The 71,767-nt window shown below is 43.5% G+C and overlaps 3 protein-coding genes, 1 long non-coding RNA gene and 3 other non-coding genes across 11 annotated transcripts in view; 5 read left to right on the forward strand and 2 right to left on the reverse strand.

Moving 5' to 3' along the window:
* The first annotated feature begins 420 nt into the window (after positions 1-420).
* Positions 421-1,806, forward strand: LOC130116369 (paraneoplastic antigen Ma1 homolog). The gene is made up of 2 exons (XM_056284287.1): positions 421-1,446; positions 1,534-1,806. The coding sequence occupies exons 1-2, from the start codon at positions 421-423 to the stop codon at positions 1,804-1,806; spliced, it is 1,299 nt and encodes a 432-aa protein (XP_056140262.1).
* Positions 1,807-7,046: 5,240 nt separating this feature from the next.
* trnad-guc (transfer RNA aspartic acid (anticodon GUC)) lies at positions 7,047-7,118 on the forward strand. Its single transcript has one exon. It is a non-coding gene; the product is annotated as a tRNA-Asp (tRNA).
* Positions 7,119-11,496: 4,378 nt separating this feature from the next.
* Positions 11,497-46,586, reverse strand: st6gal1 (ST6 beta-galactosamide alpha-2,6-sialyltranferase 1). Its single transcript, XM_056285236.1, has 9 exons — positions 46,466-46,586; positions 46,009-46,156; positions 20,700-20,906; positions 19,712-20,083; positions 17,763-18,027; positions 15,610-15,707; positions 14,150-14,251; positions 12,996-13,170; positions 11,497-12,099 (listed from the first exon to the last, which is right to left on the reverse strand). The coding sequence occupies exons 2-9, from the start codon at positions 46,018-46,020 to the stop codon at positions 11,828-11,830; spliced, it is 1,503 nt and encodes a 500-aa protein (XP_056141211.1). The 5' UTR covers positions 46,021-46,156; positions 46,466-46,586; the 3' UTR covers positions 11,497-11,827.
* LOC130117088 (uncharacterized) lies at positions 24,249-25,583 on the forward strand. Its single transcript, XR_008810618.1, has 4 exons — positions 24,249-24,298; positions 24,652-24,690; positions 24,846-24,973; positions 25,324-25,583. It is a non-coding gene; the product is annotated as an uncharacterized LOC130117088 (long non-coding RNA).
* Positions 46,587-47,410: 824 nt separating the features above from the next.
* Positions 47,411-47,482, reverse strand: trnae-cuc (transfer RNA glutamic acid (anticodon CUC)). Its single transcript has one exon. It is a non-coding gene; the product is annotated as a tRNA-Glu (tRNA).
* A 576-nt stretch (positions 47,483-48,058) lies between these two features.
* Positions 48,059-48,130, forward strand: trnaw-cca (transfer RNA tryptophan (anticodon CCA)). Its single transcript has one exon. It is a non-coding gene; the product is annotated as a tRNA-Trp (tRNA).
* Positions 48,131-67,416: 19,286 nt separating this feature from the next.
* Positions 67,417-71,767, forward strand: part of LOC130116493 (zinc finger matrin-type protein 5-like) — a 12,209-nt gene continuing 7,858 nt past the window's right edge. Inside the window, exons 1-2 of one of the 5 annotated variants that reach the window (XM_056284405.1) lie at positions 69,058-69,136; positions 69,265-69,463. The gene's annotated coding sequence lies outside the window, so the exon portion shown is untranslated. The other 4 variants (XM_056284404.1, XM_056284407.1, XM_056284406.1 and 1 more) reach the window with 4 other exon arrangements.

Genomic DNA, 71,767 nt, shown 5'->3' on the forward strand with positions numbered 1-71,767 from the left:
ACCATAGGTTTGTTTAAATTCTGGGAAGATACACCATTCACTAGCCTTAGGTAAGTGTAGTATTTTCTCAGTGGAGGCACCGCGCTACTACACTGATAAATATCCTGGTTAATTATCTCTATTATCATTTATCACTATTATTGTCATTAGTGACACTAGCCTACTAGTGCACAGGAGGTTCGGCCAGCTCAACATTCCACTGCTCAGAACTCAGGATCCTGTTGCACCATTGGATTTGCTTGTAACACTTTAGTAACTGGTTGCATTAGGATGTTATCTTGTTCAAATGTGCTTGGCATTGCCCGCCAGTGAAGAAGGGGTTACATTTTGGAGGCACCGCTGGGATACTCCTGTTTTACTAACTTTAGTAGGTAGTTTACTGTTTATTGTTGTTTGTTGTTGTGATTTAATACAGTTAGCATGGAGCTCAGTCAGGCTGTCGAGTGGAGCCGTGAGGAGAATTTGGATGTGTCTCATGCTATTTTGCTTAGCAAAGTGCCACTGAATGTCGGAAATGATATTGTGAGCCGTGTACTTGATACAGTCACAGTTTTGGGTCACACTTGGATACGTGGTTGCCGTAGTGACAAGACTGGTAGGCACATGTTCATTCTAGTGGAGACTTCTGCTGCTTTAGAACCCGTTTCTTTACCCCCTGAGATGGGAATTATAGGTGAAGCGGGTCCCTGGTCTGTTCATGCTCTGAGTAGTTTGCCGTATGTTAACCCTGTCCCTGAAGGGGATGCATTTGAGGTCAAGCTGTTGGCATTGTTACAGCAGGAGGGTAAGTCAATGGGTGATGTTAAGGCTGTTGTCATGGGCACCCAGCATCCTACACCTGATGTCAGCACGGATTTAGTCAATGCCATAAGCAAGCTGGTGGACCGCTGTAATCAGGCCCCATCTGATGCACCTAGTTATAGGAAGCTGAGGTTGTTTTCAGGTTTGCGACCTGTTCCCCCTGGTGAGGAGGAATATGATTCCTGGATGGAACAGGCTACTCAGATGAGCACTGAATGGCAGTGTGCAGATGCTGCAAAGAGGCAACGCATTGTTGAAAGCTTGCGTGGGCCTGCTGGGGACATCGTGAGGTTTTTGAAGGTCAGTAATCCCTCTTCCACGGCTACTGAGTATTTAACTGCTCTTGACACTGTGTATGGGTCCACTGAGAGTGGGGCAGATCTTATGGCATCGTTTCGCCATACATTCCAGGAAGATGGAGAGAGACTGTCTGCTTACCTCTGTCGCTTGGATAAACTCCTCCACCGTGTTCTTGTGAGAGGAGGGATTGGTCCTGCAGACTTGAATCATGCACGCATGGAGCAGCTCTTTAAGGGTGCCCTTACCACTGACTTGGTGGCTTTATGTGTGCGAATGATGCATACTTTGCAAGATCCACCTACTTTCTCTCAGCTGATGCGGGAAATCCGAGAAGAGGAGCATTGGGTAAGTGTGAGAGAAAACACTAAGCTTTCTGTTGCTGCCGCTGCGGTTCCTCGTGCACGTGTGACTGCTGCTGTTGCTGTTCCCCAGGTGGCTGTGAATCCGGCGGCATCTGAGGTGGATAGTTTAAGGAATGAAGTCAAGGAGCTGACAGCTTTAGTGAGTAGGGTTTTGAGTGCTGCTACCCTGACTCCTGAAATGCCAGCCCCACAGACTGCACTGGTTTCCTCGAGGGTTGATTCCTCGACCTTTCCCACGTCTGCTGCTTCATCTGTTTTGCCTGGCATCTTTTGCTATAAGTGTGGGGAGGATGGTCACACCCCAAGCGAGAGTGTACGCGTTCTGAGAACCTCAGACTGGTGAATCGGAAGCTGATCAAAAGGGTCACTGCCACAGGGAAACGTCAGCAGAACTCAGTGATGGAACGGCGTCGAGCTCCATCACACAAAATCCGTTCCACCCAATGCTTACCTCAAATTAAAGTAAGCCAGTCACCCCTGCCGGCTGGCTTAGTGGGGTCCTCTACTGAGATGCCTGTGCAGATAGAGGGGATTTATGCCAAAGCTCTTCTTGATAGTGGTTCCCAGGTCACTATCTTGTATCGCAGCTTTTATGAGGCATATTTGAAACATTTGCCACTGCAGCCAGTGGAAAATCTTGAAATATGGGGTTTGAGCTCTCACAAATACCCATATGATGGCTACTTGTCTCTCCGGCTTGAGTTTACTGAGGCTGTTACTGGAGTGCCTCAGGTGGTAGACACCCTAGCTCTTTTGTGTCCTGACCCTCAGACCAAACAGGGGATAGCTATTTTGGTTGGCACAAACACTCAGGTAGTGAGAAAGTTGTTTGCTTCTTGTAGGGGACAGGAGGTAAGAATGGGTCCTGTGGCTGACACCACTCCTGCTCCCAGCCCTAGAGCTGCCAGGCGTAGAAGAGCTAAGGATAAGCGTAGGGTCGTTGGACCTGAAGTTCCGACTGCTGTGACTCAGGAACGGTTCCGTTTCTCAAATAGCGATTCCGTGTCTGAGTTTGGCTGTTATGCTGAGGATGCAGTGCAAAACGCTCCTCTGTGTGTAAACATCCAGGATGTGCAGCCTGTGATGGAGTTAGACTCCGCAGCGCCTTGTGTCTCCATTGAGGGTAGAGGTTCTAGTCCAGTGCATTCACCTAGTAAGAGGGTTAGTGTTCCCGCAGAGATGGAACCTACTGTCAGCTCACACGGTATAGTGGAGGTTGAAGAACATGTTAACCAGCACTATAGTTCTGACACTCCCCTTCCAAATGCCTCTGATGTAGTTTCTTCGGAGTCCTTACCTGCAGTACGAAGGTCTCAAAGGACGAGGAAACCTACTGATAGGTTAGTGTATGGAGGGTTAGGAGTCCAGGGTACGAACCATGTAGTCGCATCACACATAGTGCCAGTGCAGCTTTATGCCTGGTGGTGTACCCCACATTCCTGTTGCAGCACATGCGCACCCACACCTGTGCTTATGCCATGCACTCCTGCCATTGCACCCATAGCTAGTTTCTGAGTGCTAGACTATGTTTGTTGTTTTGGTAATTTCTTTATGTTCTTTTCTTTTCTTCCTTATTCACCTTAGTAAGTATGTGACCTGGTATGGGCAGGACATGTTATATATTTGGTGGGGTTGGTGGGTGAGTTTTTGTTTGTTCCTTGGGTTCTTTCTTCTCTTAATGCCTGTGTGACGCAGCATGGGGGCATGCTGTTTATTTGGTGGGGCGAGAGTGTAAGGAGCTTTTAGAATCTGGAGATCTTTGGTGCTTCATTTGCCAGCATGCTTGTGTCTTAAAACGTTTTCCTGTGTGGGTGTGGTTTCCAAACGTGTAGACCAATGGGATGTATTTGTCTTTGAATTTTTGTTATCGGCCAGTGATAGGATGAGGAGTGTTCTGCCCGCATAATCGCGGGGTCGCAACGGTCGATCTCCGCGTGAAAAGGAAGGAGCTTGAGATTCAGCAGGACTCCAAGGAAAGAGGTCCCATTTTTTTTCACTCTCTCTCTGCGGCCCCGTTTGAGTGCCCGTTTCGCGGAGACTTTGTACACAGCCGTGTACTTGCCCGCATTTGAGGACCCGAGGGTTGCGATTGGCCCACGGTCGTGTGCTTGCTGGTGGGGTTTGTTTTGGGTCTGATTGCTTCGTTTCCCACCGGAGGACCATTGTCTTTGCCGGGGTTTTCGGAACGTTGCGACCTGTGGCCATCTTGCGGGTGCAGGCCCTGCCGGGGAGCCGACAGCAAGCACAGCGCCGACCATCCTCTGGACTACACACAGCCTCCCGGTCGTGGGAGCGTTGGGTCGTGAGTAACTTGGACAGATCACTTATACACACACACCCACGCACTTTTGTCTCGTCGCCTGAGCATCGTAGGGTGTCTGCCTTGCCCTGCACTCAGAGAACTGGTTTAATGTGCACCAACGGGTCCCAACAGAAAGCGCTGGGTATTTTGTATTCTTTTGATACTTTCTTTCTGTGTATTGTGAACGGTTGTCACGCCCTGTGAAATTTTAATTAATGTGTAGTTGATCAACAGTACCACACTCGTGTGGTACTCTTTTTTTTCTCTCACACTCTCTCTCTCTCTCTCTCTCTCTCTCTCTCTCTCTCTCTCTCTCTCTCATTATTATCCAATAAATCCTATTATTATTAATTATATTTCGGGTGTATTGGCAGCTCATTTACTTTTGGAGTGCTGGTAATAAGCGTGTACGGTACTTCAGTACACAGCAGGGTTACACGATCTGCCTTAACCACAGGTTTGTTTAAATTCTGGGAAGATACACCATTCACTAGCCTTAGGTAAGTGTAGTATTTTCTCAGTAGAGGCACCGCGCTACTACACTGATAAATATCCTGGTTAATTATTTCTATTATCATTTATCACTATTATTGTCATTAGTGGCACTAGCCTACTAGTGCACAGGAGGTTCGGCCAGCTCAACATTCCACCGCTGAGAACTCAGGATCCTGTTGCGCCATTGGATTTGCTTGTAACACTTTAGTAACTGGTAGCATTAGGATGTTGTCTTGTTCAAATGTGCTTGGCATTGCCCGCCAGTGAAGAAGGGGTTACATATAGACCAGATATTTTCGCCCGAGTATCTCCCCTTACTGTCTTGTCTTGCTCTAGCACCTTCAGTGTCTCCAAAAGGGCTGTATATGAGGAGCAAACCCATGAAATAGCCCTTGTGCGCACAACCCATTGAGTCGGGCATAATGACAGCAAGTTGCAGACCACCTCATCCCTGCCAAACATAGTCTGGAACGGGGTCTTATGCTTTGAGGACTCCCCTATCACCACTGAGACTTCGGTACAAAGTGTAGCATGTCTGCAATAACGCGGACTTCCCTCACCACTTCTTGTAGAACCAGATCTAGTGAATGGTTACTGCAGTGCACATAGAGTGCATTTGGACACTGCTCTTTCAGTTTTGCTTGCACGCCTGAGATATGCGGCCTGACATATTAGCAGCAACGTCAAAGCAAAATCTCTTTAGATGCTCCAGTGGCAAATTCAAGCGCACAAAAACATCTTTAATGCAGGAAAAAGGCGTTTCTCCAGTTGAATCAGGTGCATTATAAAACCCGAGGAAAACATTCAATGCCTCGAGTTTTGAATCCACATTATTGCAGACTACAGGAAAATTGCTCTGTTGTACTTACATCGGTGGTCGCATCTGCAGTTAAACCATAGAAATAATGCTCTTTCGCTTTGGACACGATTTCTCTTTGAAGCGCATGGGCAAATATTTCCAGTATTTCATTTTGAATTGTGTCTGACATTCAGTTGTCTCTTCGCTGTAGCCACTCGCGGGATTTTAGGCAAGTCATATGTTCCCCCATCATTAGTTTCCAAAGCACTCCATCTCGATTATTATGGCCTCTTAACAGAAGCCCTTCACTGCTGAGGAATCTTATCGATCTAAATATCAGTTCTAAGACAGTTCTGGCAGTTTGTTGCTCTTTCTCAACACTGACTGACAGTAGAGCATTAATTGGAGTGTTGTTGAGCGAAGCAAGCATTCTCACTGATTCTGAATGTATGTCTGACATCTCGTGCTGGCTAAACTTTGTGGTTGCTTTACGCCAGTTACAAAAGCCTCCTACTGTGAATGAACTTGTCTTTCTATCGTGATGTCTTAATCCCTTCTCTACGGCTTTGCAGCAGGTGACGCAAAGAACGATGTCTCTCTTCGTGACATAGGGCAACCATTTCCATCTGTTAAACCAGCTTTTTTGAAATGACCGCTCGAAGGTCTCTGTTCAAATTCTCCTCCCAGGAAAACACATGTCTGGTCGACAAGGCTCGTCAAATCCTCTCACACTCACGTTAGCTGGGCGGCCTGGCCCGGAACATGTAGCTGCTGAGCCTGCTGAGTCCTGCCGGTCTGTGTTTGCTAACGTTAGCTCTTGGGTGTTAGCAGCCAGCCACTGACCCACTGGCTACACTGTCCGCACTGCTAATATCCTCCTGGTGATCGTCAGTGGGGACAGTAGAAGTAGGCCTAGGTGCTGCTGCTTCAGCAGCATCTTCTAACTCGGTCGTCCTTGCTGTTTTCGCGTTTTTAGAATTGAAAGTCTAAGATTCGTTTTTGCGCCATGTTGTTAAGTTACCTCATCTGATGGCCGTTTGCCAATCAGTGCCTTGTGACTGAGCGTTTGTATCAATATCAAAGTGAGACCGCCATGAACCCGTAGGTCTGTGATCACTAAAAACTAACAAACACATTTTGATTTTTAACATGTTTTCTTCCCCAAAGCAAAATTATTTATTATATCATTTTAATATATATATACTGTAACGTACACAAATAAGTAGACACGTTAGCCCTTGGCTAACGGGTCAGACCCTTTAGTCGACCAGTTAACGTTGTCGCCCGCGGTGCAAAAGATACGGGTTCGTGTCTCGGGTGCGGCGATTCCCAAGCTGTGGCGATTCCCTAGCTGCCCCTCATTGGTGTCAGAAGTGGGATGGTGAGACCGTGAGGTCATCGGAAGCGCGTGCGCCCAGAAGCGTGAGGGAGCTGATATGCTGAAGCGAGGGGTAGTGTAACAGTCACGAATGAATAGACTCGCTAGCCCTTGGCTAATGGGTCAGACCCTTTAGTTGACTGGCTAACATAGTAACATCGCCCGTGGTGCAGGTGACATGGGCGGATGTGGCAGTTCCCGGGCTGCCCCCTGAATTCGCTGCAATACTTAAACAAAATTAGATTGCAGGCAGCAGTAGGGGTACTCCTCCTGCCTGCAGCTCCTTCTCCCTGCAGCTAGGGGGTGCTGCAGTATCCTCAGCAGCCCCCTTCCCGTGCCCCTGGTCCTCCGCAACTTCCCCGAACACCTACTAGATGTGCGCTGAACCCAGCAGCGAGCGCAGCGCAAATTGCATTGTCTTGGTCCTAAAATCTTGTTGATAGGTCGGTGTTAATGTTTCTCATATCTGTACTAGCAAAAGTTTGGGTTTGTAGCTGATCTTGTTAGCCTATTTAATGATGTCAAACAAAAGGTAATCTGTAATTGGTTTTGTGCAACACTGTGTGTTGTCATTCAAAATCTGGTACGGAGTACATAATGTTACATCACCCCTCGTTAGTATAGTGGTGAGTATCCCCGCCTGTCACGCGGGAGACCGGGGTTCAATTCCCCGACGGGGAGATACACCTTTTTTGACTTTGTCCATGGTATGAACAGTGACACTTCTGAACATCCCATTGACATTATTTGTCTGACAGAGATATGGCAAATGCCCTCTATTAAATGAATCCGTTCCTCCTGATTAGAATTACATATTTTTCTTTTTTTTTTCTTTAAAAAAATTTATATCTGTTAACCACGCATCCCTGTATAGTCCTGGTTTAATTTACAAACGGCTTCCAAGCCAACCAATCCCCTCATTCAAACATTTGCTATTTGTGATGTCTCAACAACCAATTTTACTTGTCTATCCCCACTGTGCCTCACAAATAAACCGAAAATAATGATATAATCTAAAGAGTCACTAGCGTCGGCCATATTGCCTCACAGCAATAAGGTCCTTGGTTCTCCCAGGTCCTTTCTGTGTGGAGTTTTTATGTTCTCCCCGTGTATGCGTGGGTTTCCACTGGATGCTCCGGTTTCTTCCCCCCATCAAAGACGTGTTAGGCTTAACACGCATGTTAGGCTTAACACACGTGTTAGGCTTGACTCCTGTCTGTGCCCCTGACTGAGGCATGGCGAGAAGAACTGGAGTTGGTCCCCAGGCGCTGCACGACAGCTGCCCACTTCTCTTTGCTACACGGCTTGGATGGTTTAAATGAAGAGGATGAATTTCACCATGGGGATTAGTATCTTCTTCTTCTCTTCCCATTTTAATGATAGATGCTTTTAACATTCATTTTGTGTATAGAGCCAGATTTGCCTCTGAATTTCCCTTTCAGCTTGAATGTTTTGATTTGACCAAATTCAGTCATTCATTATTCTCACACACGCGTGCACACACACATTTCAATTTAGTCAATTCTCTCACCATACTATTCCGTCCACTAGGAGTCTAGCCAAATGGCCTTTGCTTTAACCACAACCAAGGGAACATCTATATTTGTGGTGTTGACATTGAAATTTCTGTTGAACTGTGTGAATTTTCTGTCTCTTTCAGGCCTTCTTCAGCTCCATTGTTTTTGTTAAACTAGTCAAGTTTCCGGTACATCACGAGTCCCTTAGGCCTCTGATTCGTGCAGTGCATTAATATTCCAGTAGAGAGCCCAAATTCTCCATCTATTGTACATGGGCAACCTGGAAATGTAGTAATGCTCTACTTCACAATTCTACTAAAACACTATGTTAAATCTGATTGTTTTGTAAGCCAATGAAGTCAAAGTGTTGGCAGCACTGAACGATTTCTTAAAAAAAAAGCCTTTTCAGTCTGGTTTCAGGCCCATCCATAATTTGATACATTGCAGCACAAAGGTCTCGTTACAGTCTGAGATCTATATGATTGTGAATGAAAGCAGGTGTAGCCTATATGACTGTGAATGAAAGCAGGTGTAGCCTATATGATTGTAAATGAAAGCGGGTGTAGCAATGAAGCCATGAGACACAGATAGGAGCAGACCACTTCTACAGTCATAAGTCGCAAGAACTTTTCACAAAAACAAATCATCAGTTTGCAGGTGCTTTTTTTTTTATAGCTGTGTTGTGTTTTCAAGAGAAATTGCGTCATCACATTTCAGATGTACTCAAATTCGACCGATGGCTATTATTAACTGGAGTTGAGCCTGTTGACCATTTATGAATTCAAACAAATGTTCCATTTAATTTATTGGGTCAAATATGCAATTTTGCCTTAGCGGTTAGCACTGTCGCCTCACAACAAGAGGGTCCTGAGTTCTATTCCAGCGTGTGTGACTGTGTGTGTTGGCCCTGCAGTGTACTGGCAACCTATCTAAGATGTCTCCCTGCATTCTGCCCAATGCATGCTGGGATAGACTCCAGCCCCCCCACACCTCTAATTTGGATTTAGCATCTGTAGATAATGGATGGGTGGCTCGGTGGATGGATGGATGGATGGATCGTGTGGTGTGTTTATTTAAAAAAAAAAAGATCACAATGTTCTGGAATTGGAATATTATCAAAAACTTTATTAGGTGACTAGACAGTATTCTTTATCTTCTTATCTTTCTCCTACCTAACTAAAAAAAAAGTAGCAAACACAGACAAGAAGTCGATAGGGATGAATTTGCCGCTGTATGCCTTGTATTGTTGGCCAGATTTTAGTGAATACCATCCAGTATGTCAGACAGAGCAGCTTGTGTTATCTTGCTGTTTGAATGTGTAATGCAGTGTTTGTTAATCCTAAAAAGCTTTTTAAAAAAAAAGGTCTCACAAGGTCTTAAATCAAGTTCAGCTTCTCAAAGACAACTTCAAGTACAACTTGAATACAAATAGACTTTAAAATCCAAAGAACAGATCCAAATTGGTTTTATCAGTCTTTTTTTTAATATTTCACAAGTCTTTTTTGAAAAAGTTTACTGTTTTGTTTTTTCCACTTTTATGATGAAACTTAATTTTGAGTTTGACGTGAACAAGGTTCTAAAATGTCTTGAATTCGGGATTTGTAAAATTTCTCCTGTCAATCCATAAATAAGACTCTTGAGCATATAGCCAGTGATGCTGTCTGGTTGTAATGTGTAGGTTCATTTTGGCCCAGATATAACAATGCAGGTCTGCTTTGACTTGTATTCAGAGATCTGGTGGATTTTCCAGTTAGCAAATTTGTAAAAGGTTCCAGATTTACGTAAAAGTTTTGGCTATTTCTGTACCTGCCTTATTTACTTTATCTGTAAACCAAAGCCACGTTACATGATTTACAGCAGTCTCACACATTGGGTCAATAAAAAGGAACAACAATGACAAATTACAATATTTCAGTGACATTTTCTCCAGGTCATTTCGTAAGCTGTGTCATTTTGTCATTTGTCTCTCCTGCCTTGCCCAGTGGAAGGCTGAAATGAGAGATGTAGGAAGAACATATGAGATGAAATCTGAATTGCTTACTGCCCATAATTCTCAGAAATTACATAGAATCAACTCAAGGTGGGGGAGTTGTGTATTATTTGTTAATCTGATTTTAGGGGTAAAGAAACAACAATGGACAGGTTGAAAGATAAAATATATATATATATATATATATATATATATATATATATATATATATATATATAACAACAGTAGATCCACAACAGGCAGAGATGGAGACCAGAGTTCCGCTGCTCAGTTGAGAATTGTTGCAGCGTTTGCCTTTTTTCTATTCAAACACAATGACATCCGTTATTAAACCGTTGTCTCTTGGCAAAGCAAAGTTTGTCATCTCAATAGAAATAACCCCCAAGGATGGTCACTAGAAATATAAGGACCTTTTTGGATCTTCAGAACAAAACTCAGTCAATCAGATCATTCCACAGTTTGACTAAGCTGAAGCTTACTATGTACATTGTTCAGCAGTCTCCTATACAACATTCATCTGCTTTCTTTGTCTTCACAGAAAGCAAATGGTATTCACATTCATCTTCCCTTTGTCCTGAAAGATGTGATTTTTGAGTTTTTCAGAATATCAGGGTTTTTTTTTTAAGATGTTTTAAACCCTGTGTCATTCCAACAAAAACTTAACTTTTTTTGTAGGGTCTGTGAGATCCTGATTACGATTCTTAGCCCTCCACCATAGTGCAGTAGGTCCAGTGTTTTCCTTACCATTGTCTCGGCGTTGCGGTCTCACCCCGTTAAAGTAATCTACCACCCTGCCAAGGGAAATGAAAATATTTTTTTAAAAAGTCAATAAACACCTCATTCACACCTGCGTGATGGGACCCATGGCTTTGGTGAGCGAATCACCCCACTTGAAAAACAATGGAGAAACGCTGATGTCTATGTCCTTTGTATCCTTTCCAGTCATCCGGCTCACATACATGACCATACCATCTTCTAATAAGCTATAAATAACACAAAGTGTTTTTTCGCCCATGTACTGTGTGTTCACAGACATGTTCCCACTATGCTGATGACTGCTACTGCTAGCCATGGTAATTATTGGCTACTTACATTATGACATGGTTGACTGGTGGCGAGGTTACAGGCAGGTTCAAATAGTAGGCTCACATACTTTACTTTATCTAACAGGGTTAGGTTGGCTGTATCTGTCAGCATGTTCATGTATGTGTACTTTGCAAATGTACAAAAAACAAGTGTGTGCTTATGAGCGTTTGTGCGCACAACGTTAATGTTGATATATTGTATGTATGTATTTTGCATGGGTGAACATGTAAGTTTAGGTTTGTATATCTGCACTTGTACTTATGTGAGGTGTGTGTGTGTGAGAGAGAGAGAGAGAGAGAGAGAGAGAGAGAGAGAGAGAGAGAGAGAGAGAGAGAGAGAGAGAGAGAGAGAGAGAGAGAGAGAGAGAGAGAGAGAGAGAGAGAGAGAGAGAGAGAGAGAGAGAGAGACTGTAAAGTGAAACGTTTGGGCTCATTATCAGCTGAAGCTGGATTTTCATTAGGTGAGGTACGACAAAGAATACGTGCAGATTCTGTTTCTTGTTATATCTGACTCATAACAAAGTGCAGAAAACATAGAATGCTTATTATAAGTGGCACAGCTACTATGCTGGCCTGGCAGTGTCCACAAAGTGCATCCATTCTTTGTTTTATTTATTCTGTCATGTTTATCTTAGGAACAGATTCCAAATGATCAGTTTTTACACACTCCTCATGCTCATGCATCCTAGGATGTTTTATTCTATGTTTAATGGTGGCGTGGGTGTTTCTGTGTGTGCTTGTATGTCTAGTTGCGTTTTGCTACCCAGCTGTGCACCCTGCCTAGCATCTTCCAGTTAATTAGAAGTCGCGGTTACGTCCTGGAGCCTGGGTGCAGTTCAGGCTGCTGAACCCAGGCAATGTGACACGTCCGTGGGTGTAGATGTCACGATCGGGTCCCTGGTTCATCCGTTTGACTAAGTTCTTCTCGTAGAGCAGGGGGTGGTAGGCTCCCAGTGTGCACGCAGCATCATAGAAACGCTGGTAGTAGTGGCACAGCTCCGTCTTTCTGCGGGACGGCAGGAACTCATACACACGCACCACCTCGCACAGTGACATCATCAGGACTGTTCCTGAGTGCAGAGAAAAGGTAGAGGAGGGAAGGGGAAAAGTCATTTTTCATTCCTCGAGTCCCACCCTCCACCTGTAGCCCTTTCCTAAAGGTGCAATCAGTTTGTTTCTCTAGAGACCAACATCAGCGACCAGTAGGAGTTCAAACAACGTTGGCATAGCAACTGCTACCTTGAGCAACGGTGGCCCACAAGTGACAAGACTAATGCTAATAAGATCTCACAATTTTACAAGTTACCTAACCCAGGGATGCTGCAGAAATGTCAAAAGGTAATTATATTGTCCAACTAAAAACCTGTACAATATCTGTCAGTTAGCATATTTTAAAACATTCTAGCATGGCCGGCTCGGCATCAGTGTGAAGTCGTGAAGTTTTCATCCCCTCTCAAAATCAATAATTATTTATTCTGCATTTATCATATTTATTTATTTTTTGCTGGACAAAAAAGCTTTTTGAATTCTTATTATGACTTTTGTCACAAAGCTGGCTCATCCATATTCAAAAGCTGAAACACAGTGAGATCAATGTGTGAAGACCCAGTCTTGTGGAAGGACACTGAACTCTAAAGGGTGGGGCGCCCTCTAATGGTTTGTTTACCAAAATTAAGTTTCTGGGCCAGAACACAGGTTCTGAAAACCAGAAGTCTCAGCACCTGGCAAAGCTATAATTTTGAAGTTGGTAATGATCAACATCCTCCCACGCACCCCCCATATGTGATGGTAATTTTGTGCTAAAAATGTACTGATAGCAACTTTAACTTTTGTTTACATCCTTGTAGCCTGTGATTTATGTATTTGTCCTGTGGTTTGCCCCTGCAGTGCCCTTGGCTCTTATTATTAAGTACAAAAAAAGGATAACTCAAACAAAAAGCACATGCAGCTCCAAGGTTAGATGTACCTAGCAGGCCAGAGGAGGGCGGGTTCTTCTGGATGGGCTCTGCCATGTTGTCTTGGATTCGCTGCCAGAGTTGCCATTCAAAGCGTGGATGCAGGATGTAGAAAGGCTGGAGAGGATGCAGCCTCCTGTATCTCTGGTACTGGATAAAGATGGGGTAGTCTGTCTTGTTGTACCACTGGGGGAGGAAGAGATTTCATGATGAAAATCTGTTAAGGATTACAGCACAAACTAAGTCAAACAGCCACTGGCTTTACCTCATCACTGGGTGACTCCAGGTTACTATGTACAGTCTACCATATGATGTATGTCTGACATTATTCTTTCACAGTGTCTTGTTTTGTTTTTTTAAGTCTGTGTACTATGTTGACCAGAAAGCCACCAACCAGTGCCAATAAGACACATTCCTGTACAATGATACATGGTAATGTTATGGGGTTGGTTCCTTAAATCAAAATACCTGTAAAATACCTCTGTATACAATACCTCTAAGGTGATGAGCTGATTAATTTGTCGAAGCCACACAGGAACAGTGAAAACAGGTACTTAATAAAACAAACTCTGTACAAGGTTGTGTGTCTCCGCCCTCTGAGACAGTGTGTTGGAGGTTAGGTTTCATAAAGCCGTAAGTGACATAGTTTTCAATGACAAATCAACTCCAATTCTGTTACAGTGTAAAATTCAGGGAACAAATGCAGGCAAAGCAGTAAATGAGTATGAATTACATAAGTTTGCTTATTTTAATGGTTACTTTCAGGTAAGACTCCCAGGAACAGTTATGTGGGACAAAAAGTTTTACGTCTGCAGCAAAGCAAGCCAGATTTAGAACAGGGCAGGTAGCGGAGGAAGAGAAGTTGTGGAAATAGATTAGTAGTGGGCTGACCAACCATCAGATCTTATAGAGTAAAGCAGCTCTCATAGGCTCAGCATGAGTTACTAGCAAGATGCTCTCCCCCTTTTTTCCTTCTTCTCCTGCTCCCTTTTTATCATTTCATCTAGTCGTTCAATGTTTATTGATTTTAATCTGAAAAATTACCAATATAAGACTTAATTACAAAAAAGTTGAGTTGTGTGATTTACCAACAGCAACAGCCAGCAGCCAAAAAAGACACATTTTCCCTGCTGTCTGTACTTTCAAGCACATCTTCAAGCCTCACCTGAGAGAGATCAGCAGAAAAGGGGGCGGGGTCCCAGGCTACCAGAACACCTGTGCTGTACAGAGAACTGGACAGGAAATGGTGGTCCTCGGATGCCATCACCTAAAAGACAGGTGAAAATAATCATTATTTGTAAAAGCAATAATAATGCTAATACAATACTGCTACAACCACAACACATAATAATTACAATAGCAATTATAAATAGTAACATTAAATCCCACTCCAGTTCAATTACTTACATAATACAGATGGGGCTACACATGAAAATGTAGCATGATAAACAAGATTTTATTTCGAATATAAAATTCAGACTAAGTTTTATTTGCTGTTTGATTCAAACATAAAAAAGAGATCTGCCAGCAAGGCTTAAAGAGTCCACTCTTTATCAGCTTCAACTGAGTTTTAGCATCATAACTGCTTTTGAAGAGGATTTAATCCCACAAAGCAAAATCCTCAGGGAATCACATAATGTTAATGTCATTGCCAAAGGACAAGCAACGGAGTAGAACATGCAAATTGTAAACACAGTAAATGTTTATATTATATAGCAATAGTACATTTATTAAAAAACCTGACAACCTAGATGAAAAGAGAGAATTGCAGTGCGTTGTTTTCACGGGCCGGTGGGCCCTGTTGTGCAGCTTACAGAACGATTTAGTTGACTGTGGCTATGTGTTGATTCTTGTATCGTGGATTCAAATCATTAGAGTTGACTGAAGGAACGGGGTGCCACCCATTGTTTTAGCTCCTCTCTGGCGATGATTACTGCGTAAGGATGCGCAAAATAGAGTAGTCCCATGTTTTCCAATCAGAGATACCCATGCATGTTGTACATTTTCCTCTGAAGAATTTTGTGCAAAACCATTTTTGAGGCAGATTGAAATCAAGGAAGTGTTAAATGTGTTGACTAAAACTATAACAAAACATAATCATGTATGACCCAGTTTCTGTAATGAAACCAGCTAAGTCAATGAAAATCAACATTTGATTCAAACCAGGATTCAGAAAAAAAATGGTAAGGCAGGCATGATCATATTTAGTTTTAGTAAGCTAATAATGAGGAATACAAACAAAATATTGTACAAAATATTGTAAATAACATGTTATTAAGAGACTAAACAAATCACGGACAATTTGAGGGAAGTGAGCTGTCTTAGATGGACTCAAGAAAGATGGGACAAAGCAAGTTAAACCAATAGTATTTATAAGAAATCATGAAGTGAAATTAGTAAGAATTTTTTCCTCATCTAGAAAATATCAAGCTGCATCTAAATAGAGATTTTGACAGTGCATTATTTATATACATATAAAAAAGTCTGAATATATAGGCTTTGAAAGTATCCTTAAAGTATTGTCTCCGAATCCGTATTCATGGCTGTTTATATTTTAAATTTTTAATTAAAAACCTGGATATTTTCAGTAACTAGGCGTTTCCTTTAAAAGGGTGTTGTGCTCACCTGGGAATTAATGAGTCGGATGGTGGTCTTAGAGCCAACATCCTTTTCATAGCCAACTGTGGGTGCAGCATTGAACCTCAACACAGCGTCATGAGAGTCTGCATTTCAGATAAAGTTATTGTCATGTTTTGAGAGGAAGTGAGACTACAGACAACAAATCATCATGCATAAATTAAAAAAGTAATCAAATACAGAATTAACATTGTGCATATAGCACATATGGATTTATCCTGACTGCAGTCCAGTCCTGCCTGAAAAGGGGCCTCGAAATTATCACAGGAAAATGCAAAAATAATATTATTGCTAGGTATTTTAAAACAAAATAGGCCTGTCTCCCCCTCTAACCTATGTTAACATAATGAATTGGACAAGTGATCATTTTCTTCATTAAGGGAGCATATTTTCTATGCTATGTTCACCAGGAATCCAGTATCAAGGTTATTATCTGGGTTCACAAGGTTATTGGGTGGGGTGGTGGGTAGGCTACATCACAGCATTTTTTGGATGGACATCTGTCATCATGACTGAAATAAGATAGAAGAGTGATGCTCATAAAATGAATGTCAAAGCAAAAGTGTCAGAGAGGTGCTCAATAAAAGCCCTAAACCCATGGGATTTTTCAAGACATTAATTGCTAAAATCAACAACAGCCTGTAGTGGCAATAGATGAGGCTTGTCCGTGGAGAACAGTGAACAACCAATGGCAGGACAAGCTAGCCAAGCCACAGGCTTCTTCACTGCCAACTGAGGTTCACAAAGTTATGGATGTAGTGGTGCTGCCACCATACCATCCAAATTTTACTTCAAAAGCAGACTTGCAAATGGCAAGTACGTGCAGAAAGAATGGCTTTGAAATTCTTCCTCCCACAGTTCTGTATTTTGTTTCACTTGCCAGCTTTTTTCTGAAACCAACATTAAGTCCTTCTCAGACGGCACTGGGTCTAGGTGAGGTATTGGGCCTCGAGGCAGGGTGGCAACAATCTTTATTCAGTGATTGAATATGTATGCTATTGAATTGAAGGCGGATGCTTGTTATGAGGTTGTTCTCTTTTTTGTTGAAGCTGTTGTTGAGACGAAGTTTTCAGCTTGCTCTTGAGTTTTGATGTGCTATATGGGTCCCAGTTGGCTGGCAGGCAGCAACTCTTCATCAATTTGCAATTGTGGTTTTGGTCAATGCAAGTCTTTTAGAGAGTTGAGGCTTCACCTACGAGTTTTTTTCGCTAAGTGGTAACCGTAGCTTTTATTTACACCAACAAAGAAGAGGCTTGTGTGTGTGTGTGTGTGTGTGTGTAGGCTTAACAACTAAAAGAAGTCTGTTACGAATCATACACTATGCTATTTTCTTTTGTGGTATGCCTGCTCAAGTCACGTTTTGGGCTTTGATGTTAGATGCTGTGGGTAAGAGTCTGACTTCCTGTTAGCTGTACTATGTTTTCTGTTGCTTTGCATTTTGTGGTCCTTAGCAGATGCAGTTAGTAATGATGTTATGTGTTCTGCTGATTTTATAAAGTGTCCAGCATTGAGCATGGCAGTAAGGACACTTTTGAAAATCGTGTGGGAAGGGGCTTCAACAAGTAGTGTAGCCCAGGGACCCATGAGATCAAGAGTGAGGTTAAGGCACAACTCAAGAAGACAATAGTTTTCTCCATTTTAGGACATTGTCTTGAAAAAGTTTTAGAGGCAGTGAAAGCCCCTTGAATTTATATAACAAGTTACATCAGTCAAGCAGCTTGATTGGTTGGTGGCATATTCCAGCTGTACAAGTAATTCCTGATTGGAGAATGAGTGTGGTGAGCATTCAGTTATCACTGTCCTATTCTGTAAATTAGCTACTGTTTCAAACAAACTCCCACATCCTCTGTTTGTTCTAGAGAAATCTAGGTCTTTTTCATAAAAATTACAAATAACACAGAAATGTGAAGCTTTGTGGGACATGTTTTAGTAGATGACAACAGTTTCATCCTCAGTAGTCATTAAGAGTGTCCAATTAATACAAATATACTGTGCATATCACCCATTCAGATCACTGACGTGTAGTGCGCTAAATCACACTACTGATGTTATCTTGCAATACTAGTCCTGTGCAGCACTCAAGATGTATTGCATGGCTGCTAGGTGTCTTCCCTTGAAGACCTGCCAGATGAATAGCTCACCTATCTCCTTGCCAAGTCCAGAATAGTGCAGTGAGCCAGCTGAAGACACCACAGCACAGCTCTTATATGGCCCAATGTCAGTGGTTAGAGGATTCGGCGGCAGATGAGAGGCCCAAGTGAGTGAGGAGAAAGGCTGGAGGTCAGGGGTCAAGGTTATGACCTGTACTTTCTCCTTCATTTGGCAAAGAAGCTGTGGACCACTTAGCTTAGGCCTGCTGGCCACTCCCCCAGGGCCAGAGAACTGTACCCCATACTTATTCATAGCCTGAGGGAAAACAGGGATGAGAAATAGAAGGAGAAAGAGATGAGAGAGAGAGAAAAAAAAGAGAGTCCGATTATAAAGTTTAATGTTTGCAGAAACAACTTTACCCTCTTGTTCAAACTTACTGCTGGCTGTATTCTTCATCCACATTTGGTTACTATGGTGAAGACTGTAGCTGTTGTCTTAAATACACCAGCAATAGCAAGTATCAAAAAGAACATTTGTTAGCATGGAAATCTTAGGACTAAAGCTTTAATAACCTTTTATTCTGACCTAAATTTAAGACACTTTATACAAACCATACTGGGAGGAAAAAATCCTCCTATGAGGACAAGAGAGGGAGGATATGCCCCAATCAGAACCAATCTATTACAGGTTAAAAATGAGAAAGACACAGAAAAAGGAGAGGATGACAAGAAATACAGAACCAGGTCTGAGAAAATTAAAAATCGAAAGAGGGACAAAGAGAGAGAGAGGTGGGGAAAGAAAGGAGAAGGCACGGCACGGTGGCACAGTGGTTAGTGTGGTCGCCTCACAGCAAGAACGTCCTGGGTTCGAGCCCCGGGGTAGTCCAACCTTGGTGGGTCATCCCAGGTCGTCCTCTGTGTGGAGTTTGCATGTTCTCCCCGTGTCTGCGTGGGTTTCCTCCGGGGGCTTCAGCTTCCTCCCACAGTCCAAAGACATGTAAGTCAGGTGAATTGGCGGTACTAAATTGTCCCTAGGAATGAATGGTGTTACACCCCTGCCCATTCTGTCATCTGAGGTGGTGCCTGAGAAGGCGGAGCCAGTGAAGTGGTCCTGATTGCATCACTGATTGCGGATGGGCTGCACCTAAGGCCTTCCCCTACTGACTCCTATAAAAGAAGCTCACAAGTCCATGGACATGGAGAGGCTCCCTCACTTTTATGAATGCTGTTTGTTTGATTTTTGTAAACTTCTTAGTTAACTTTTGACTGGCACTCATGCTTATGTTCTAGATCCCTTTTTTTTTAAATTTTGGGGTTAGTACCCTCCTTTCATTTTTATTTGGCTTTGCCAGGCAGGGCGGTGAGTATTATTTCCCTTGCCTGTTTGTGTTTAGTGTATTCATCTTTAGTCATCATAGTTTGCCCTTATCACCGCCTTGCCTTGGTTAACCATGAATTTGCTGTTTGGTTCTTTATGTTGTTTTGGCCAAGATTGTAAAAAACCCATAATTATATGGTAATAGTGACTCGGAGTTTTCCTGAGTAGTGACTTTCTCATCGGTACGGCTCTTGCGGCACTTTTTTTAATTGTTTGGTATTAATTGAGCCGTAACAAATGGGTGTGTGTGCGTGCGTGTGCGGGCCCTGTGATGGCCTGGCGGCCTGTCCAGGGTATCTCCCCGCCTGCCGCCCAATGACTGCTGGAATAGGCTCCAGCATCCCCGCAACCCTGAGAGCAGGATAAGCGGTTAAGAGAATGGATGGATGGATGGACGTCAGGTCAGACAGAGGATACAACATGGGGGCCTACGTTTTGCCAGCCTGACAAAAAAACAGGTTTTGTTCTTTGCACTTTGAGTTTTATGGAGAATGGACCTCCTAACTGTGATGGAATGAGTACTTTTTTCTATACTTTAAGCAAAGTGAAAGGAACCTCCAACACCAGTAAGCATCAGTGTCACGGTTTCTCCTGCACAGGATCAATGTAAAAACTCTCTCACCTGGTAGTTCTGTACCACCTTCCTCAGTCGGCTTCCCAGCATGCTGCTGGACATCTCATCATTCCACACCTCTCCCAGACTCCCGTGAGGCCCGAAGAACTCCGCATCTCCTGCTCCGCCGCTTAGCCTCCCTCGACGGCGGCCCCCAAACACGGTCTCCAGGGCCCGTGTGAAAGGGCGGGGCAGCAGCCAGGCAAAGAAGCCAGAGGACTCGGGCTCTCTCCTGTTGTGCTTGGCGTTTGACTCCTTTTTGGCCTCCTGGGTGTGATTTGGAGAGGAGAGGACAGGGATTGGACGGTGAGGGTCACCAGGGACGACACCCGGAAGCTTCTGTGGGTTTATGTACATTGGTTTGGCCCCGCCCCGGAGCACCTGAGATACACAGAGTGGTTAAAAAAAACATTAAGAGGATTGCATATTATGGACTGTAAATGAAAACAATTGAATTAGAAGAACATATCATTTATATGTATACTCTACAAAATGTGTCTGTTTTTGTGCCTGTTTGTGTGAGTGTACTGTTAACAGTGCATTAACAAACTACAGACTATACACCCACACACACACACATCTTACAATATGTTGCTGCCATACAATATTCTGTATATATTAACCTTTTTACACACACCGACCCCCCTACAGGGCTGTCTAGATGAAAGGTCAAAAATCTACTGTCTTGCATACTCCAAAAGGCCAACACAACATGGCTATTTGGCGACTCCAATACTACAAAAAGTTACCTTTCTGGAGAGAACATGATTATGCATATATTTAAAAGTGTTCAAGAGCAACAGTCACTTAGTTTGGGTTTGCTATTGTTGGCCTTGAGCTCAGAAATCAAGGGGCATTTTAACAGGTGTAATATTACCATATTTTCAGAAGAACAGACAGTAATCAGATAACACAAACAAGTACATATTGTATTTGATTACACGCTAACACTGCCTAGCTGCTAGTGAACCAAAATAAATATTAATAGTGGGAAAACCTTGATGACAGAGTGTGCACGAGGCTGGGCCCGGGTACGTGCCCTTACACCGAAGATGGCATCAGTCACGGGCACGCTGTTTTCGGCACAGAGGGCATAGAGCAACGCCATGCAGATGCAAAAAAAGCCCATGCAGAGTGCTCCGCGACGGGCCCGACGTCTCAGACGCCAGAGAAGACTGACTCTGTCCATCGCTGCTCCAGGAATCTGAAGAGGAGTGGAGGAGACGGAGAGAAGATGATGAGAGGAGATTAGATTGGTAGAATATTGGAAATAGAGAAAAAGAGGAAGAAGTTTGGGGTGAAGGGAGCACAGGAGATGAGTCCGAACGGGGGAGGGGATAAGGGGAGGAGAGGTCAGAACAAGGTAAGGGATGGGAGACGTGAGATGAGGGGAAAAGTAGGGTCGAGATAAGATGAGAACGATAGAATTGATTGAAAGATAAGAGGAGAGGAGGGGAAAAAGTAGGACATATTGTAATTTTTATAATGACAATGAATATTCAAATATGAATATAATCATATTCACTTAATACGAATATGAATATAAATATGAATACATATTTAAAGAAGAGGGAGGAACAGGGTGACGAACAAGAGTGGAGGAAATGCACACAGGTGGACTATATCTCATGTAGAAGGCACGATGTGAAAGGGATTGGAGACTGCAAGGTGGTGACAGGGGAGAACGTAGCTAGGCAGCATCAAGTGGTGGTCTGTAGGATGACTTTGGAGACCAAGAAGAGGAAGCGAGTGAAGGCAAAGCCGAAGATCAAATGGTGGAAGTTGAAGAAGAAAGACTGTTGTGTGGAGTTCAGACAGGAGTTAAGACAGGCACTGGGTGGTAGTGAAGAGTTGCCAGATGGCTGGACAACCACTGCATAAATAGTGAGGGAGACAGCTAGGAAGGTACTTGGTGTGTCATCAGGACAGAGGAAGGAAGACAAGGAGACTTGGTGGTGGAATGAGGAAGTACAGCAAAGTATACAGAAAAAGGGGTTGGCAAAGAAGAAGTGGGATAGTCAGAGAGATGAAGAAAGTAGGAGTACAAGGAGATGCAGTGTAAAGCGAAGAGAGGTGGCAAAGGCAAAGGAAAAGGCGTATGGTGAGTTGTATGACAGGTTAGACACTAAGGAAGGAGAAAAGGACTTGTACCGATTGGCTAAACAGAGGGACCGAGCTGGGAGGGATGCGCAGCAGGTTAGGGCGATCAAGGATAGAGACGGAAATGTGCTGACAAGCGAGGAGAGTGTGCTTAGAAGGTGGAAGGAGTACTTTGAGGGGCTGATGAATGAAGAAAATGAGAGAGAGAGAAGGCTGGATGATGTAGGGATAGTGAATCAGGAAGTGCAGTGGATTAGCAAGGAGGAAGTGAGGGCAGCTATGATGAGTGGAAAGGCAGTTGGTCCTGATGACATACCTGTGGAGGTATGGAGATGTTTAGGAGAGATGGCAGTGGAGTTTTTAACACAATCTTGGAAAGTGAGAGGATGCCTGAGGAGTGGAGAGGAAGCATACTGGTACCGATTTTCAAGAACAAGGGCGATGTACAGAACTGTAGCAACTACAGAGGTATAAGGTTGATCAGCCACAGCATGAAGATATGGGAAAGAGTAATAGAAACTAGGTTAAGAGAAGAGGTGATGCAATGTTTGCTTTCAGAATGTTGATTGAGAAGTATAGAGAAGGCCAGAAGGAGTTACATTGTGTCAAGTTGGAGGTGGGATTACATCAAGGATCAGCTCTGAGCCCTTTCTTGTTTGCAATGGTGATGGACAGGTTGACACACAAGATCAGGCAGGAGTCTCCATGGACTATGATGTTTGCAGATGACATTGTGATCTGTAGCGAGAGTAAGGTGCAGATTGAGGAGAGCCTGGAGAGATGGAGGTATGCACTGGAGAGAAGAGGAATGAAAGTCAGTAGGAGCCAGACGGAATACCTATGCGTGAATGAGAGGGGGGACAGTGGAATGGTGAGGATGCAAGGAGTAGAGGTGATGAAGGTATATTAGTTTAAATACTTGGAGTCAGCTGTCCAAAGTAACAAGGAGTGCAGAAGAGAGTGCAGGCAGGGTGGAGAAGAGTGTCAGGAGTGATTTGCGACAGAACGGTACCAGCAAGACGTAAAGGGAAGGTTTACAAGATGGTTGTGAGACCAGCTATGTTATATGGTTTGGAGACTGGCACTGACGGAAAGACAGGAGGTGGAGCTGGAGGTGGCAGAGTTGAAGATGCTAAGATTTTCATTGGGAGTGACGAAGAAGGACAGGACTAGGAACGGTTATATTAGAGGGACTGCTCAGGTTGGACAGTTTGGAGACAAAGCAAGAGAGGCAACATTGAGATGGCTTCGACATGTGTGAGGAGAGATGCTGGGTATATTGGGAGAAGGATGCTGGATATGGAGCTGCCAGAGAAGAGGAACAGAGGAAGGCCAAAGAGGAGGTTTATGGATGTGGTGAGGGAGGACATGCAGGTGGCTGGTGTGACAGAGGAAGATGCAAAAGACAGGGAGAAATGGAAACGGATGATCCGCTGTAGCGACCCCTAACAGGAGCAGCCGAAAGTAGTAGTAGTAGTAGTTGTAGATGCTGAATCCCATAAGATTGCAATATTAGCGTGATACTAAGCCATTTTGTCAATCTTAAAGGAGTAGGTATAACATTTGTTAAGTTGCCTGCTAATATATTGAGATTATTCGTGTTTTGCAGTGATATGGTCAAGGCTAAATGTGTGTAGTTATTCTCTTTAAGTATGTTTTGTGTTGACTGCTTATATTGTGTCCAAATGAACAGTACGTGAAGTTAAACATGATCATAGCATTCTGGTAGAAATTTTCAAAGGTAAAGGGTTAAAAGGGGTGTAAATTTATGATTTTAATGTAAAAACTAAAAGAAAAACATTTAAGGTTAAAATTGAATCTATTTTTGATGATAATGATAAGGCTACATTTTTTAAGGTTTTGACAATGTAAAAGATGGTAAGGATTTTCTTTATTTCTTTATAGCTCTTATGGTGTGTTCACCATGCAAAAGGGACAAAGAAAGAAAGCGTCATTGTTTAATGCAAATAAACTTCTGTGAACCATCAGTGAAAGAGTCAGACCATCATTCAGACAGGTGTGCTACAGAGGGCTTTTTAGTTTTTAACTTTTATCTTGATGCTTGATGATTACCTTGATTAAACTTCCCTTTTTTCAGATCAGGCATGAAAATCACTCACCTTTTGAATCCAAAATAGGTGACCTACGTGAATCGTGTGGATCCGATGAAAAAATATTTGGGGCGGGGGATGTATGGACCGCACATGGAGTTATACACGAGAGCGCGGAGCCATGGTGAGCTGGCCTATCGAATTCGAATTCGCCTTTTTCATTGACCAAAATATTCCCCTTACGAGCGCGAGGGGCCTCGCGTCACCAGTCTTCTCTGGGAAGGTACCGCTACCCGATTGGTTCGTGAAGTGCTCGTGCAGCGAGTACTTGTGCTGACCAAAGCAATTGATGGAGGAGCGCGCGGGGCTGAGCATTCCATGGGGCTGAGGGAAGACGACTCTTTGAACTAACGTTAGTTGACTGATGCCTGCCTGACTGAATTTGGTGAGCGTTTCAATCATTTCAATATTTCCTGATGTATAACGTTACTCAGGAGCTCTGCTGACATAGCCTAGTCCTACATGATTTCAGGTAGCTAATCTATCACTAGCTAGAGATTTAATAAAGAATCCACGTGTCATTGACGCATACGTTAGCTATATTCCACACAGACAGGTGGAGAGATTTGCGTCTTGTGGAAAATTGTTAGCTAGCTAGTTAGTAGGGTAACGTTAGCTGACATTGCTTACACTGTATACGCAGCAGACTAAGTTGTATAGCTAACGTTATCCCACAAAAAGAAACACGATGAACGTTAACTGTTGGCTAATTCTCAAAATCTCTAAAACCCATTTCAGGATGTGTGGACTGAGGAACTGGTGCGGTGGGAGGCTGAGGTAATGTTAACGCTAGCTAGCTAATGTTAGCTAGCTTTTTGTGTTCTAAGTTCGCTAACTCACATTGTAGAATCTGAGTCAACAAATTAGCTAACGTTACGTTAGCGAACGTTGACAATATCATAATTTCACTGTCCTATGTGTATGTGCCACAGGACAGGCTTATATCAAAGAACTGGACTGTAACCGTCGATTTATGAGTGGCGCAAGCCTGGGGGCTCTCTAGTGCCTGGCTGTTCCAGGATCACGCTAAAGCGCAGGCGAGCATAGCGAAATACATCGTGTAAGTTTACATTCACAGAATTATGTTGAGTAATGTTAGTCAGTGGAAGGGACGTAATGTTACTTATTAACCTACTATATTGTAACTGTAAATACCGGATACCTTTTAATCTGAAATCCAACTATGTATGTAGGCCTAACGTTGTGTGTAAAACAATTTTCAATTTTACTCTGTGGGTTAGGGTAACGTTAGGCCTATAGTCTAAGTTACTTATCTGAACTCGTTTACACATCTGATTTCAAGTGGACAGATATCTGTATAACATGTAATGTCAGATCCAAGTGTGAACAACCACCACTTATCAATTAAGCTAGAAGTTAACCCTACTAACGTTAACATTGTTTTTCCAGAATGAGTGTGTTAGGAGAGAAAGATGCTCTTGTAAAACAAGTGGACGCAGGCATCAAATGCAGCTGGAATTGGTCGTGGCTTAAACTAGAAGGGAAAATAAGAGTGAAAGAACAAGAGCTCTCATTCCATCTGTCAGATGTCTTCCGGAAGATCAATAAACAAGGATTCGCACGGTGCATTCTCTGCCAAAAAGATATAAACAACACCCATACACATGTTAGTATTCCTATCTTGTTTTGCCACTATTACCCTATATTAAAGCTGCGCTCTTGCGCATTTCATGAGAGAAGTTGTCAGTCTCGGTTCTTATATTGCATAATGTGAACATATACATACTGTCTTGTAATTATGCTTGATTTTTCTCTCAAAGTGCACCAGATTGATGCATTTAAATGTAAAATGTTTAAAATTTTCTTCCGTGGGAGCATGCCCCCGGACCCCCGTAGAGGGCCGTATCCTACTCACCTTTTTCACCCCTGACCCGTTTTCATGCCTGCAGATGAACATCCTGTTCAGGTTTATAATGTACAGTGCCTTGCAAAAGTATTCAACCCCCTTGACAGTCATTGCTAATTTCTGGATTATAAAAGATACTCACACTTCTGTTCCTGAATCCTATTATCAATATTATTTTTGTGAACCCATAAGCTCTAACAGTATGTTCCCAAAGCCAAAATAAGTTCTGTTTCGCTGACTTTTTATTAATAAATTAAAAACTAAAATATAGTGCTTGCATAAGTATTCAACCCCCACATATCAATACTTTGTAGAGTACCCATTCGCTGAATTAACAGCCTTGATTCTCTTGGGTATGTACAAGCTTTGCACATTATAGAATACCCTTTTGCTGAAGTAACAGCCATAATTCTCTTGGGTATGTACAAGCTTTGCACATTCTTCTGGAGTAATTTTTGCCCATTCTTCTTGGCAGAATTTGTACAGGTCTTGCAGGTTGTTGGCACCTCTGGACTGCGATTTTCAGTCTGTGCCACAGATTTTCATTGGGGTTGAGGTCCGGACTTTGACTTGGCCACTCCAAAACATTCACCTTTTTGTTGCTGAGCCATGCCATTGTTGCTTTAGCCTTGTGCTTAGGATCAGTGTCCTGCTGGAAGGTGAACCTCCTCCCAAGCTTCAGTTTTATGGCACACTGCAACAGGTTTTCTTCCAGTATTTCCCTGTATTTGGCTCCATCCATTCTTCCCTGAATTTTAACAAGGTTCCCAGTGCCCGCAGATGAAAAGCAACCCCACAGCATTATGCTGCCACCGCCATGCTTCACTGTAGGGAGGGAGTTTTTAGGCAGCCCAGTCTCACGGTAGTTCGTGAAATAATAGACATTTAATCTATTGCTTTGTGTACACGGACAAAAATTTTCCAATTTTTTTTCGTGACACTCAGCATGACTTTCAAACTCGCTGAGGATCATGGGTAGACTAACGTAGTCTTCCACTATTGAAACCGACCAAAACAAGCTTGACTTCTCAGAATCGAAGGAGAAATAATGAAAACGGATGAGCATAACATTAGCCTCTCATATTGTTTAGGTACCAAGGACACGTTCGTGTTTTTGTGTTGAGAAATGTTAAAGACGTCTTTAAAATCCACAGGTCGATATGCGACGGATCCTCTCTGGCCCTAACCCTAACCTATATGGCTTCTGCGCTCCTGAGTCCTGATTGACAGAAGAAGGGGAAAAAAACGTGGTGCAGCCACGAAACAGCCTTCCAACTGAAATACAGTTGTATTGCGTGCTGTTGCACAGCACATATCCATAGATTTATCATTTGTGACTATGACATGAAAAGATGTGATACTGGGTTGTTTTAGGGCATGAGCAGTGTTAGGTTTGCACCACACATAACGCTTTGAGTTTAAGCCAAAAAGCTCAATTTTTTTTTGTTTTTTGGATATGTTGGATATATGTGTTTTTGTAGTTTGGATATATGTGTTCTTGTAGTTTGGATATGCGCTTTTGTCCTTGTGTTGCACTGCTGTAGTCAACAATATTTCATTTCATTTCATTTCATGTATGCAAGTGCATGAAATGAAATGACAAATGTTCCTGATCTCATTCGTCTCATCTGACCACAAAACCTTTACCCACATCTGTTGTATACTCCTACTCCTACTTGAGTATAACTTCTAATAAAGAGGCAGGAGACGGAGGAGTATTTCATGTGGGCAGATGTAGTCTTGTGAGAACCCTGGGAAGCTGCATAACCATAACACACAAAGTACACAAGGGAAGCATGATGGTATCTGAGAAGGGACAAACTTAGATGGCCAATAAATAGCATACCACTCCTCCTTTACTTTTGATGTTCCCTTAACAAAAGCAAAACATTTCACTCTATACTATATACTTTCTTTAAAGTCTCTGTTTCAAATTAACTCTGTTACTATGTCACAGTCTCTATTGTTTGGTATTCTTCCCTATATAATTACTTTTAACAAATTAACGTGTTAATTACCAAAACTTGTTTTGACAATGTAGAACTTTTGCCTGAACTAGGGAAAGAGGGTAGACTACCTAATTTCCCAGACTGAACCCGGGGGACTATTATGCCCCAATGCTGTGGGTTAGTCTCTAGACTACAGTGTCAGTCTATCCGGAGGTCGTGTGTCTCTTCTGGGGTAAGTGTGACCTGTGGGTAAGTCAGTCCCTGTGTCTCTGAGTTGAGCCTGTATGGGTCCTGGTCTGGGCAAAGTGATGCCTGGCGTAGGCACCTCAGCATGCGTATGGGTGTCTGGAACTGTATCCATTCTAAACGCTGGCGTCTGGGGATCTTGTGGTGATGGAGGTGGTTCCAGGTAGGCCTCCAGCTCTGGATCAAAGGATAATGGCTGAGGTGAGTCATCACAGGAGCCAGAAGTGTGTAGTAATTGATCAATGTGTCTTCTCCAGATTAGATGACTACTGGTTTCTACTGTGTAAGACACTGGACCTGTTTTTGCTAAAACTGTCGCTGGTGTCCACTTTTCCCCCTTGGCATAGTTCTGGGCAAGAACGCTGTCATCAGCTGTGAAGCTCCGCAATCTTGCTTTCCCTCATCTCTCTACCTGAGCTCTCTGTTGACGGTGCACAACCTCTTGTCTTTTGTGGTCTCAAGAGGTCCAGACAAGTGCGGAGTTGTCTCTTGAGCAGAGCCATGGCAGGAGACAGCTTTGTGGTAGCATGAGTTGTGTTTTGATAAGACAACAGGAAAGCACTGAGGCGCCGGTTGAGGGACTGCATATCTTGACAGGACTTGAGAGCTTGCTTCATGGTCTGTACAAATCTTTCAGCGAGCCCATTTGTAGCTGGGTGATACAGCGCAGACTTGATGTGTTGGATTCTGTTCTGTTCCATGAATGTCTTGAACTCCTCAGACACTAGTTGTGGGCCGTTATCACTAACAAGCTGCTGTAGTAAACCAAAATGGCTGAAGATAGACCTTAGCTTTTCAATGGTTCTCTCTGAGGAAGTGATGACAACCTCAGGCCATTTGCTGTGAGCGTCAACCACCACTAAAAACATGTAGTTCTCCAGCGATCCAGCAAAGTCTATATGGACTCTTTGCCACGGTTCTTCAGGCCAGTCCCATTGGTGTAATGGAGCCACTGTGGGAGGTTTCTCAATTTCTGGCAGGCAGAACATGACTTTGCTTTCTCCTCTATAGCTGTGTCCAGGCTTGGCCACCAGAAATAGCTGCGTGTGATCTCTTTCATTCGCACCACACCACAGTGTCCAGAGTGGAGCTCATCAAGCACTTTCTCTCTTAGTGGTGGTAGAATGATGACACAATAGCCCCACAATAAGCATCCAGACTGGACTGAAAGCTCATTCCTTCTCACCAGGTAAGGCTTCAAACTCTGTGTCATCTCTCCTCTCCTTCCACAGGTGATGATGTCCATAACCTCAGACAGACTGGATAAGCGTGTGTGTGTTTTTTCACATGAGTCGAGGTCATTGGAGCAGCAGGCACTTCCTTGAAGTAGAAGATCTCGGCTTGTGTTGGTTCAGCGTGTGTGACAGGCAAAGGAAGCCTGGAGAGCCCATCTGTGTTCCCGTGCCAGTCTGCTTTCCTACACTTTATGTCATACTGGTGAGCGGACAATAAAGGAGCCCATCTCTGCATGCGACCGGCTGCCAGTGACAGTATGCCAGTGTGGGGACCAAAGATAGAGGTGAGTGGTCGATGGTCAGTCAGTAGCGTAAATTTCCTGCCAAAAATATATTGATGGAATTTACGCACTCCAAATATTATAGACAGTGCTTCACGCTCAATCTGTGCATACCTGCTTTCTGCCTGGCTCAAGGTCCTTGATGCGAAGGCAATTGGTCTCTCTTCCCCTTATGGTAAGATGTGTGACACTACTGCATCTACACTATACGGCGAGGCGTCCAAAGCCAACTGAACTGGTAGTTTGGGGTCGAAATGCATGAGGGCCTCTGATTCAGAGAGGGCCAGCTTGACTTTTCTGAAAGCTGCCTCACATTGTCTGTACACTTCCATATCTTGCTTTTGTTTAAAAGCTCATGCAGTGGCTTCAGCTTATTGGCTAGGTTAGGCACGAACTTTGCCTAGTATGTCAGCAGGCTGAGGAATGATCTCAGTTGACTCACATTCTTCGGGGACGGCGCATCCACAATAGCCTTCACCTTTGACGGTGCCTTGTGGGGTCCGTTACTGTCAATTACGTGGCCCAGATACTCAACAGAAGATCTGAAAAACTCATATTTATTCTTCCTTTCTCTCAGACCATAATCCTCCAGTCTTTGTAGTGTTGCATCCAGGTTCCCTAAGTGGGACTGCTCATCTGGACCTGTGATAAGGAGGTCATCCAGATAGCACTGGACCCCTGGTAGCCCACTCAGAATTTGGTCCATTGCTCTTTGGAACAATGCAGGAGCAGAAGTAATCTCAAAAGGGAGCCTAAGGTACCCGTACAGCCCTTTGTGTCTCACTATGGTCAACAGTTCCTGTGACTCTGGATCCACATGCATCTGCAGGTATGCCTGACATAAGTCTATCTTACTAAACTTCTGTCCTTCAGCCAAACCTGAAAAGAGGTCATCGTTCCTGTGATTCTGGATCCACACGCATCTGCAGATATGCCTGACACAAGTCTGTCTTACTAAACTTCTGTCCTTCAGCCAAACCTGAAAAGAGGTCATCGATGAGGGGTAAAGGATACTGTTCTGCAGTCAAGACAGGGTTCACAGTGACTTTAAAATTACCACAGATCCTTAGAGACCTGTCCTTTTTCATGACTGGCACAATTGGTGTAGCCCATTCACTTGTTCTCACTGGTTCCAATACTCCACTCTTCACTAATCTGTCTAATTCTGCCTCTGCCTTGGGTCTGATGATATACAGGGCATATCTAGCTTTTAGACACTTTGGTGTGCTTCCTAGACTGACTGTCAGCTTAACTGTAATGTCTTTCATGCTGCCGAGTTCTCCATCAAAAACCTTGGAGTGCTTCTCTAAAATCTCCTGTAGGGGGCCTGTGTCTCCATCATTAACCAGGAACACATCCTGCCAGTTCAGTCTGAGCTTTTCCAGCCACCTGTGGCCTAGCAGAGCTGGGCAGTTTCCTTTAATGATGTAGAGTGGAAGGATCATTTTCTGTTTGTTGTGGTCCACTGTCACGTCCACAACTCCTAACACTGGAACAGCCTCACCGTGTATGTCCTTAATCTCAACGTTGTCATTCATAGAGCAAGGTGCTGCAGCTTCTTCTTACAGACAGCTTCTGATACCATGGATACACGTGTACCGGTGTCTACTTGCATCCGCACTGCGTGGTTCTCCAACAGTGGTGTGACCCAGTATCCATCATCACTGTCCCTCATAGATACAACACACATTGTGTCATCGTCAGACTCACAGCTGCTCTGCTCATCCTGGTCATGCTCCATCTTATTCACGTTTTTCTTTTTGTTTCTGTGGAAGCCACTTTTCTTCTTTTCAATGTGTTGTTTGTGTGTTTGGGTCTTTTTTGTTTTACAGGCGCATTCAATATGGCCTTTCTTAGCACAGTGTCTGCAGTCCAAGTCTCTACACCAGCACTCTGATTTCTGGTGCCCTGTTTTACCACAATGGTAGCATGGCTTGCCAGCTGCTGCCTTGTTCTTGGACTCATAAGACAACTGATGCACATGTGTTGATACACTTAGTTGCTGTGCTTCATGAACAGCCATCTCCATTGACGTGCTTATCGTTATGGCCTTTTTCAGTATCAAATCAGCCTCAGAAAGTAGTCGTTTCTGGATGGACTCACAACGTAGGCCACACTCCAATCTGTCACGTATGGTGTCATTGAGCACACATCCAAATTCACAATGTTCAGATAACCGTTTCAGTGCAGCTACAAACTGTGAAACAGTTTGCCCCTCTTCCTGGTTCCTTTTATGGAATCTGAACCACTCCAAAATAATCAGGGGCTTAGGAGAGTAGTGATTTCCCAGTATTTGGACTATCTCATCATATGATTTGTCCCTTGGCTTCTCAGGTTGTACTAAACTGCGCAGTAGGTTGAATGGTTTTCCTCCCATAACACTCAAGAAGGTTGGCACTACAACCTCTCCTTTAATCTTGTTAGCAAGTATAAAATACTCAAACCTTTCAGTGTATGCGCTCCACTGCTCTGTGTTTTCTTCAGATGGTCCTGTTTCTAATCAGTACTGCCATTTTCATACAGTATCGGTTGTTTTCCACTGATTTTCCTTATCCTTATGCTTTTTTATGTTAATTTTCCTTTTTAGCCAGTCCACTTTGTTTATCTTTTTGTTGTTTCGTTTGACTTACAGCCCTTCTTTTCTCCTTTTTCTTTCCGTCTCCTTTCCACCGCTGAGATTTCTCCTCCTCACGCAGCAGCGCTGTCCTCTGTTGGAGTGCCGTCTTCTCTACTATATGGTAGCTAGCTTGCTAAGTTAGCCGCGACCTTGCTCTGTACATCTGCGAGAAAAACTTGTTTAAGTCGAACTTTCTGCCAAAAATAATAATCACAACGTGGGAATGTATTACCTCGTCGCCAGTTTTGTTGTATACTCCTACTTCTACTTGAGTATAACTTCTAATGAAGAGGCAGGAGACAGAGGAGTATTTCATGTGGGCAGATGTAGTCTTGTCAGATCCCCGGAATCTGCATAACCATAACACACAAGGTACGCAAGGGAAGCATGATGGTATCTGAGAAGGGACAAACTTAGATGGCCAATACTACATAACAACATCCTAATTTGGGTCTCTCTTGTGCATGATAGCAAACTCCAAGCGTGCTTTTCTATGCATAGTTTTGAGCAACGGCATCTTTCCTGCCACCCTCTTACAGGCCAGATTTATGGAGAGCCTGTGATATGGTTGACTCATGCACATTTACTCCAGTTTCAGCCACTGACCTCTGGAGCGCCTTCAAAGTGATTGCAGGATCATCTGTGGCTTTCCTCACCAACCCACAGCTTGCTCCGACACTTAGCTTTGAGGGACAGCCTGTCCTACAAAGCGTCTGGGTGGTGTGATACAGCTTCCACTTTCTGACAATGGATCCAACAGTGTTCCGTGGGACATCCAAACACTTGGATATTGTTTATACCCCTTTCTCGCCTTCTGCATTTTAATCACTTTGTCTCTTAATTCAGTATTATGCTCATTTGTCTTCATTTTCTGATGGCGTTCACGCCCGGCTAATGAACTTTACACAGAGTGTTTTTTTTATACCCATAAGCAAGACCATTACTTTAATATCTTACAGGTGCACACTAATTATGTCCAATTCTGTTATCCTGAGTTTGTTTTAGGAATAATTTGTCGTTTGTGTAAACTTGGAGCTTTCAGAGCACAAGGGGTTGAATACTTATGCAAGCACTATATTTTAGTTTTTAATTTATTAATAAAATGTCAGCAAAACATAACTTATTTTGGCTTTGGAAACATGCTGTTAGAGCTTATGGGTTCACAAAAATAATATTGATAATATTGTTCAGGAACAGATGTGTGAGTATCTTTTATAATCCAGAAACTAGTGATGACTGTCACGGGGGTTCAATACTTTTGCAAGGCATTGTAGTATTTCCCTATCAAGGCCCTCAGGCGATTCCTGTCCCAGTGTATCTGAGTGGGTGGAGTGTGGCACAAGCACTACTAAGGTTTCGGGCTCATTTCCCTGTGAAGCAAAGGCTATATAGCATGGTATCAACATGGCAAGGGTCCAGGGATTTTACTCCCACTGGAGCCAAATCTGCTCGAACAAAGTCTAACTTTAAGATTCTTATTAGATATGAATGGCATATACCGTATGTCTGTCTACACGTCCACCAAAGGCTACAATGTTATTTGTACCCTGAGCAGGACAGCAGAAATATAGTTAGGAGGAGATGGAACAATACATGTCAGAGTAAGGGTTCATGGGAATCGGGGGATTTAGAGGGTTTTAGACCGAGGTTTAATCTATTTTCCTGGTACGGTACAGCTTTGCTCTGTGGTTCTAATATCCTCAGTGTAGTTTTATTTCTGCATGTCTGACTTTTATTGCTGTTGTTTGCTGCCATGACAGCGGTCATGTGCTTTCCTTGCCCTCTAATCTGGTATCGACAACCAACCCTTCTTCCCTAGAAGACCTGGTGTCTGTTCTTAGCAACAACTGAGAGGTTGCTGATTATTTGCCTGGTTTATTTCTGCTTGCCACTGATGCAAAAGCTTTTTCAAGTCAGTTTTCTCAGTTGCAGATTCAGGGTGAAGTGGGGAGAAATGCAAAAAGGGGATGTTGTTTTTGAAATTACTGACCACAACTGCAGTGAGGTTTCACAGCGGGAAATCAGTCTTGCATGGAACATGTGCAACACAAACTGTGAAGTGAATTATAAATCACATACATACACGCACGCACAAGCACGCACACACACACACACACACACACACACACACACACACACACACACACACACACACACACACACACACACACACACACACAAATTTGTTTATCTATCCTCTTGGGACCAAAAAACTGTTAGTGTCAAAATCCTATTTTCCTAACAATGAAGCCAAAAATCAGCCCTTACTTCAACCCTTTCCCTAAACCTAAAACTAAACCCAATCACAATCCTAACCTGAACTGTAAACTGAACCAAACTCACCTAAATTAACCACTTTATGTCCACTTTTAATGTCTAACCTTACAGTAAGAATAGACCGACTAGGCCTAACCATTACCCGAATTGTAACTATAGACTCAAACCTATCCCCTAGCCCAGAAGTAACTTGGAATTGCCAAGTCAAAGTCCTGACCTTACTCTAACCGCAATGTTGTGGAAGGACCTGAAATGGGCCACTCACAGATATGAAATATTGGATCATTTTCCTCAATAAATAAATGACCAAGTATAATGTTTTTGTCTCATTTGTTTAATTGGGTTCTCTTTATCTACTTTTAGGACTTGTGTGAAAATCACTGTATATAGCCATCCATCCATTATCTGAACTGCTTATCCTGCTCTCAGGGTCGCAGGGATGCTGGTCAGCGCTTACTTCATATTGTATGTACATATAAAAAAACACATCACCCTCTCATCCTTTTTCGGGTGGTTTGTGTCTTCCTCAAGCTCGGGTCTTCTACCAGCAGCCTGGGAGTTTGAGGGTTCTGCACAGTATCTTAGCTGTTCCTAGGACCGCACTCTTCTGAACAGAGACCTCAGATGTTGTTCCTGGAATCTACTGCAGCCACTCTCCCAATTTGGGGGTCAGCCCTAGTGTTCCTATTACCACTGGGACTACTGTGGATTTGACCTTTCACATCCCATCTAGTTCTTCCTTCAGTCCTTGGTATTTCTCTACCTTCTCATGCTGTTTCTTCCTGATGTTGGCATTGCTCGGGATCGCGTCATCAATCACTACTGCTGTTTTCTGTTCCTTATCGACCACCACAATGTCTGGTTTGTTAGCCAGCACCTGCTTGTCAGTCTGGAACTTTAAGTCCCACAGGATCGTAGCTCTGACATTCTCAATCACCTTTGGCTGTGTCTACCATTTGGCCTTGGGGACTTCCAGTCTGTATTCAGTACAGATGTTCCTGTACGTAATCCCAGCTACTTGGTTATGCCTTTCAGTGTACGCTTTCCCAGCTAGCATTTTACACCCTTCTACTAAGTGCTGGACTGTCTCAGGGGCATCTTTGCACAGCTGCATCTTGGGTCTTGTCTGGTGTGGTAGACCTCTGCCTCAACTGATCTGGTGCTGAGTGCCTGTTCTTGTGCTGCTATAATCAGAGCCTCTGTGCTGTCTTTCAGTCCAGCCTTTCCTAGCCACTGGTAGGATTTCTCAATATCAGCCATGTCTTCCATCTGTCCATGGTACATCCCATGGAGGGGCCTAGTCTTCTTCCCTCTTTTTCCTCTCCACTCTGTCTCCTGCTACCTGAAGTACTCACTTAGAAGTTTGTCCTGGGGGGCCCTTTTTCTGATGTACTCGTGGATGTTCTGCCATTCTCAATCACCTTTGGCGGTGTCTACCATTTAGCCTTGGGGATTTCCAGTCTGTATTCAGTACAGATGTCCCTGTACATAATCTCAGCTACTTGGTTATGCCTTTCAGTGTATGCTTTCCCAGCTAGCATTTTACACCCTCCTACTAAGTGCTGGACTGTCTCAGGGGCATCTTTGCACAGCTGCATCTTGGGTCTTGTCTGGTGTGATAGACCTCTGCCTCAACTGATCTGAAGCTGAGTGCCTGTTCTTGTGCTGCTATGATCAGAGCCTCTGTGCTGTCCTTCAGTCCAGCCTTTCCTAGCCACTGGTAGGATTTCTCGATATCAGCCACGTCTTCTATCTGTCCATGGTATGTCCCATGGAGGGGGCTAGTTTTCTATGATACTTCCTCTTTTTCCTCTCCACTCTGTCTCCTGCTGCCTGAAGTACTCACTCAGAAGTTTGTCCTGGAGGGCCCTCTTTCTGATGTACTCGTGGATGTTCCTCGTTTCATCCTGGATAATGGCTCTTTGTGTGTTTGTGTGTGTGCACATATGTTGTGTTTGGACAGACTGGTGAGTAGCCCATGGTCTAAACAGAACTGTAGAGCCTGGGAAAACTCTCAACAAGCCGGTACTGTGAATTGTTGTTTGAAACCACCAAAAAGGGGAAAATAATTGAGGAAAGGATGATTCCAGGAAAGGGAAGATTGAACACAGTGCTAGGCTTGTGGATTTAGTACTTCCCAGGGGGAAATTATCCCTTGCCTCACTATTTACTGTGAGCCACTCACTAGTGCTGTCTTCACATAAGAAAAATTCAGTACTTTTTATTTTGGGATGACTGAATTCCGACGTTTGATCCTTAACTTTCATTAGCAAGAAAGACGAGCAAAACAGACCAATTTAAAACAAATGGCGGTATCAGGGATAAAAAAAATGGTTCTTTCAGAGGAACAGGAGAAGTATTTAGACATGTTTCCTCTGTAGAAGTGTTTTTGGGACAAATGGAAAAGACTAGAGTGACATTTTGGAGAAGTTGATCAGATTGAGACAAGGAAATTGTCTGGAGCAGAATTTGAGAAATAGGATGATACTACTCACATTGGTGTTTGACAGAACTCAGTTATTTTTAGAAGTACACTACCGTTCAAAAGTTTGGGATCACCCAAACAATTTCGTGTTTTCCATGAAAAGTCACACTTATTCACCACCATATGTTGTGAAATGAATAGAAAATAGAGTCAAGACATTGACAAGGTTAGAAATAATGATTTGTATTTGAAATAAGATTTTTTTTACATCAAACTTTGCTTTCGTCAAAGAATCCTCCATTTGCAGCAATTACAGCATTGCAGACCTTTGGCATTCTAGCTGTTAATTTGTTGAGGTAATCTGGAGAAATTGCACCCCACGCTTCCAGAAGCAGCTCCCACAAGTTGGATTGGTTGGATGGGCACTTCTTTGAGCAGATTGAGTTTCTGGAGCATCACATTTGTGGGGTCAATTAAACGCTCAAAATGGCCAGAAAAAGAGAACTTTCATCTGAAACTCGACAGTCTATTCTTGTTCTTAGAAATGAAGGCTATTCCATGCGAGAAATTGCTAAGAAATTGAAGATTTCCTACACCGGTGTGTACTACTCCCTTCAGAGGACAGCACAAACAGGCTCTAACAGGTACTATTTAATGAAGATGCCAGTTGGGGACCTGTGAGGCGTCTGTTTCTCAAACTAGAGACTCTAATGTACTTATCTTCTTGCTCAGTTGTGCAATGCGGCCTCCCACTTCTTTTTCTACTCTGGTTAGAGCCTGTTTGTGCTGTCCTCTGAAGGGAGTAGTACACACCGGTGTAGGAAATCTTCAATTTCTTAGCAATTTCTCGCATGGAATAGCCTTCATTTCTAAGAACAAGAATAGACTGTCGAGTTTCAGATGAAAGTTCTCTTTTTCTGGCCATTTTGAGCGTTTAATTGACCCCACAAATGTGATGCTCCAGAAACTCAATCTGCTCAAAGAAGTGCCCATCCAACCAATCCAACTTGTGGGAGCTGCTTCTGGAAGCGTGGGGTGCAATTTCTCCAGATTACCTCAACAAATTAACAGCTAGAATGCCAAAGGTCTGCAATGCTGTAATTGCTGCAAATGGAGGATTCTTTGACGAAAGCAAAGTTTGATGTAAAAAAAAATCTTATTTCAAATACAAATCATTATTTCTAACCTTGTCAATGTCTTGACTCTATTTTCTATTCATTTCACAACATATGGTGGTGAATAAGTGTGACTTTTCATGGAAAACACAAAATTGTTTGGGTGATCCCAAACTTTTGAACGGTAGGGTATGTGGGATAAAGATGAGGTTGTGTGTGTGTGTGTGTGTGTGTGTGTGTGTGTGTGTGTGTGTGTGTGTGTGTGATAAAATCTAACCGATTAAAATGATCCTGTAGACAAGACTGTTAAGACAAGTATTACCAAAGGCTGCCAGACATAAAACTTTATGGTTCATAATGGAGTGACTACATAGCAGAACTCTATCTAAGGATTTTAGCTCTGCAAAGATCATCAAAATATTATCTATGTTTCCATAGCATGATTGAAATAAATACAGCTAATTAAAACTAAAATGATCTTTTTCCTCATTTACACTATGTGTGGTGTTTAAATGACATTATAATAATCCGTACTGCTTATTATTTGGACAAAAAAACAAACAAACAAACGTAGGAATATGAGGGGAAGAGGAGAAGTTTATAATCTCAACATCCTGAACTTATTGGGTGTTGCCTCTGGTATTTTCGATTTGTTTCCCCAAGTAACCCTTTAATCTGTTGTGATTTTATTTTGGATGAAAAGAGCTTTTTTCTTCTGAAGGGCAAATAAACAGACTGCTGAATCACCTACTGTTTTGTCTACTCCCTCTAAATGAGTTCATATAGTAAAACAGTGAGCACACCTTATTCCTGCCTCATTGGAATTAGCTCCAACACTGTGATGCACTGAATTCAACATTCAAATTCTCCAGTTCAACACATCCATGCAATTGACAACCTTTCAAATTTACTCTCTAAGCATTTAGAAATTTAGAATGGGTGCAGCAGAATCAGAATCCATTTCATGGGCCAAGTGAGTTTGCATGTATATGGAAAATAACAGTGGGATACTCACATGGGTCACAAGCAGTTTAGGACTGCAAATATTACAATGAAAGGCTTCACATTGATTCAGAATAACTGTGGTCCATGTGAGCCATTTATGAAATGTTGCACCTTTGCCCTAGGTGATGTGTGTGTGTGTGTGTGTGTGTGTGTGTGTGTGTGTGTGTGTGTGTGTGTGTGTGTGTGTGTGTGTTTTTGTGTGCTACATGCATGACAGACTGAGGGGGAAGATACAGATGCAGACAGAGAGTGAAAGAGAGAGCTGCTTTCACCCTATACACAGATGTTAAATGGAACAGAAGCAGGCCAAAATTGATTGAATGCATCAGATTTGCATCTACACAGCTGCTGAGCCCCAGCCTTATAGCTCCCTTTGTTAGTGTACTCATGGCACAGGCATGTTGGTGCAGAGCAGAGAAGAGAACCTCTAAAATCAATGTTATCCTGCTGGGTTATTTATGTATACATGGAGCAGCTTGGAATAACCTTCTCCAGATCCAAACATGTCTAGTAGTCCACAGCCAACCAACCACATTTCACACTCTCTGACTTTGTTGACTGTGATTCCCAAAATTTTACAGACTTGGTATCATTTATTTCATTACCGACAACAGTTTTTGGAAACAGCACTGGTAATGCTTGGATATGCCACCTGCAGGCATTAGGTATATGTGTGGATATTTAACTACACGTCTCTTTTTACATCAAACCAAATGTTTAAATCACAGTTTGTCTTTAGCGATAGTGAGAGAAGAAACACTGCAGATTCTGTTTTCCTTGTTGGCATATCATTCAGTTAACCATCTCCATTTTTATACTTTGGTTTATGTATCTAACTACTGCTGCTGCAATGACGTATCTTGAGCATTTTCCCCTGGCATTTTAGTTATCTTTTGATACCCGTCCATAGCAAGCTCAGGCAATTGTGTGATGGAATATCCGCAAATTGCTGACTGATTTTGTCTAATGCACCTTAGAATACATTCAGTATGGCGTCCGGGTGGCTGAGCAGTCTACTCTGTTGCCTACCAACATGGGGATCGGCAGTTCGAATCCCCATGTTACCTCCGGCTTGGTCGGGCGTCCCTACAGACATAATTGGCCATGTTTGCAGGTGGCCATGTTTGCAGATGTGGGTATGTGTCCTGGTCGCTGCACTAGTTCCTCCTCTGGTTGGTCAGGGCGCCTGTTTGGAGGGGAGGGGGAACTGGAGGCAATAGCGTGGTCCTTTCATGCGCTACGCCCCCCTGGTGAAAGTCTTCACTGTCAGGTGAAAAGAAGCAGCTGGAGACTCCGCATATATTGGATGAGATCGGGATGGCTCGGAAGAGTGGGGTAATTGGCCAGATACAATTGGGGAGAAAAAAAAGAGAAAAAAACAACAAAAAACAAAAAGAATACATTCAGTATATACACTCACTGGCCACTTTATTAGGTACACCTTGCTAGTACCAGGTTGGACCCCCTTTTGTCTTCAGAACTGCCTTAATCCTTCGTGGCATAGATTCAACAAGGTACTGGAAACATTCCTCAGAGAGTTTGGTCCATATTGACATGATAGCATCACACAGTTGCTGCAGATTTGTCGGCTGCACATCCATGATGCGAATCTCCCGGTCCACCACATCCCAAAGGTGCTCTATTGGATTGAGATCTGGTGACTGCGGAGGCCATTTGAGTACAGTGAACTCATTGTCATGTTCAAGGAACCAGTCTGAGATGATTCAAGCTTTATGACATGGTGCGTTATCCTGCTGGAAGTAGCCATCAGAAGATGGGAACACTGTGGTCATAAAGGGATGGACATGGTCAGCAACAATACTCAGGTAGGCTGTGGCGTTGACACGATGCTCAATTGGTACTAAGGGGTCCAAAGTGTGCCAAGAAAATATCCCCCACACCATTACACCAGCACCACCAGCATGAACCATTGATACAAGGCAGGATGGATCCATGCTTTCATGTTGTTGATGCCAAATTCTGACCCTACCATCCGAATGTCGCAGCAGAAATCGAGACTCATCAGACCAGGCAACGTTTTTCCAATCTTCTATTGTCCAATTTTGGTGAGCCTGTGCGAATTGTAGCCTCAGTTTCCTGTTCTTAGCTGACAGGAGTGGCACCCGGTGTGGTCTTCTGCTGCTGTAGCCCATCTGCCTCAAGGTTTGACGTGTTGTGCGTTCAGAGATGCTCTTCTGCATACCTCGGTTGTAATGAGTGGTTATTTGAGTTACTGTTGCCTTTCTATCAGCTCGAACCAGTCTGACCATTCTCCTCTGACCTCCGGCATCAACAAGGCATTTTCGCCCACAGAACTGCCGCTCACTGGATATTTTCTCTTTTTCGGACCATTCTCTGTAAACCCTAGAGATGGTTGTGCGTGAAAATCCCAGTAGATCAGCAGTTTCTGAAATACTCAGACCAGCCCGTCTGGCACCAACAACCATGCCACATTCAAAGTCACTTAAATCACCTTTCTTCCCCATTCTGATGCTCGGTTTGAACTGCAGCAGATCGTCTTGACCATGTCTACATGAATAAATGCATTGAGTTTCTGCCATGTGATTGGCTGATTGGAAATTTGCGTTAACGAGCAGTTGGACAGGTGTGCCTAATAAAGTGGCCGGTGAGTGTACTTCCTGTAGCATGACTGGCCCAGGCATTAGTGACATGTGCTATCCTCTATGGATCTTTGTGGGGCCAATTTGAAGTTGATTTGGTATACATACATGTGACATTCAGGCACTTTTGCTACAAAATATATCACTTGTATTAGCCATTTATTCAGCAACCTCTAGCTGTTCTCCTTACCAATCTATGGCCCAGTCCTACATTTAGCATGAACAGTGTGTTGAATGCAAGATGAACTGAACCTTTACTCGGAAGCCACAAAACCTTTCAAATGGTTAAAGGCTTTCAAATGAATTGATTTTCTGCTCCTCTTTGCCATAATTAAATGTGAAACAACAATAACACAGTGCATTTAAAAATAAAGACATTAAGTGTTATGTAATTTCTTTATGCTAGGGGCTTATTTACTGCTGTCTGGTAACGTTATCCCCAATTAACCTTTTTTGGAAATTACTGTCTCACTGTAAGAGCTCCAGTTACAAGTTCCTCTGAAGAAGGAATTGTAGCACATATCATCTTTTTTTAAAACAGGGTCACTGTTAAATTTGAGAAAAAAATCATGTCCAGAAAACATTGACACATGCATAGTGAAAGTGTTGGCAGCAGTCTGTGCACTTGATCATTTTGCCATAGATAGGCCTTTTGCAGTACAGACGGGTCGCTCCTACCAGGTGACATGGAGGGGATCTGTGTCGGAGCCTTGCAGACTGACTACAGGCGTTCCACAGGGTTCGGTTCTGGGTCCTCTGCTTTTCTCCCTGTACACGACATCCCTGGGTTCTGTTATTCGCTCACATGGCTTCTCTTACCATTGTTATGCTGATGACACCCAGCTGATCTTGTCCTTTCCTCCCTCTGACACACAAGTAGAGACACGCATTGCTGCGCGCTTGACTGACATCTCGGAGTGGATGGCAACACACCACCTGAAGCTCAATCTGGTCAAGACAGAGCTGATGTTCCTCCCGGGGAAAGGTTGCCTGCACCAAGACCTGGCCATCACCATTGACAACATCGTGGTGACGCCAACTCGGACTGTGAGGAATCTGGGTATGATCCTGGATGACCAACTGTCATTTGCTGCAAACATTGCATCACTTGGTCGCTCCTGCAGATTTCTCCTCTATAACGTCAGGAGGATTCGCCCATTCCTCACCGACGAGACGGCAAAGGTGCTCATCCAGGCTCTAGTCATCTCCCGGCTGGACTACGGCAACTCCCTCCTTGCTGGCGTCCTGGCGTCGGCCGTCAGACCTCTGGAGCTTGTTCAGAAAGCTGCAGCTCGTCTGGTGTTCAACCGCCCTAAGTTCTCCCACACAACTCCCCTTCTCATGTCCCTACACTGGCTCCCAGTAGCTGCTCGCATCCAGTTTAAGACTCTGGTGCTAGCCTACAGGGCAGTGAAAGGAACAGCTCCTTCCTATCTCCAGGCCATGGTCAAGCCCCACACCCCCGCCCGACCACTTCGCTCTGCTGCCTCGGGAAGCCTGGTTGCCCCGTCGCTCAGAGGCCCTTGCTGCCGATCGACCCGATCACGGCTCTTTTCTGTTCTGGCCCCACAGTGGTGGAATGAACTCCCCACTGATGTCAGGACAGCGGAGTCGCTTGCCCATCTTTCGGCGCAGGTTGAAAACTCACCTCTTTAAGAACTACTACCCTGTTACTTGTTCTTAGCACTTATTGTATTCACTCATTTCAACAACAAAAAAAAATCTCTTTCTTGCACTTTTACTTTAGCACTGGTTTTGCTCTTAGATGCTTGTTTAGATGCACTTATGACCTCTAATGACTAGTAGTTTTCCTGATTTCCTAAGTTAAATGCACTTATTTTAAGTCGCTTTGGATAAAAGCGTCAGCTAAATGACTGTAATGTAATGTAATGAAAGTGATCCGCTTTCAAAAGGTGCTGTCAGGTATGCTGTCATTCTGTTTTTCTGTGCTCCAGAACTAGACATGTTCAGTATTCAAACAGCAACCCACAGGGTGCTGATAGCAGATGCCTCTGATAGTAGGCCCAGCTTGTGTATCATGTAATGTACTGTAATTAATTGTGCGACAGAAACACTCACATTTGCAGCATCTCCAAGTTAAAGGCCTCCATGAACTACGCTGACTCCCTAACCCTTGTAATTTACCTTTAACTAGACAGCTAATATTAACCCTTCCCTTTACATTAAGCAACAATTTAAATGAGCCCCTTTTAAAATTTTACACCAGCCCAAAAATTGATCGCTTATAGTGAAGTGAAACTGGGCCTCACAAGTACAGCGAAGTGTGTGAGGTTAGCACCTTAACCACGTGTCAAATCCTTGGGCCATATAGAGTTTTAAACAGATGGCACTGACACCTACTATCGACTTAAACATATCCTCCGTAATCCTTCACTCTCTGCCTTGCTTTCACAGTGCCTGTGCAAGTGTGTGTGTGTGTGTGTGTGTGTGTGTGTGTGTGTGTGTGTGTGTGTGTGTGTGTGTGTGTGTGTGTGTGTGTGTGTGTGTGTGTGTGTGTGTGTGTGTGTGTGTGTGTGTGGTAAGCTGGTTGTTAAGTGCAGTCCCGGGAGCACTCGGTGCCATGGGAAGCACCAGCTGTGCCGCAGGGAGTTATATAGTCATGTATGTGTCAGCAGCACCACTATGAGAGAGGGGGAAAGAGAGACAGGGGCAGAGACCCTCTCTATTTAGATGAGCGTGAGGCCTAGATCAAGACTATGAACTGCAAGAGTACCTCTCCACTATCAGAGGTGCTAAGCAGAGACAGATCTTTTCCAGAGGAAGGTTCATTGCACACAGTCTCGAGAAAGACACACAGACAAACATGGTTGCCGAGAGAGGAAAGAGCATATGAGAAAGGAAAAAAAGAGGGGAGAGCATGTCTGAATGACAGGTGAGATTGAGAATGAGCTGCACTTTTTCTTACATTGCAAAAAAACCTGCAAAGTACTATATATGTAAAATATACATGTATAAAGTCCATCAAAATTTTCCAAATTTCTCATTATTAAGAAAAGGAGAGAATCCAAATCTTCCTTTGGGAGATGTGCTGCTGGCCTAGATGCACAGTATGTGTTAGCCTTAACCTGAGGGAATAGTCTCGTTTCTACCACGAAATGTGTTATTCTGTCTTTACTGTATAGAGGATCGTGAAGTGGCAGATAGGAAACAAGGGGAGTGAGAGATGGTTGCGACATGCAACAAAGGTCACTGGAATCGAACTAGGGACGTTGTGGTTATGTGACGTGTGCCATTACTATTCAGTTAGTGGGGCACCCTATGAATTAGTAAATGAAATTTTTGGATTTTTTTCTTTTATTATTCTTTTATTTATTCTTTTTCTTTTATTTATTTTTTATTATTTTTATTTAATAAATAAAATATAATATTTTATGCATTATCATTTTATCATTACTGTACATTTATTTATTCTGTTGTTTGATTTCTTTTTTCTTTTTTTTGTCATGCCATTGAAGTAGCTTGTGTGGAATCAGTCATGAGACAGAAGGACTGTGAGAGAGAGAGAGACAGAGACAGAGACAGAGAGAGACAGAGTCCCGGAGAGAGGGAGAGAGACGTGCAGAAATAGAGAGAACTATTGAGAGAATTAGGGAGCTCTAGAAGAAGAACAAGGGATGAGAGAGAGCATGATAGAGACCATCAGCGGGAGGGAGATGAGAGAGAGAAACAGAATATGAAGGGGGGATGAGAGAAAGACAGAAAGGCACAGAGAGGGAGCGAGGCAGACAGACAGGAAGGAGGCCAGAAGAGAGAAAAGGATGGAGTGAGACAGAGGGAGAGCTAGACAATGAGAAAAAGACATTTAGAGATGGCTTTAGAATTGCTTTACAGACAGCAGTGTGACATTAGTGACCCAAACCAGGGTACTAAAATATTGTTAGAAAATGTAATTAATTGATTAAACGTTTTGGTTTAATGGTAATTAAACCAAAATACGTATCCAGGAAGTATAAGTGTATATATAATTTATTGTAATATTTAAAATTTCTTGGGGAGAAAAAATGTCCTTTCCTTCCATTCATTAGATAATATATAGTCACTGGTTCAACTTTGTGCTGTAAATAATTTTGCAAAAATAAGCGTCCCTTTTTTCCTATTGATAAATAATCATTCCCTATACGGCTTGAAGTTTCGAAATCTTGTCACAAAAATTTTAAATATGAAATTCTAATTTTAATATTGTTTCCGTAGGCCTGCTTTTGAAAGTCTTTCAAATCGCGTCTGAAATGTCCCCTATTGGTCCAAAGTGATATTCATGCTGACATGAATCTAGTCAGCCCATGAACTATTTAAAGTATTTCCACTAATATATCATGCAGCCTTTTCTGATAGAATATGCATGCTTCGGATGGGAGAGAGGTAACCGTGGGTTTTCTGCACAGCAAAATCCTTTGACATATCTGGTACCAACATGTGTCCAATGCCGTGGACCTTACCTTATAGCCCATCTCTCCTCCTGGTGGTGTTGCTTTAGTGACTGACTTGTATCCTCTGGTCCATCTTCATCCCCTCTCCTAGAATCACACACGGCCAGCTTGCAGTTAGGCACCTCAGAGCACCACTCTCATCCTCACTGTGCCCACACTAAGATCACCAACGATAGACCGATGGTTATCGACAGACAGACCGACAGTCAAACAGACAGACCGACAGACATAGATAGATAGATAGATGGATGGATGGATGGATGGATGGATGGATGGATGGATGGATAGATAGATAGATAGATAGATAGATAGATAGATAGATAGATAGATAGATAGATAGATAGATAGATAGATAGATAGATAGATAGATAGATAGATAGATAGATAGATAGATAGATAGATAGATAGATAGATAGATAGATGAGGAAAATGTAACGTCGTCGATGCTGCTATCAAATTAACTGACCGGTGCAAGTGATGCCTCTCCGCCACAAAAGAAACGCTGTGCGCACCGTAGGAAAACGACAAACCACTGATGCTACGGCACCGCATAAACTGCTACGGCCCGACATCCATGGCAATCTCGGTTTGAATGGGCGCCCGAACTGCTACCGGCATCGGCGGCATTGCGGCCAAGGTCTAAAGGTAGACGGAGCTGTGGAAGAGACGGGCGGCTGTGAGGCGAAGCCCTGAACGCTGCTCGCATCAACTGCTGCTCCCCCGCCGCCCCCCCCCAACACCACCACCACCACCGTGAGCTATCGGCCTCGACTGAGCCAAGACACGCAACGCAATCCCCGTCACTGCAGAGGGGGCGACTAGAAGAAGGGTAAAGAAAGAGCGCAGAGGGGGAGGAGACGAAATATATTTTTCTCCAATATAAATACCTCTTCTCCGTCCATTAGACTCGATTATGTCATTATAATACTTTTATGGGGTTTTTATACCTCTGTAGCTCATTTATTTATTATTGTTGTTAATTTGTTATCATTATTATTATCATTATTACTATTACTGTCATTGTTATTATTATTATGACAACGTGGGCTATATGTATTCTTGTGAATGAGGACTGGAGTAAGAATAGCTGTTTTTAACCTATTTACCCTGGCAAGCACGAATTAGGATATTAATTGACAAGAAGTTATCATTTTCTGTTTTTTGTAAGACTGATAGGTGTCACATCGTCAGAACTAAACTAAACGTAGCCCCCGACCATTATGGGAATTGGCGTTCTTCACTGTGATAAACGCTTTTTCGCAGTAACATTGCAAATGCTGCCCTAGCTTCTGTTACAAATGCTCCCTTTTTCGCCATACCCCTTTTTCTTTGTACCTGGTTAAAAACAAACAAAAAACAAAGCGTTAACGGGAAGTTTTCCTGTTGCCCCAACTAAAACACAAAACCCTTGTTCCCTGACCGGGAATCGAACCCGGGCCGCGGCGGTGAGAGCGCCGAATCCTAACCACTAGACCACCAGGGAGTAATGATAGCGTTGAATGAACATGTCAATTTATACTCTATACCTCATCATACAAAAAATTAATGCCAAATACTCCAATGTAAAAACGTGACAGCGCCAAGAGATACGTCTCAATCGATTATTTAGAATATTCTTTGGAAGTGTAAACTATTCTTTGGAAGCTGCGGACATTACCTTCAAGGAGGGAAAAACTCAACAACCTGTGTTGTGGGACAACACGCATCGGGATTTCGCCTGGATCTTGCTTGTCCCTCTCTGTGTTCACGGGGGATCCAACTGTTCAAGTTCACTCACGCCAGTGCATTGGCATGAATTAGAGATGCTAAATTCCCCGTACATGTGACAGCGTTAGTGTTTCTTTGAGGAACCCGTCGGGAACTACCCAGGTTGTCTTCCTGCCTGCTGACCAATACATACTGGGAGTAGCCTCCGACTGTCCGGTGACCCTGGATTAAATAAAGTGAGTAGCGACCACAACAGGTAGATGGACCGTACTAATCAGTGAAATCCAATCTCTGTAAGTTTGGGCTGGCGCTATGTTTCTTTTTAAACAAAGCTTGACAAGGCCTTCAGCAGGACCTCGTGGCGCAACGGTAGCGCGTCTGACTCCAGATCAGAAGGTTGCGTGTTCAAATCACGTCGGGGTCACATTTTCGTATCAACTACCCAAATTTTTGCGCATCGGTTGATGTTTTTTTGTTTTTGTTTTTTTGGCATGATTTCTCATCCAAGCCCCCGACCTATATTACTTTTTGGAATGGAACTCTTAGTTTCCCTTTCCCCTTTTTGTTTTATGTAGGTGGTACTTACTATCTTTATTTCCTGAAATTCCCTGTATAACCTAGATAGTATTTTAAGCCCTGGATCCATCCTATAGGCACTAACAAAAACTTTCAATAAATTATTTTCATATGCCTTTTGACTCTCTAACATAAAACCGTTAATGTGATGACGTATCTGAAGACATTATAAACGTCACCATTATTTAACTCGTGTAGCCTTTTCAACGTCTCAAAGTTGCTCAGCGTGCCCTGATTAAAAAAGATACAGTATGAGGAGAGGCCCCGATTAGCCCATCCTTTATAACGCGCATCTAATTTGTTTGGGGTAAAGTCAAGGTCGTGAGACCACCTTCTCAGAATTCTTATCTCTTTAAACCAGCCATTCTTAGAGATGGTATTTAGCCATTTTTTCAGAGATAAATTAATCCATTCATTTTCATTCATTCATCATCAGACGCTTTTCCGGGGTCGGGTCGCGGTGGCCGCAAGCTAAGTAGGGCACTCCAGACGTTCCTTTCCCCAGCAACGCCCTCCAGCTCCTCATGGGGGATCCCAAGGCGTTCCCAAGCCAGATTCGACATGTAGTCCCTCCAGCGAGCTCTGGGTCTACCCGGGGTCTCCTCCCAGTTGGCTGTGCCCGGTAAACCTCCAAAGGAAGGCGCCCAGGAGGCATCCTAATCAGATGCTCAAACCATCTCAACTGGCTCCTTTCGATGTGAAGGAGCAGCGGCTCTACTCCAAGCTCTCTCCGGATGTCTGAGCTCCTCGTTCTATCTCTAAGGCTGATCACAGACACCCTACGGAGGAAACTCATTTCAGCCGCTTGTATCTGCGATCTCACCCTTTCGGATACTACCCAAAGCTCATCACCATAGGTGAGGGTTGGAACGAAGATTGACTGGTAAATTGAGAGCTTTGCCTTCCAGCTCAGCTCCTTCTTCGCCACAACGGTCCGGTACAACGTTGCTGCACCAATCCGCCTGTCAATCTCCTGTTCCATCCTACCCTCACTCGTGAACAAGACCCCGAGATACTTGAACTCTTTCACTTCAGGCAACAACTCATCCCCAACCCAGAGGGAGCAATCCACCATTTTCCGGTAGAGAACCATAGCCTCAGACTTGGAGGTGCTGACTCTCATCCCAACCATTTCACACTCAGCTGCAAACCGCACCAGTACACACTGGAGGTCGCGTTCGGATGAAGCAAACAAAACCACATCATCTGCGAAGAGCAGAGATGCAATTCTGAGGTTCCCAAAACGGACATACTCCTCACCTTGGCTGCGCCTTGAGATCCTGTCCATGAATATCACAAACAGAATCAGAGACAAGGGACAACCCTGGCAGAGTCAGACACCCATAGAAAACGCGTTTGACTTTGTGCCAAGAATGCAGACACAGCTCTCACTTTGGTTATACAAGGAGTGGATGGTTTATAGCAATTGCCCCGGTACCCCATACTCCCGCAGTACCCCATACAGAGTGCCCCGGGGTACACGGTCGTAAGCCTTCTCCAAGTCCACAAAACACATGTAGACTGGCTGGTTAAACTCCCATGCCCCCCTCAGCACTTCCGCAAGGGTAAAGAGTTGGTCCGTTGTTCCACAGCCAGGACGGAATCCACATTGTTCCTCCTGGATCTGAGGTTGGACAATCGGTCAGAGCCTCCTTTCGAGCACCCAAGAGTAGACTTCCCAAGGGAGGCTGAGCAATGTGAGGCTCCAAGAATTGGAGCACACCCTCTGGTCCCCCTTTTTGAATATGGGAACCACCACCCCAGTCTGCCACTCCACAGGTACTGTCCCCGACCTCCACGCGACACTGAAGAGGCGTGTCAACCAAGACAGCCCAACAATGTGCAGAGCCTTCAGCATCTCAGGGTGAATCTCATCCATACCCGGCGCCTTGCCACCAAGTAGCTTTTTAACTACCTCAGAGACCTCTGCCAGGGATATGGGTGGAGCTTCCCCTGAGTCTTCAGACTCTACCTCCTTCACTGAGGACGTGTTAGTCGGGTTCAGGAGCTCCTCAAAGTGTTCTTTCCACTACTTGACAACATCCCCAGTCCAGGTCAACAGTTCCTCGACCCGGCTGAACACAGCCTGAGTCAAGCCCTGCTTCCCCTTCCTGAGTCGCCGGATGGTTTGCCAGAACTTCCTTGAGGCCAACCGAAAGTCCTCCTCCATAGCTTCGCCAAACTCCTCCCACACCCAAGTTTTTGCTTCCGCGACCGCCGAAGCAACAGCCCTTCTGGCCTCCCGGTACCTGTCTGCTGCTTCAGGAGACCCCTGGGCCAACCACGTCTGAAAGGCCTCCTTCAGCCTGACGGCTTCCCTCACCACCGGTGTCCACCAGCGGGTCCTTAGGTTGCTGGCTCGACAAGCACCGATGACCTTATGACCACAGCTCCTGCCTGCCACATTTACAATAGAGGCTTTGAACATGGCCCACTCAGACTCCCATGTCCCCAGCCTCCCTTGGGATACACGAGAACTTCTTCTGGAGGTGGGAGTTGAAGACCTCGCGGACAGGGGCCTCTGCCAGACGTTCCCAGTTCATCCTCACTATACGTTTGGGTTTGCCAGGTCTGTCCGGCAGCCTTCCCCGCCATCTGATCCAACTCACCACCAGGAGGTGATCAGTTGACAGCTCTGCTCCTCTCTTCACCCGTGTCCAAAACATACGACCACAAAGTCTATCATCAATCTTTGGCCTAAGGTGTTCTGGGTGTTCTGTAAGTTAATCCACTTATTACCTATTTCCATTAAATTTTTAATTAGTCTTCCATCCCCTATCCATGCCTGAATTGGAACTGCCTCGGACATGTTTTCTTCAATTTCTTTCCATCTCGCTTGGTAATTAGAATTGCACCAACAAAACAAAATCCTCAGTTGGGTCGATATATAATAGTCCTTTAGGCAGGGGAGTACAAGTCCTCCCTTGTTCTTCGCCAGCTGAAGAGTTTTAAATCTTATCCTTGTGTTCTGCCCCCATCAGCACGTTGTTTTCTTTTAGTTTGGTTTATCTGCCCCTGCTGGCAGTTCCTTGTATAACATCAGTTTATGAATTTAAGCATGTGACCTTGTATCATGTGACTCAGTCAGGAAGTTGATTGTGATTTGCCGTTTCAAATCCGCTTATATCTTCTACGTTACATGCCTTTGGTAGCATTCTCAGTATGTCAACTGTATACTGACAAACCGTTCTAACGTCTTTGTTGATTATGCTTACTAAGTTTGATGTGCAATGTGAGTATTTTGATGACAATGATTGTTTGATAGCTCAAATCAGGGTGGCAGCATGCCAGTATGTTTCAGTAAGCTAGTTGGCTAAACTTACCTTATGTTATGCTATATGTAAGTCGATTTCAGTTTTCTTTTGACAATTATTGTTGTGTGGTATTTGTGACTCATCTCTATATTTAAGTGACGTTGATAATTGTGTTTTATTTCTCAGTTTCACCCTTTTTCTGTCAGTAAACAGACGCAAGACGATCCCAGTCTCCAGTGATTGATGGCAGAAGGTGTTTAGTTGCTTGTCAGATTTCCAGGGTTACATGCATGCAGGACAAGGTACCTTGGTTTTTTACCTTGCCAAATGTACTGCGATATTAATTTATCCCATTTGTTGAATTGTTTATCAGTTATTTCAGTTGGAAGAGTTTGGAACAAATATAATACCATAAGCAAGATATTCATTTTTACTGACTCTATTCATGACTCAAAACTTAATATTGGAATTAGATTCCATCTTTTTATGTCCTCCTTTATTTTATGACTTAATGGATTAAAGTTTAAGGCATACAACTTTGTTAATTCTTTTGGGAAGTTTACGCCAAGATATCTCATGTGATCCAACTCCCAATTTAGTTGGATTTTAGAGTTTATGATCTGGCTAGGCCTGTAATAGAAACTTAATATTTGAGTCTTTGGAATATTCAATTTATAACCTGAGACAGCACCAACGTTATCTGAGAGTGAAAATAATTTCAAAATTGAGCCCTCTGAGTTTTAGAAATAAATTAAAATGTCCTCTGCAAATAGAGAAATTTTATGTTCTTGATGTAGCATTTTTATACCTGTAATATTTTTGTCCTGAATGATTCCCTGGCGTAACGCTTCAGTAAATATTGCAAACAGTAATGGACTTGTTGGGCAGCCATGTCTTGTCCCTCTTTCCAGGCTGAAAGAATTTGATCTGGCTCCATTTATCTGTATTGTCTCCCTTGGGCTATTATACAATGCTTGAATTGTTTTAATAAAAGTCTGGTGAAATCCAAATTTCTGTAGTACTCCCAATTGACACAATCAAAAGCCTTTTCTGCATCAAGGCTAAATAGTACATCCTGGGGTTTATTTTTAGCCATATGTTCATTTACACGTAATGTTTGGCAGATGTTTGTCTGCCTTTGCTGAATAAAACCTGTATGATCTAGACTTATTATTTGGGGGAGGATATTTTCAATTCTTTTTGCCAGTATGTGGGTGAAGATCTTATAATCTTGGTTGAGAACACTTATCGGCTGATAGCTTCCCCATTCAAGATTATATTTACCCTCCTTTGGTATCAAGGAGATCACCACTTCTCTCAAAGATGGAGGAGTTATACTAGTTTTGAGGACATGGTTATTAAATGTGACCTTCATTGTAGGGATCAACAGATCTTTCATTTACTTGTACCATTCCGATGGAAAACCATCCAGTCCTGCTGCCTTATTGGGTTTTAAATTGATATTGCCTTTTTGATTTCCTGATCCATAATTTCACTAATTAGAAGCTTATTTTGTTCATCTCTGTGTATATCGTTTTTTATAAAATGTTTCAAATGATTGTTGTATATATTTTAATTTGCGGTGTATGGAATTTGTTGTAGGGGCCTTTATTTTATACATTCTGTTTTCTGCTTGTTGCTTTTTCAGTTTATAAGCAAGTAGTTTAGCCGATTTTACTCCAGCTTCATAGTGGCTTTGCTTAAGAAAGAGCAGCTTTTTTAATGTCGTTTGAGTAGATTTGATTTAATTTGTTCTTTTTCCTGTCTATTTTTATTTTTATACCTTGATTCAGTGTCTTTTTATGCATGTTTTATTTTTTTTAAATTTTGTTTGTAACGGGTCCAATTTGTCCTTTCTCTGCTTTTATAAATTAGAACAAAAGCCTATAATTTTCCCCCTAAAAACAGCTTTACACCCATCTCAAAGAATCGGTGGTGACATTATCATTTTGATCAAAGTAGTCTTTTAAATCCATCCTGATTTGCTGCTTCATATGATTTAGAATCCCTGCATTTAACCTCCAGATAGTGCTCTTCTTGTTGTGGTTACACCGCCCCGAGCTGCCTCCCCGGCACGTTCAAGCCACTCCCCCAGCTCGGACGTGCCGGAAACATCCGAGCGCTCGGCTCGCGCTCTGAGGAGACGAGAGCTGCACTGTACCAGGTGTTTGCCATCATCCATCAGGCACACCTGTGGCAATCAGGCAGCCCTCTACAAGAAGTCTCCCAGAACACCACTCCGTGCTTCGACGTACTGAACCCTGCGGTAAAGTTCTGACAAGCCCTCCAGCGTTCCTTGCTTTCTGTTTATTCCCCAGTGTCTTATATTCCTGTCTCCGTTTCCTCCCAAGACTCTCCCTCCGCGACTTCCCTCGTCCCCGGCGACCTTCACGTTTTCTCCCCGGACCTCTCCTGCGATCTTCCCCCTTGTCCCTTTACCTGGACCCCTCCTTTCGGACTCGACTTCCCGGATCTCGGACCCGGACTTCCATGGACAACCCCTCTTGGATCACGGACTGGACTTTCTTGCCAGGTGCACGCACATTTTTTTCAACACCTCCTGGTCATTTACATACCACACCACATATAGGCTAAGAACATTCACACATAGTTATACACGCAAACCACGGGACACCACACATAGTTTATTCACACATCCCACTAACAGAACGTTTTTCGCACCATACATCCCTTCCCACAATAAAACCACCTTTGTGGATTTTGAAGTCATTCTGTGTCTGTCTGTCTTGGGTTTCGCCACACGAGTCGGGTTCTGGTGCACGAGCATAACACTTCTTTTCAGAACCTAATGTTACATCCATAGATATCGGGGTATGATCTGACAAGTCCATGGTCCCAATATTGTAATTTATCACCCTATGTGAATCTCTTTGAAACATAAATAAATAGGCAAGTCTAGAGTAGACAGTGTGTGTGAGGGGGAAAAAAAAAAGTAAAGGCTCTCTTTGTCAGATTTAGATCCCCCCCCCATACGTCTGAGAGTCCCAGCTTCCCCCTCATTAATTTTATGTTTTTTGTAGGCTTTTTTTTCCTCTACTGTATAGTGAGGTTTCGATGTATCTAGGATCTGGTGAAGTCTAACATTAAAGTCTCCCCGACAAATTAGGATACCCTGTTTGTAAATTTTCCATTCAGATCCCAGAGGGACATAAACATTCAGAAAAGTAACTTAAAACATCCTGCAGGTATCCCGGACCAGTACAAATCTCCCCTTAGTGTCTTATCTTTTCATATGTGGACTCAAAGTTTAATTTACTAGAAATTAGAGTTGCTACCCCTCTCTTAGAACCTTGACTACAGGAAGATGAATATTGATTAAATCTCCATCTCTTAAGTTGTTCGTGTTCCAGTACTGTTAAATGAGTCTCATGTAGAAGAGCTACTTCTACTCCCTCACTCTTTAATTCTGACAGAACGTTGTTCCTCTTAATTGGATTTCCCAGACCATTTACATTATAAGTAGTTACTTTAATTGCCTCGATACTCTGCATTGTGTCTCTTCAAGTATATTTCCTGCCCCCAATAGCCCTATATTAAAATCATACCCTACACCCCTGGCGCTACAAGGAATGATACCACAAACATAATCATTAACCATTAACACAGTGACAAAATAATGAAACAAAACACAAGTAACAACATTGACTTCCAATATTAAGGCCCCTCTTATGGCCTTTTGACTCTGATGGAATGTAAGTATAGAGGGAAAGTCTCTTCCTCCTAGCAGTGAAAGAGAGCCCTCTTCAGCCTTTAAGCTGATGTATTACTACTTTTGGCTGCTCCCATTAGGGGTCGCCACAGCAGATCATCTGTTTCCATCTCTTGCTGTCCTCTGCATCTTCCTGTCACACCAGCCACCTGCATGTCCTCTCTCACCACATCCATGAACCTCCTCTTTGGCCTTCCTCTGTTCCTCTTCCCTGGCAGCTCCATATTCAGCATCCTTCTCCCAATATGTGCAGCTTCTCTCCTCCGCACATGTCCAAGCCATCTCAATCTTGCCTCGCTTGCTTTGTCTCCAAACCGTTCAACCTGAGCTGTCTCTCTAATATACTCGTTCCAAATCCTGCCCTTTGTCACTCCCAATGAAAATCTTAGCATCTTCAACTCTGCCACCTCCAGCTCCACCTCCTGTCTTTTTGTCAGTGCCACTGTCTCTAAACCATATAACATAGCTGGTCTCACAAACATCTTGTAAACCTTCCCTTTAACTCTTGCTGGTACCCTTCTGTCGCAAATCACTCCTGACACTCTTCTTCACCCACTCCACCCTGCCTGCACTCTCTTCTGCACTCCCCGTTACTTTACACAGTTGACCCCAAGTACTTAAACCCATATGCCTCATCACCTCTACTCCTTGCATCCTCACCATTCCACTGTCCTCCCTCTCATTCATATGTATTCTGTCTTGCTCATACTGATTTCCATTCCACTTCTCTCCAGTGCATACCTCCATCTCACCAGGTTCTCCTCAACCTGCACCCTACTCTACATGCCCTACCCTACGTTGGTAAACACTACCCCAAATGTATGACATGTAATCTGGTGTGAGCTTAGTTTTATTGTTCCTCTCTCTCAGTGAGCGCGGCCATGCAAAAAGAATTTCCTGGCAGGGACTGATAAAGCACTACATTGTTATAACTAGTAATGCATTCAATGAAATGCAATTCTCCATCCCATTACTTACCGCTGAGGTGGCGGGGTCTTCCTCTGGCAGCTGAGCCTCTTGAACTCGGAGAGCTCCTTCTTGTTGGCTTTCTGGAGAAACATAGAGGGGAAATGTCCAGTCTCCTCCTCTTTTCTGTTTAAAATTAGCAAAAGTATTTACATCTCTTAATTTACTGTAAGTTTTAAGTTGATGGCACTGTCTTCAATAATAGATCTAGTCAGCATGCTGCTAACATGGGAATGCTGAGTAAGCAGTTGAGACAGATTGTGCAATTCTATAATTAAGTACAGAAAGATGTTACTGCTAATACTACCACAACTACTGTAAGTACTACCTGGGCATGACTGTTCCCCTGCTAGAGTCAGGAGTTTAAGCCCCTGTGTACCTTAGTAAGTAGATTTTAGTACTAACGCTGTCAGGGTTAGGGGACTGATTGAAAGCGAGGCGATCCCATTTTTTTAGAAAAATAAATTCACTCATGGAACTGCACAGTGGTTTTAATTAAATTGATTAGACAGGCAATTCTCCTCTTGTCTACATGGTTTTCCACCCACAGTCCCAAAAACATGCATGTCAATTGAACTGGAGACTCTATTTCATGCATAAATATGAATGGCGTGTGAATGACTCTGGGCAACTTTTTAAAAAAAAATACAAATATCCATTGCAACAAACGGATCAATAAAGAGTAACCTAACGGTGGAGTCAGTCAAAAGCATGTTCAGCAAAAGGGTTTGTCACAAAACAGGTAACTGCATACAAACCTTATAGATGTTAAATATTATGATGTAATGCTGTGCAGCCACAACTTGAGTGCAAGTAAGTGCACATGCCTTGCCTTCATACAGTGTGCACTACCTACCAGGAGGGTACATCTGAAACAAGATGGCGCCGTATAAGGACGTCTCGTTCGTTCTTCCCAATACCAATACCAACACCAATATCCGTGATTCGCTGGACGGCAACATTGACGAGTACACGGAAGCAGTTATTGGGTTCATCCGGAAGAGCATTGAAGGAGCTGGCGCTCACTAAAACAATCTGGGCCTATCCAAACCAGAAACCATGGATAAACAGTTCCGTTCGGTCTACTCTTGCAGCACGAGACACCGCCTTCGCCACGGGAGACGAAGCGAAGAAGAAGAAAGTCTGATATGATCTCCGGAAAGCGATCAAAGCAGCCAAACGAGAATACAGCAGGAAAACTGAGGAACAACTAAGTGCTAACGACCCACGTAGCATGTGGCGGGGATTACACACAATATCGGACTTCAAAGGGAGACCCAGCATTTTAGCCAATGCCGCTGCCCCCTCCCGAACGAGCTTCTTTTTTTTTTCGTTCGGTTTGAGGTTTTTCACACCAACCTCCCGGGAGGAGACTCCACCGCTGCCGATATGAACAGCGTGTTGGCCATCGCCGAGTCCGACGTGCGCAGGTCATTCATGCGCGTGAACATCCGCAGAGCAGCCGGCCCGGACGGCATTCCAGGCCGGGTGATCCGCTGTCTTCACGGGTGTTTTCAACCTCTCTCTGTTTTCAACCTCTCTCTTCCCCTGTGTGTAGTGCCCTCCTGCTTTAAGTCATCAGTCATTGTACCGGTATCGAAGAAGACCAAAGTAACATGTTTGAATGATTGGCGTCCTGTTGCTCTCACTCCCATAGTGAGTAAATGCTTTGAGAGGCTTGTTAAGGGACTAATCTGTAGCATTTTACCGCCCACCCTTGACCCCCACCAATTTGCCCACCGACAAAATAGATCCACCGATGACGTAATAGCCTCTACACTCCATACCGCCCTCACCCCACTGGAGAAAAGGAACTCCTTTGTGAGAATGCTGTTTGTAGACTACAGCTCAGCATTCAACACCATAGTCCCCACCAGACTCTACACCAAGCTCCGGGACTTAAGACTCAGCCCAGCCTGTGCAGCTGGATCCTGAACTTCCTGTCGAGCCGACGCCAGTCGGTGAGGATGGGCTCCCAACACCTCTGCCCCTCAACACAGGAGCCCCCCGGGCTGCGTCCTGAGTCCCCTCCTCTACTCCCCGTACATGACTGCGTGGCCACACATAGCTCCAACTTGGTGATAAAGTTTGCCGACAACACGACGGTGATGGGCCTGATCACTGACGATGACGAGATGGCATACAAGAGAGAGGTCAACAATCTAACAAAGTGGTGTCAGGGGAATAACCTCTCTCTCAATGTCAACAAAACCAAGGAGCTGATTGTGGACTACAGCAAGAGGGGGGGGGGGCAGGCTGGACCCCATCACCATCAACAGGACTGCTGTAGAGAGGGTCAAGAGCTTCAAGTTCCTCGGTGTCCACATTACCGAGGACCTCACTTAGGATGAACACACCAGCCATGTGGTGAAAAAGGCACAGCAATGCCTCTTTCCCAGGCTACAGCTCTGGGAAAGAAGCTGTTCCTCAGCCTGTTAGTCCGGGTTTTGATGGTGCGGTATCTTTTCCCCGATGGCAAGAGAACAAGCAGACGGTGACCTGGGTGTGTTGCGTCTTTGCTGATGTTGCTGGCTTTCCTCTGTAGGCGGCTAGCATACACAGCATCCAGGTCCGGGAGCACAGCTCCTACAATCCTCTGTGCTGTCTTTACCACCCGGGCCAAGTTCCTCCTATTCTCTGCTGTGCAGCTGGCATACCACACTGTCACACATTGACAGGGACTGCTTTCTATAGTACTTCTGTAAAAGTTGACCAGCAGTTATTGTAATGAGCAGCCAATAGTAAAAAGTGCATTGAAACTTGATAGTAACTGAAGCATTCTGTGTTCAAAAAATTATCACACATAACAGAGATGTGTTTGGTAAACACTTGTTTCTAAGGCCGCTTGCAGTCACATGACGTGCATACACTTACTAGTATCCACAGTCCAAGTGGGACAGACAAGCTTTCCTTGTACAAACTGCATCACCATCTTACCTCTTATCCTAGTAAAGAGTGCTGGATGGGGCATTAATGCACCATGTAAGTCAGTCCACTCCTTGATTTGATTTGACTGTTGCCCTCTAGGGCAGCCCTAAATGCTTCTCTGTGTATCACTGCTTTAAGGGGTCAGTTTGAACAGTGACCTTAAGCATTTTTTCCACTTATTATTTTTTATGTTAATATTTGTGGTTGTCATATATCGCCCACTAGGGTATCAACTGGGGAACTTTGTAGTCAAACGAGACATGTTACTCTCAGCCATTCCTGATGGCAACACACCATTGATTGTCATGGGAGACGTGACTATCCACACTGACAAAACCCAAGCAACTGACTTCTTGTCTCTTCTGTCGTCTTTTGACCTTAAACAAGCCCCAACCCTTCCACACACAAAGCCCACTTTGTGTGTGGAAGGGTTGGGGCTTGTTTGAGGTCAAAACAAGTTCCCACCCCTCCCACACACAAAGCACTGCTCTTGATCTGATTTTGACTCCACAGCAAATCTGACTGTTACTCCCCTACATCTGTCAGACCACTTCTTTATTCAATTCACGGCCTCCTTACATCCTCACATTCCTCCACAAATGGTCTCCTTCGGCCGAAACATCCAGTCCCTTACATTGACCCAGCCTTCCAATGAGGTCTTGGCTTCCATGCCTCCTCATAATGAATTCTCTCCCTCCCTGTCAACGAGGCTACAGACACACTCAGTTCCTCACTAGCCTCCTCTCTTAACAATCTCTGCCCTCTAGCATCCAAACCTGCTTGTAATGCCCCCCCCCCCATTCCATGGCTCACTGAGATCATCAGAGAGCAGAGGGTGGGGCTCACAGTGACAGAGAGAAAATGGCGAAAAACCAGAAAGTCCACTGACCTCAGTAACTATCAGCGTCTCCTAGCATCATTCTTCTCCAGCTTAAAAACAGCTAAGACCACTTGCTATCAGAACAAGATCTGTGGTGCCACTGATGCTCGAAAAATGATTTTTGCTTTAACTCACCCCTCCACTCTGCTTACTCCAGACATGTTTGACTCGTACTTTACTGATAAGGTTTCTGCCATCAGTAACCAGTTCTCTGAGCCTGACCAACTCTGTCCGCTGCTGCCAGCTAACAATGCCTCACTCACTTCATTCTTCCCCCTGACCATGGAGGAAGTCTCCAAGCTTCTGCTGGAATCTTGTCCCACTACCTGTCCACTGGACCCGATACCATCCAACCTCCTACAGACTATTTCTCCCTCATTTAACCCCGCAGTCACACACATTGACTCCTCGCTTACAACGGTTGTGTTCCCCACTTCATTTAAGCAAGCTCAGGTCACCCCGCTGCTCAAAAAACCTACATTCAACCCAGCCAAGGTTGAAACCTACAGACCAGTTTCACTCTTACCCTTTCTTTCAAAAATACTTGAGCGCACGGTCTATAACCAAGTCTCTGAATTCCTTTCTGAGAACAATCTGTACAATCCAAATTAGTCTGGCTTTAAGCAGGGTCACTGTACCAAGACTGCCCTCCTGCCGGTAATGGAATCACTGCGTTTGGCTAGCGCCGCTGGTCAGTCCTCAGCTTTATTGCTGTTAGATCTGTCAGCTGCCTTTGACACAGTTAACCACCAAATCCTCCTCTCCACACTCACTGAGCTTGGTATCTCAGGATCTGCCCTCCGCTGGTTCATGTCCTGCCTTGCAGGGAGATCTTTTAGAGTGTCTTGGAAGGGAGAAGTGTCCAAATCGCACGGTTTATCCACAATGGTGTATCAAGGGGTCAGTGCTCAGCCCCCTTCTCTTCTCAATATACACCACCTCACTTGGTGCAATCATCCGCTCCCATGGTTTCTTGTACCATTGCTATACTGACGATACCAAGCTCTTCTGGGTCTGACAGGATGCGGAAGTGGGGTGGGCTAAGCTAACTGCTCGCCCATGTAGACCAGCAGTTACGACACAGTCATCCTGACTGGCATTAGTTCCCTTGGACAGTGATTTTTTTCTTCTAAGTTTGGATATATGTGTTAGTTTGGATATGTGTGTTCTTGTAGTTTTTGGATGTGTTTTTGTCTTTGTGTTGTACTGCTGTTGGCTGGGGGAAACAGCATTGCGTTTCATTTCATGTACTTGCGTAATGACAAAAAAAAAAGTGTTCCTGATTCCTATCATTCCCACCAGATGACCTCACAGTCTCGGCATGGACATTGTCATGCCTTCCTGATATCTCTGCATGGATGAAAGAATACCACCTTCAGATTAACGTATCTAAGACTGAGCTCCTTATCATCCCAGCCAGTCCATCCATACAACAACAGATCAATATCCAGCTCGGATCAACCCATCTCATGCCCACAAAGTCTGCCTGAAACCTGGGTGTCATGATTGATGACCAACTAACCTTTAAGGTTCACGTGGTCTCAATTGCTGGGCCATGCCGATTTGCCCTGTACAACACAAGGAAAATTAGACCCTACCTGTCTGAGCATGCAGCAGAACTCCTGGTACAGGCTTTTGTAATATCACGCATTAACTGCTACAACTCCTTACTGGGGGCGGCACATTGGCACAGTGGTTAGCGTGGTCGCCTCACAGCAAAAAGGCCCTGGGTTCGTACCCCAGGGTTGTCCAATCTTGGGGGTCATCCCAGGTCGTCCTCTGTGTGGAGTTTGCATGTTCTCCCCATGTCTGTGTGGGTTTCCTCCGGGTGCTTCGGTTTTCTCCCACAGTCCAAAGACATGTAGGTCAGGTGAATTGGCCATACTAAATTGTCCCTAGGTGTGAATGTGTCGGCCCTGTGATGGACTGGTGGCCTGTCCAGGGTGTTTCCCCGCCTGCCACCCAATGACTGCTGGGACAGGCTCCAGATCCCACGACCACTATTGGGATAAGCGGTTTGGATAATAGATGGATGGATGAAACTCCTTACTGGCAGGTCTCCCTGCATGCACTTTCAAACCTATGCAAATGATGCAGAACATGGCGACGTGTCTGGTCTTCAACTAACCCAGAACAGCACACCACTCTGCTGTTCATATCCCTCCATTGGCTCCTAGTTACTGCCCGCATCAAATTCAAAACCTTGGAATTGGAATTTTGGGGGGAGCTGGGGCAAATAGTGTGATCCTCCCATGCACTATGCCCCTGTGGTGAAACTCCTCACTGTCAGGTGAAAAGAAGCAGCTGGTGACACCACATGTATCGGAGGAAACATGTGGTAGCCTGGATGGAACAGTGACCAGGACAGCTTGGAAGAGTGGGGTAATTGGCCGGGTGCAATTGGGGAGAAAACGGGGGGGGGGCAAAAAAAGAAAGAAAAAACATTTATTTTTGACCTAAAGAACAGCTGAGAATGTGCCATCATTCACACATGCTTCGTCCCAATGCCCAATGGCAACATGAAAACACACACACAGATTCGCAGACAGATTTTTTTTTTAATTAACCTAACCTGCCTGACCTACCTTAGCCTAACCTCGACTAGAAGTTTATAGACTTCAATCATGTCTCCACTATGTTGCCTTTAGAGTTGGTAATTGTAAATTTCTTAACATAATATTGTGTTGCATTATGTTAGATTCCAGTCCTGAGAGCCAATCTTGAAATGCTTGTGTAACAAAGTTAAAAATACACTTTAATAATTTGTATTTTCAGAATAGTATTTGTGAATTTTATTTTTAATGATTCCTGTGGCAATTACCTTACTGCCCATCGCCTTTCTGTACCTCCTGCGTTTCCGTAGCCCCCCCTCCTCCTCACATTGCCGTTTTGCATTGTTATGGGTAAATTGTGTGGAAAAATGCTGCTACGCTATTTTATTGTTTTCCTTGGAAACTGAGCTTTTATGTTGTGACCTTTAACGCATATTGTTTACTGTTAATACTGTAACGTACACGAATAAGTAGACACGTTAGCCCTTGGCTAATAGGTCGGACCCTCTCGTCGACTGGTTAACGTTGTCGCCCGCGATGCAAGAGATACGGGTTCGCGTTCCAGCTGTGGCGGTTTACGGGCTGCCCCCCGAATTGAGGGACAACGCAACCACAAGAACTGCCGCGGCCGGGAAGCGAACTCGTAACGCCCGCACCTCAGGAGACATCGCTAACCGCTCGACTAACAGCTTAGACCCGCCAGCCAGCGGCCAGCGTGTCTTCTTATCCACGCACGTTACAATACTATTGCGTTACCCAATTCGTTTGTGTTGTTTTGACCGTAAATATAAGTTTTGTAGACATTTTTCATTTAACTTTCTGCCGCCTTTTTGGTATTACGGTGGGCAGCCAGCCCTATACCATGTGATCAACGTAGCGCCGCAGATTTTAGCACCCATTTCTTGTGTAAATTCCGTTATTTTGCATGTTTAGGAGTGGATGTGCAGCGGGGACCAGAAGGCAACTCATGTGTGGTGTGTTTGTCTTGTGCAAATATATGTTTTCCTTGTTAAATGTTATAATTCTAGTTGTCTCTGTTTGGACCCCACCCCCATGTACCGTTTACTTTGCCCACCGGGTGGCACTGTTTTTGTTTTGTATATTTTTCATGGTTCAATTTAAGTTTTGAAGAGGAACGAGTTAAAACTTGGTTGTGATAATGTGAGAACGAGATCAGACATTGCCGTTTTGCATTGCTGAGGGAGTGGATGTGCAGAGGGGACCAGAAGGCAACTCGTGTGTTGTGTTTGTCTTCTGCAGGAGCAATAAATGCTGGAAAACAACCCCTTGCATAGACATTTTTCATGCCCTACCCACATCCATTACTCTTGAATCTTTATCTTTGAATCTGTGAAGTTACACTACCAGTGTCAAGTATCAAGCATCCTTTTTGGCCGGACCAGCCAGCGAGGCCAGCCCTACAGATGCAAATGTCCCTGAATGACTGACTTCTTTTTCAGTATTATTGGCGGTTGGCAAACAACGATTTGATGCATTGCCGCAACCAACTGGAATGGAGTGCGGACCAGAATGTCTATTTGCTAAAAAAAAACAAACAAAAAAAGAAAAGAAAAGAAAAGAAAAAACATATCTCCTCAATCAAACTAGTTATTCTAAGATATCCATCCATCCATCCATTTTCCAAACAGCTTATCCTGCTCTCAGGGTCACGGGGAAGCTGGAGCCCAGTAGTCACTGGGCGGGAGGCATGGAGACACCCTGGACAGGTCGTCAGTCCAACACAGGGCAAGGGCACACACACACACCTAGGGACAATTTAGTACGGCCTATTCCCCTGACCTGTCCTTGGACTGTGGGAGGAAAGTGGAGCACCCGGAGGAAACCCACGCAGACAACATGCATACCACACACAAGGCAAACCACACAGAGGCTGACCTGGGACAACCCCCAAGGTTGGACTACCCCGGGGCTCGAACCCAAGACCTTCTTACTGTGAGGCCGCTACGCTAGTTCAAGCACCTATTTTTGATATCAACATTTATTTTTTAACAAATCAAAACAGTCAATAACACTCATTTCCTGAGTTCTTACCTCTTCCTTTCTGAGGTTTCAAATCAGAGTCCTTCTTTCTGCCTCATATCCGACAGTGTAGCATAACATGCTCTATTGTTTCTTCTTGCCCACAGTCGTCGCATCTGCCTGTGTTGTGTTTGCCTATGTTGAATAGTGTACTGTTTAGTCCAGTGTGTCCAAATGTAAGTCTAGATATTATCGTCTTCTCTCTGCTGTTCTTTCCCGCACTCCTCATTTCTCCCACTTCCCTTTGAACTCTGTAAAAACACTGTCCTTTCCTCTTTTCCTCCCCTTGCTTTTGCCACCTTTCCTTCAATCTGCTTTATAAAGCTCTTGATTTCTGTCTTGCTGAGTCTTAATTGCTCATGTGTTTATTTTTTTTGTAGCTTCCTTTGCAACCTTATCAACCATTTAATTTCCTTTGACACTAATATATGTGCCGATACTCATTAAAAAAATACTGTCAGAGCCATCATTTGTATTTTATATTATGTTTGTTGTACTTACATTAAGATATCCAGTCTGCTATCTGAATGACTACTGTAAACTGGCTAGTGATGAGCTTGAGTCTGAGCAAATGATTGCTGTCAATGGTCTTGTTTCCTCTATCCACTGCACTGCTTACAATATTGCAATCATTTTGCCAGTGTAGACTGATAATCCCTCACTAATCCATTTCCCTACTTTAATATGAAACTATGGAAAGATAAATGCTACTCCTATTTTATCTACTAAACTCTGATGCATCTGTGTAGTTCTGGACATAACTGTGGTAACCATCAATATATGCTTGTATAGTATGTGCATTAAAAAATAAACTCCCTGTCTTTGTTCTTCTTTTCTAATAGTGTAAAATCTACTGTGGCGTGAGGAAGTATCCATGGTGGTATTGCAGGCAATGCTACTATTAGACTAATATTTAATTGAACTACTGTAAGTTCTGTTGTGTTTTGTATCACTATCCATCCAAAGATTTTTGTCTCCTTCTTCCCCTTTTCCCAACAAGGTTTATGTCTTGTGTCAGGTGATCTTGACTATGGCCCTATAAATTAACTGGTAATTCCATGATAGCTGCATCCTTCTCATGTCTAATGGCATTTCTCCCATTTCCACCTGTAATGCTGCTGTTGGGGTTGTTTTAAATGCACCTGTGCATAATTTCAAGGCCTGGTACTGAATATTATCTAACCTTTGGAGAGATGTGCTTGCAGCTGAGCCATACACCACACAACCATAATCTAATACTGATCTAATTAATCCACTGTATATAGTCTTCAAAGCAGCTCTGTCTGTCCCCATTCACTTCCAACTAAAACGCCTTATTACATTTAATACTTTCTTACATTTGTCTACTATTTTTTAATATACAGCCCATGTCAGTGTTTCATCAAACTATTACCCTAAAACTTAAAATGTTTCACACCATCAAATTCTTGATTATATAATTTTAGTTTTACCTCATTACCAATACTTTTCCTTGTAGAGAGTCTGTTTTATCGATTGAAAATTTAAAACCCCGTTTATATCCTCCTCTGGCTAGGGTGTCTATGGCAGCCGCTAGAACTGTATGGTAAAAATATCTGCACTCTACTGAGTACACACCTCCAGTTCAGATATGAAACTTATATTCACAGACTGGTCAAATGATCCTGCTACTGGGCATGCTGGTGCTGGAATCCTCATCCTTGAGCTCAAGTTTTTGGTAAGGAAGAGGGTATCAAACCATGTATCTGTTTATACAATTGAACTGATGGTGATAATGTTAGCTTTACAGTTGGTAGAAGGAAGCAATGTACGTGACAATCATATCAGACAGTTTATCAGCACTTAGTGTCATGTCTTTAAGGTCATCATACAACAAGATATTCTATTAAGACATATTCTTCATACTGTATAGGCTGGAAACCAGCGGTATATGAATCAACTGAACTAGAGGGGAATGAAGAGGTGGATATATATTAGCCAAGCAACCGCTTAGAATACATGATGATTCCCATAAATAGAGCTTAGGCCAAAGCATTCATTAAATTACACATGGAAAAAACTGGGATGGGACTGGGATGATAGTGATACTTGCTAATACCTCTAGAGAATTCAGAAACATGTTGGAGCTGTTGTGACTTCTCTTATGTACACTATTGTAGTGTTACTATTCGTGGGTTACTAACTTAATCACTAATATATATAAGTACACGGAGACGAGGATGCGGCACAAGTCTGATCTTTACTGGCGGAGACATCACACACTACTAGGCTCGACCAGTGTATTACAGAACTCAGTAGTGGTGACAGTCCAATACAATCGAGCACCGAGTGCTCGATCCAATACACCACAGGAGCCAGGAGAGCGCAATGTTGGAATTGAAGAGACTATTGTATCATAACCTAGTTAAGGATTGGTCGCACGTCTCAATCATTCACTATGCAAAACAGATCATCTGGGAAGTGCTTACATCACGACAACTCAGAGACAATGGAACCTGTATATTACATTGTAGGACATACAGTAAGAAGCACAATCAGCTGTTTTCCTCGTAAACGGACGCTAAAAATAATAGTTTTACCGGGTGGGGAGGTGTCATCGTATAAACTGTACTGTCATATCAACTTTTTGAAAGAAACAGATCTAGGTGAAATAATGATTTTTTTTTCCTGGCGTCGTACTGATCCACGCTCCAATCCAATTAGTGGCGCTAATGTGCATATAAACTGGTATACCAACCGCCGTTAAAGGACAACGAAGTAGAACACGCAGGCGCAGAAGGAGGAACAAAATGGTATTTCCGGTGAATCGCCATCAAGGTAGGAATTTACGCTAACACTAAATGTTTGGGAATACAACGATGGTAACGTAACATAACGTCACAAATACTAATGGTTTGATAAGCCCTTATCACTTCCAGCTGATCACTGGACCTTCAAATTATTTAGCAGCAACGCTACAATTCTATATATACTAGTATACATAAAGTACTAGCAGTCAGCTTGGTAAACAAACTGCAGTTAGGGTTAGTCCAATCCCTTACCAAAATGTTCTCAAGTATTGTTATAGTATTTCTACAGTTTGATACAGTTCAATGCAGTATAACTTCAGTATTGTAGTTAGTGCTGTATAACTAGTTCAGTTTAGTCGAAAATTGCAGTTCAGTTAAATATATCTGCAGTACATTTTAATACAGCTGCAGTACAATACAGTGTAACTTCAGTTTAACTGCAGTTCGGTGCAGCAGCCTAGTTAAAGCAGTTAAAAAAAAGGTCTTTCTATACAAACTTTTGCTTGAGAGTCATAGCTACTTTCTACTACAACTACTACTTTCTGCTGCTCCTGTTAGGTGTCACCACAGCGGATCGTCCATTTCCATTTCTTCCTGTCCTCTTCATCTTCCTCTGTCACACCAGCCACCTGCATGTCCTCCATCACCACATCCATAAACCTCCTCTTTGGCCTTGCTCTTTCCTGGCAGGTTCATATTCATCATCCTTCTCCCAATATACCAAGCATCACTCCTCCACACATGTCCAAGCCATCTCAATCTTGCCTCTCTTGCTTTGTCTCCAAACTGTCCAACTTGAGCTGTCCCTCTAATATAATCGTTCCTAATCCTGTCCTTCTTCATCACTCCCAATGAAAATCTTAGCATCTTCAACTCTGCCACCTCCAGCTCCACCTCCTGTCTTTTCATCAGTGCCACTGTCTCCAAGCTATATAACATAGCTGGTCTCACAACCATCGTGTAAACCTTCCCTTTAACTCTTGCTGGTAACCTGTCGCAAATCACTCTTGACACTCGTCTCCACCCACTTCACCCTGCCTGCACTCTTTTTCACCTCTCTTCTGCACTCCCCGTTACTTTGGACAGTTGACCCCAAGTATTTAAACTCATATGCCTTTGTCACCTCTACTCCTTGCATCCTCACCATTCCACTGTCCTCCCTCTCATTCACACATAGGTATTCCGTCCTGGTCCTACTGACTTTCATTCCTCTTCTCTCCAGTGCATACCTCCCCCTCATAGCTACTTTCTTTTCTAAATAAGTTTTAATGTGCAAGGTGATAACGTAGCCCAAGTCTAAATAAAATTTCGTATAACTGCCATCATACTCCACTGGTTAGATTCTTGAAAGGACTTCAGTAGTGACAGTATGACCTACTTTAGAGAAATCGTGTTGGCCTATGCTACCTAATAACAGGTTAATTAAAACATTCAACCATGGTATTTTAGTAATTTTGTTGTTGAGTTATAACATGTCATGAAAAATCCTAGCTACATATAGCCCAACCTTTAAAGACTTCTTGGTGTTCATTGTTTTGAGTAGCCATATATGTAACCCAATCTTTTCGTAACCTTTTACTCTGAGATGGGGTCACAAACCTACTATATTAGGAATTAGGAATAAATCAAAAGGTCACTTTTTTACCTGTTCTCAATCAGGTATTACATCTTTGAGGGTATGCTCATGTTCCCAGAGGTCTCTGCAGTTCTCTGGGTGCAGTCTTCTCTGCAGTGGGGTAAGAAAAAAAAAATAAAAAAAAAAATTACTGAGATGAAATAGGTGTTTTGATCTTGTTATTTCAATGGCCTGTGCTGTTGATTTGGAGTTCAAAGATGGTTCCGTCTGCTGCACTTTTCTTTGCAGACACTGAAAAGTGGCTCTTATTTGACTGACTCTTACTGGACTGCAGCAGCTGAAACAGTCAGATATATACCAAGTCCAGTTGCACTTGATTCAACTCCTTTGGATAACCATGACCTGGATGAATGAGAACATTCACAGACACGTCTCCTATGAGGTTATGCTCCTCTTCATGTGTGTTCCTGTTGATGAAGCGGTGGAGGTAGGCCATATGAAATTACAAAACGGCCGCAACCTTAGCAATAGGACCACCCTTAACACTGACCAAGTGTGCTTGCTCCTGAAGCTGTGTCTTCAGTCCACGTACTTCACATACAGGGGGCAGTACTATAGGCAGAAGGATGGGTTCCCCAGTTTCATCCATAGTGGCCAACTTGTATATGAAGGAAATGGAAAAAAGGGCTGTGATGTCCTATCCAGGGGACACCACGTAGGCATTGATTCAGATTTGTGGGTGACACCTGGGTTAAAATTAAAATCTCAGGACGTACCACACTTCACCAACCACATTAACTCCATGGACAACGACATCACGTTCACCAGGGAGGATGTGAAAAATCACAGGTTAGCCTTCTTAGACTGTGAAATTGCAATTGGTGATGGTGGCATTTGATTGTTGATGTTTACCATAAACCAACACATACTGATCCGTACTTAAGGTTTGACTCTCATCATCTACTGGACTGGAGCACAAACCAAGAGTCATCAGGACGCTGTACCACTGGGCTGACAACGTCCCCACTGACACAGCGACCAGGGAAGGGGAGAAATCCCACATTAACTAGAACAACCGGGATTTCACTCCTACCTAAAACAACCATGGGCAGTCAAATTGACAGCCAGTTTTAAACCCTGTATTCTGTCAAAATAAATAGCCAATTGAGATATTGATGCACTGCATATGTTAGTATATCTATTAGGAAATGACTAACACCAAAATTAAAATTTTAACAACTATAATACTATTTTTAAACAATTTAAACTTCAGAGAGATATGGTTGAACTTGAATAGCAAAATTGAAGAAGTGAAAATATTCAGAATCAGAATCAGAATACTTTATTCATCCCTGAGGGGGAATTGGGTAAAATTGGGAAATTGGGTTATTACCTGAAAAACAAAACGGAAAACACATATTGCTAATCTAAAAAACGTAACAAGGCCTATAGAATGTGAAATGTAAAAAAAAAAGAACTGAAAATAAATATTGAAATAGTCCCAAACAATGAGGAGAACTTAAAAACTATTAGAACAACCATGTTTTGACCGCCCACGGTGGCGGCCTGTCCAGGGTGTCTCCCCACCTGCCGCCCAATGACTGCTGGAATAGGCTCCAGCATCCCCGCGACCCTGAGAGCAGGATAAGTGGTTCAGATAATGGATGGATATTCTGTCAAGATAAATACCCAATTGAGATATTAATGCATTACATATGTTAGTATGTCTGTTAAGAAACGACTGACACCAAAATTAACATTTTAACAACTTTTAATACTATTTTTCAAACAATTTAAAATGGCTGCTGTCCAACGCCTGTAAATACTGCAACACATTGGTAGTAGTCATGGTGCGGCTGTAACGGCGTCTGTAACCAGACATGTTGACAATAATCAAAAATCAAGTTTAGACTATTACTCTGCACTGGAGCACGCTAGTTTTTTTCTAAGATGGAGCAATGAGCTTCACGAAGGAAAAGGTGTGATCAAAACATGCCGTAAATAGTGACATGACATGCACGGTCATGCGCAAATTACGTGTGATCATTTTGACCGGTCATGGTCGTTTTAGGTAGATCTTATTATAGCTTTTTTGGCGCAATTGATCTAAAATTAATTTGAATGCAAATACATGCAATTTTAGGAGCATTCAGGGAGTGGCAGGTCTGTATCTTTTTTTTATTTTTCACAAAGTTATTCAACTTTGAAAATCCAAAACGGTCATATGACTGTCTTTGAAAGGCCCTGGGTTAACTAAGCATTTGTCAAAGCCAGGAAGACGCCCAAACAGTGCACCAGCCGATCGAAGAGAGGAGGACAGCAGCTGCCTAAGCGTAAACGAGTGGTGATTCCATATGTGGCGGGAGTTTTGGAAAAGTTGAGGCGTGTATTTTCCAAACATCACGTCTCAGTTGCTATCAAATCCTAAAACATGCTGCACCAGAAATTGATCCAACCCAAGGATTGGGTCTCCCCGCACAAACGGAACAACATAGTGTAAGCTGTTATGTGCTAGTAGGATGTACATCGGGGAAACCAAACAGACGCTGGCCAAGAAGATGGCACAACACAGAAGAGCTAATGTGTCAGGCCAAGAATCCAGAGTCTACACCCATCTACAGGCCAGTGGCCACTCTTTCAAGGATGAGGATGTGCACACCCTTGATAGGGAGGAACATGGGTTTGAATGACTAGTCAAAGAGGCCATCTATGTGAACAGGGAACGACCATCACTGAACCGGGGGGTAAGAGTACATCTGTCACCATCTTACAGTGCTATGATTTCAAACAT

This window comes from Lampris incognitus, chromosome 8, assembly GCF_029633865.1.
Source record: "Lampris incognitus isolate fLamInc1 chromosome 8, fLamInc1.hap2, whole genome shotgun sequence".
NCBI classification, from domain to species: Eukaryota; Metazoa; Chordata; class Actinopteri; order Lampriformes; family Lampridae; genus Lampris; species Lampris incognitus.

What these genes read in the sequence shown, in the direction of transcription:
- LOC130116369 (XM_056284287.1), top strand. Translation starts at nt 421, where the DNA reads ATGGAGCTCAGTCAGGCTGTCGAGTGGAGCCGTGAGGAGAATTTGGAT. An exon ending in TCCGAGAAGAGGAGCATTGG is followed by an intron (nt 1,447 to 1,533) that starts GTAAGTGTGAGA and finishes GCTGTTCCCCAG; the next exon opens with GTGGCTGTGAATCCGGCGGC.
- st6gal1 (XM_056285236.1), bottom strand. An exon ending in AGGTGGTACAGAACTACCAG is followed by an intron (nt 18,028 to 19,711) that starts GTGAGAGAGTTT and finishes GTTTTCCCTCAG; the next exon opens with GCTATGAATAAGTATGGGGT. An exon ending in TTTCTGCTGATCTCTCTCAG is followed by an intron (nt 13,171 to 14,149) that starts GTGAGGCTTGAA and finishes TTCCTCCCCCAG; the next exon opens with TGGTACAACAAGACAGACTA.